The sequence below is a fragment of the Ranitomeya variabilis genome, chromosome 5 (genome assembly GCF_051348905.1).
Source record: "Ranitomeya variabilis isolate aRanVar5 chromosome 5, aRanVar5.hap1, whole genome shotgun sequence".
Classification (NCBI taxonomy): domain Eukaryota; kingdom Metazoa; phylum Chordata; class Amphibia; order Anura; family Dendrobatidae; genus Ranitomeya; species Ranitomeya variabilis.
The window spans coordinates 571,160,014-571,232,102 of NC_135236.1; positions in this window are offsets into that span (position 1 = coordinate 571,160,014).

Genomic DNA, 72,089 nt, shown 5'->3' on the forward strand with positions numbered 1-72,089 from the left:
CCCTAATCCAAACCCTAATCCCAAACGTAACACTAATCCCAACCCTAATCCAAACCCTAACCCTAATCCCAACTCTAACCCTAACTTTAGCCCCAACCCTAACCCTAACTTTAGCCCCAACCCTAACCATAACTTTAGCCCCCGTCGTCACAAAAAAAGTTCAATGTAACCTTTTTTTTGTACGTCGCGTCCGCCATTTCCGCGCATGCGTGGCCGTAACTCTGCCCCCTCCTCCCCAGGACATAGACTGGGCAGCGGATGCGTTGAAAAACTGCATCCGCTGCCCACGTTGTGCACAATTTTCACAACGTGCGTCGGTACGTCGGGCCGACGCATTGCGACCGCCCCGTACCGACGCAAGTGTGAAAGAAGCCTAAGGCTACTTTCACACTAGCGTCGTACTCGGCACCATCGCAGTGTGTCGGGCCGACGTACCGACGCTAGTGTTGTAAGCGCCGCACAACGGGTGCAGCGTATGCTGTTTTTTCAACGTATCCGCTGCCCCATTGTGAGGTGTGGGGAGGCGGGGGCGGAGTTCCAGCCACGCATGCGCGGTCGGAAATGGCGGACACGTCGCACAAAAAAGTTACATGTAGCTTTTTTTGTGCCGACGGTCCGCCAAAGCACGACGCATCCTAACCCTAACCCTAACCCTAACCCTAACCCTAATTTTAGCCCCAACTCGTCTCTCCTGCCGGCCGGCAGATGGCAGCAGATGGCGGGCGCACTGCGCATGCGCCCGCCATGATGAAAAAGCCGGCTGGCAGGAGAACACAGAAGAGGACCCAGGGACACCGGGTGAGTATGTTAGGGTCCCCGAATCCCCCTATTTCTCTGTCCTCTGATGTGCGATCACATCAGAGGACAGAGAATTACAGATCGCTTTTTTTTTTTTGCGGTCGCCGGTAAACTGTTAATTACCGGCAATCGCAAAACAGGGGTCGGTGCAAACCGACCCCGATCATGTTCTTTGGGGTCTCGGCTACCCCCAGCAGCCGAGACCCCAAAGATCTTCCGGGTGCCGGGCTGCGGGCGTACTGCGCGTGTGCCCGCCATTTTTTCCCGGAAAAAAGATGGCGGCGCCCATCGGGAGCAACGAGGAACACCGGGGGAGATAGGTGAGTATTGGGGGGCTATCGGGGGCCATCGGGGACCCTATTTCTCTGTCCTCCGATGTGCGATCACATCGGAGGACAGAGAAATTAAAAGGCAAATCGCGTTTTTTTTGTTTTTGTTGCGACCGCCGGTAAACGGTTAATTACCGGCGATCGCAACTCGGGGGTCGGTAAAAACCCCCCGAATCATGTTCTCTGGGGTCTCGGCTACCCTCGGCAACCGAGACCCCAGAGAAAATCCAACTCTGGGGGGCACTATTCACTTTTTCCACAGCGCCATTAATTAACGGCGCTGTGGTTTAAGTACCCTTAGCGGCCGCCATTAAAAGGCGTATCGGCGGTCGTTAAGGGGTTAAATTAGATCCTCAGCAGTTTGATCCACTTATCTCTGAATAGGTTTTTTAAAGGATTCAGTACTCAGACAACCCTTCCTCATCCCTCATGCTTGCTACTGTTAAAAAAACAAAAACAAAAACAAAAAAACACCTCTACACCTGTGCAGGCTCCATTTCAGCAGTGTCGTCACTCACGTTCCTGGGGCTCATGTTGAGGTTGCGTCATGTGAGCCCTGCGCCCAATCAGTGCTGTCTTCACTGTCCCTGCTTTTGTACCAAGTGAACAATGCAATATCAAGAGAAAATCAGAGAGTGGCCGTACCCCTGACTTCCTGTTAATGTTCAATATGTCCAAAAGTAGGGATATGGCAGCCTGAGCTGATTATGTGCATGGTTTGTGTGACATAACAACCTCATGTGAGTCCTGAAAACGCGAATGCTGACACTGCTAGAATGATGCTGACACGGGAGTTAAATATATGTATTTTATTTTAATAAGGCCAAATATGAGGAATGAGAAGGGGTTGTCCTAGTAGTGGACAACTCTTTTAATATTGTAACTTGATGCAACTGGAATGTGTATGCCTATTGGAGGTAACTTAAAGTAGAGGAATTGGATCCTGATATATGTCCTGGTGGGGGTCCTAAGTAGTGTTGAGCGATACCGTCCGATACTTGAAAGTATCGGTATCGGAAAGTATCGGCCGATGCCGGCAAAGTATCGGATCTAATCCGATACCGATACCCGATACCAATACAAGTCAATGGGACTCAAGTATCGGACGGTATTCCTGATGGTTCGCAGGGTCTGAAGGAGAGGAAACTCTCCTTCAGGCCCTGGGATCCATATTAATGTGTAAAATAAAGAATTAAAATAAAAAATATTGCTATACTCACCTCTCCAACGCAGCCTGGACCTCACCGAGGGAACCGGCAGCGTTCTTTGCTTAAAATGCGCGCTTTTACTTCCTTCCGTGATGTCACGGCTTGTGATTGGTCGCGTGCCGCCCATGTGGCCGCGACGCGACCAATCACAGCAAGCCGTGACGTAATTTTCAGGTCCTCAATGCCTAATTCTAGGCATTCAGGAATTTAAAATTACGTTCCGGCTTGTGATTGGTCGCGTCGCGGTCACATGGGCGACGCGACCAATCACAAGCCGTGACGTCACGGGAGGCAGGAGACGCACGTATTTTTAAAATTACGTCACGGCTTGTGATTGGTTGCGTGCCGCCCATGTGACCGCGACGCGACCAATCACAGCAAGCCGTGACATAATTTCAGGTCCTGATGCCTATTTCTGCATTGAGGACCTGAAATTACGTCACGGCTTGCTGTGATTGGTCGCGTCGCGGTCACATGGGCGGCACGCAACCAATCACAAGCCATGACGTAATTTTAAAAATGCGCGCGTCTCCTGCCTCCCGTGACGTCACGGCTTGTGATTGGTCGCGTCGCCCATGTGACCGCGACGCGACCAATCACAAGCCGGAACGTAATTTTAAATTCCTGAATGCCTAGAATTAGGCATTGAGGACCTGAAAATTACGTCACGGCTTGCTGTGATTGGTCGCGTCGCGGCCACATGGGCGGCACGCGACCAATCACAAGCCGTGACGTCACGGAAGGAAGTAAAAGCGCGCATTTTAAGCAAATAACGCTGCCGGTTCCCTCGGTGAGGTCCAGGCTGCGTCGGAGAGGTGAGTATAGCAATATTTTTTATTTTAATTCTTTATTTTACACATTAATGTTGTTTCGATACCGATACCCGATACCACAAAAGTATCGGAATGCTCAACACTAGTCCTAAGTGGTGACACATGGTCAGATCATTGTCTTGGCCTTGATAAATATGTTCTGAAGAAACATAATGTTAGGTGTCGAGTTCCTGTCGCTGCACAGGGGGAATCTCAAACCATGTCCGCTGCAGTCTCCCATTCTTCTCCAGCCGCAGTGGAACCTGCACAGCGGAGACGTTGCTCCCAGCACCTGGCTTGGACAGATACTGCACGTTTGGTTACTGCTACCCTTCCAGCTTCAGCCATTATAACCAGTACTGTTCGGCAGCGAGCAGGCGCTACGGGGACTGCTTTTCTCCTTCTGAGCATGCCCAAGGGAAGACCTCTCATTGGAGGTCGGGGGTCACATGCTCAGGTCCTGTAGCAGCTCCTATTGGTCCACTAGGAAGGTTCTGGAGAGCTACAACTATAAAAGGTTTGCATGGCTGCATGGCCATGTGCTAGTATCATTTGTGTTTGGCTGTTGCCAGTGGATAAGCGTGCCCTAAAAACTCATTTTTTCAGACTGGCCTACCGCCTCAACGCAGTAACCTAACTATCCCTGTGTGGCCCATTAAAAAAAAACGAAAAAAACAAAACATAATCAGGTTCCTCTCATCATGTTCTCGTACACTTTATGCAGTTAATAGCACTCTATGTCTGTACTGCTACATACTTAGGCAGTTAACTGGTTCATGCAGCTTTACATGAACACCCGAGCCTTACACTATGGCTGGTCCAAATAACTAAAGCAATTGTTACCATCCTCCTCTCGTGTCCCCTTTTCCTCATAGTTTGTAAGCTTGCGAGCAGGGCCCTCATTCCTACTGGTATCTGATTTGAACTGTGATTTCTGTTATGCTGTAATGTCTATTGTCTGTACAAGTCCCCTCTATAATTTGTAAAGCGCTGCGGAATATGTTGGCGCTATATAAATAAAAATTATTATTATTATTATTACTCTACCACCCAGTATATATGTGGTGTGAGTCTTTTTAGCTTTGGGGCTGTACACTCAGGCAGACAGCTAGAGTCAGTGGGGGCAATTAGCCTTGGCTTATCATCTGGTTCCTTCATGTGTGCGGTTAGCACAGAAAAGCAAGCACAACCCTAGTTATGGTATTAATCTCTGTGTACAGTGCAACTCTGTGAGGCAAATGAGCTCACTTTCTTTTCATATGGGGTGAAATTTAACCCACGTGTGAGCTCAGAGTCCATCCGCCATTACTTTGCAGCATGTATCTCTGCACGGTGGACTCCGGACTACTAACGCATCTCATATCATTTTCTCTATTTACTTGGTGTGTTCCGCTAGCCCTAACAGTATTCTAGCACCAGGGTCTGGCTAGTAATGGCGGATGAACAGCAACTGCTGTGGTACATCCAGCAGCAGGGGGGCAGGTTGGCGGTTCTCGAGCACACAACCTAGCTGTGGATGTTACCGCCGTAGCTGTTAAGGATGCTAGCGTGGCTGCAGCAAGTTTGTCCACTGCCGCCCCTGTTCTGACCTTATCTCGCCTCCCACTGCCAGATAAATACTCTGGTGATAGTAAATCTTGTAGGGGTTTCGTGAGCCAGTGCGCAATACACCTCGAGCTCCAGGCTGCACGTTTTCCCACAGAGCGGGCAAAGGTGGGATTCATTATATCTCTCCTGTCGGACAGGGCATTGGAGTGGGCTACGCAGCTGTGGGAGACTGGTGATCATGTAGTGCAGAGTGCTCTGCTGTTCTTGAGCACTCTGAAACAGGTCTTTTTAGGACCTCAAGTCACCCATGATATGGCGCTCCAACTGTTGGCATTGACTCAGGGCTCGTCCATGGTCAGCCATTTTGCGGTCCACTTCCGGACTTTAGCATCTGAGCTGGAGTGGTCGGATAAAGCCCTTATCCCTGTATTTTGGAGGGGGCTGGCTGACCATGTGAAGGACGTTTCGGCCACTATGGAGATTCCCGCCACACTGGAGGAGCTAATAGCTGTATCAACTTGCATAGATCTTCGTTTTAACGAATGAAGGTTGGAGCGAGCCCAGTGGAGGCAGAGGTTTCGGCTGGCTCCCACCTTTGCCAAACCTTTGGAATCTCCGGTCCTGGCGCCCGAGTGACATGAGGCCATGGAGGCCATGGAGGTGTCGCAAGTGGGATCTAAGTCCCGGATCGCTCGTGCACTCAAGGTCTGTCATGTCTGCCGGCAGTCAGGACATCTTGCCTCCAAATGTTCCCAGCGGTCGGGAAAACATCAGTGTCTAGTGGTTGTAGGAGGAGGTACCCTAGACACGGCGACATTTACCTCCAAACTGTCCTTTAAGGGGACAATTACCATAGGCTCATTCGGTAGAGCTTTGCGTGGATTCTGGGGTGGAAGGCAATTTTATGTCATCTGCCTTCGCCCAATGACATGCAGTACCCCTGATGATGCTCGCCAAACCATTGACCGTACAAGTGGTGAATGGGTCGACACTGCCCTCACAGATAACACACCAGACCATCCCATTTACTATTTCTATGTCGCCATCTCACCTGAAGATTATTTCTTTACTTGTCATTCCTGAGGGTATTGATGAGGTCCTGTTAGGGATACCTTGACTAAGGTACCACTCCCCTCATATAGAGTGGTCCACAGGCAGAATTTTGGGATCGAGTGAATCTTGTGAGAGTAGATGTCAGAGGGAGTGCATTCAGGTTGCTACTACTGAGGTACCCGCAGATGTTTCCTCTCTCCCCAATGAATATTGGCCCAATGCGGACATGTTCTCCAAAAGGGCTGCAGAGACCCTTCCGCCTCACCACCCCTATGACTGTCCTATTGACCTCTTGCCTGGTGCTGAGCCTCCCCGGGGTCATGTCTACCAGTTATCTCTCTCGGAGACGGAGGCAATGTCTCAGTACATCTTGGAAAATCTGGCAAGAGGATTCATTAGGAAGTCAGTGCCACCTGCAGGGGCTGGGTTCTTCTTCGTGCAGAAGAAGAACGGAGAATTACATCCATGCATAGATTACAGGGGTCTTAACGCCATCACCGTTAAGAATTAGTACCCACTGCACCTGATATCTGAGCTCTTTGATAGGATTCGTGGAGCAAGGATATTTACTAAACTAGATCTGTGGGGTGCTTACAACCTGATTCGCATCCATGAGGGGGACGAATGGAAGATGGCTTTTAACACCAGGGATGGCCCTATGAATACCTGGTGATGCCCTTCGGGCTTTGTAATGCCCCAGCCATTTTCCAAGACTTTGTAAATGATATCTTTCAGGATATTCTCTCCACCTCGGTTGTAGTCTATCTGGATGATATTCTCATCTACTCTCCAGATATAGAATCCCTCCGGAGAGATGTTTGCAAAGTCTTCGACCTCCTATGGTCAAACTCCCTCTATGCCTAGTTGGTGAAGTGTGTGTTTGAGCAGGAGTCTTTGCCTTTCCTGGGCTATATCATCTCGGCCCAAGGATTGGTTATGGATCCCTCCAAGCTACAGGCTGTTATGGACTGACAGGAACTCCATTCTCTCAAAGAGGTGCAACGCTTTATTGGGTTCATCAACTATTATCGCCAGTTCATTCCTCACTTCTCAACTTTGGTAGCTCCCCTGCTTGCCCTCACCAAGAAGGGAGCAAATCCCAAATTGTGGTTCCAGGAGGTCTCCAAGGCCTTCCTCTCTCTTAAGTCCCATTTTGCTAGTGCTCCCAATCAACATCACCCCGATGTACATAAGCCGTTTATAATGGAGGTGGATGCCTCATCTGTCGGTGCAGGAGCAGTCCTCTTCCAAAAGGATGCTCAAGGTCGGAAGCATCCTTGCTTTTTTTTCTCCAAGACCTTTACACCCGCGGAGAGGAATAACTCCATCGGGGAAAGGGAGTTGCTAGCTATGAAGTTGGCCTTCTCGGAGTGGAGATACCTCCTGGAGGGGCTCATTTTCCCTTCCAAGTGTTTACCGACCACAAAAATTTGGTTTATTTGCAGACTGCCCAGCGGCTAAACTCTCGCCAGGCTAGATGGTCCCTGTTCTTCTCCCGGTTCCACTTCAATCTCCATTATCTTTCTATTATTATTATCCCTTCACTGGCTCCCAATTTCTCAGCGTATCCAGTTTAAATTACTAACACTGACCTACAAAGCCATCCATAACCATTCTCCTCTGTATATTTCCACACTAATCTCTCAATATCTTCCCTCACGTAATCTCCGGTCCTCCCAAGACCTCCTCCTCTCCTCCACGCTTATTCGCTCCTCACCCAATCGCATCCAAGACTTCTCCCGAATATCACCCATCCTCTGGAATTCAGTGCCCCAACACATCCGGTTATCCACTACTTTTGGATCCTTCAAAAGAAACCTGAAAACCCATCTCTTCAAAGAAGCTTACAGCCTGTAAAGACCACACAGCCACCTCAACACCATTGGAGCTACTGCAACCCTCGACCTACTGTCTCCTTCCCCATAATCCTGTAGAATGTAAGCCCGCAAGGGCAGGGTCCTCTTCCCTCTGTACCAGTTTGTCGTTGTTAGTTTTGTTTACTGTAAGTGATATTTGTATTTTGATGTAACCCCTTCTGGTGTACAGCACCATGGAATTATTGGTGCTATATAAATAAATAATAATAATAATAATAATATCTTTCCAGGGAGAAGAACATCCGTGCCGATGCTCTCTCGCTCCATGGTGTCTTCAGTAGAGGAGGGGGAGCCTTGGCTAATTGTCCCTTTTGAGAGCCTGAGGACCGTGGCCCCGGTTTTGCTAGAGTATGTGCCCCGGGCAAGACTTTTGTGCCATCTAATTTGCGACCAGAGGTTCTCTCTTGGGCTCACTCATCCAGGGTGGGTGGACATTTTGGGACCAAGAGGACATCTGAGCTTCTGGCGAGGATGTACTGGTGGCCGCATATGGCCCGTGATATCGGGGATTATATTTGGGCCTGTGTCTCCTGTGCCAAGAATCGGTCTCCTCAGCAACAGCCTGCTGGGCTACTTTACCCCCAGCCAGTGGCAGAAAGGCCCTGGGAGATGGACTTCATGGTGGGCTTACCCAAGGCTCGCAGCTGCACCGTTATCTGGGTAGTCACCGACCATTTTTGTAAAATGGTGCACTTGATGCCGCTTCCACGGTTACCTTCTGCACGGGCCTTGGCGACGTTGTTCATTATACATGTTTTCCATCTACATGGCATGCCTAACAAAATTGGCAATGACTGGGGTCCCCAGTTTGCATCTCAGTTTTGGAGAGAGCTCTGTCGTTTACTCAGCATTGAGCTGAATCTCTCTTCTGCATACCATCCCGAGATGAATGGGTTGGTAGAGAGGGCCAACCAAATTCTGGTCACATACCTGCGATATTTTGTCTCCGCCAGGCAGGATGACTGGGCATCCTTGTTACCTTGGGCAGAATTTGCTTTGAACAACGCGTAGCCATTTGTGGCAGACTCCATTTCTCCTTAATTATGGCCAGCATCCGCGTGTCCCTGTGCCCATGCCCGTGTCCATGGGCCCATGCCCGATAGCTGGGAGACATTAAGTACTTAAGGCATGCTCTCCTATAGGGAGGTGCCTGAACAACATTAGTGCATTGTATTTGTGTACTTGATTCCCTGTTAAGTCCCCTGTATCCATTCTGCCCTCAGCTGATTCTATTTGTCTTGTCAGAACCTGATTCTTATACCAAAATCCACCTGGTCTGTGCCTTTACGGCTCCCTAACCTGTCCTGTCTGAGCCAGTACCTGTATCTCTGTACCTGAGCCCATTCTTTGTCTCTGTCTGTACCAGTTCTCCTGAACCTGTTCCAATGGCCGTCCTGTCTAACCAGCCGCACTACATAAATCATCCTGTGAACTAGCTCCTGTCCTGCCAGCTACTCAGAGTCTGCACCTTCGTCCCTTATCCCCTTGGGGTCAGCTGCTGCCGTTCAAAGTCTGTCCTGGAGTGGTACCTGGTGACCATCTGTGGCTCAAGTCTAACCACATCATTGTGGGCTCTAGTGAAGAACCAGGTGATTGCTTACTCATTTCCATGCCCTCCACAGTCAGCGGCACAGTAGTTCCACATCCAGTAATGTGACATATAGTATGAAATTGAAAAGTAATACTAATTGAAAATGTAACTTAAAAAACACATATACATTATCAATAGCAATCTTGTTTAGACGTCATCACAAAGCATTACCACTATGAGATGTCCATATTTATTTATATATATGGTAGATTGATTTATATGACTACACTATATAGATATACACTACATGATCAGTTATGTACAAAAAGAAAGATTGAGAAAAAAATAAATAAAATAAGATTTTTTTTCTGTTTAGTCAACGGATAATGTGTTCCATTTTTATATTCATGCATATAATAAATCAAGCAGCACTGTTGCTATAGCGATTGCCGCCTTCAACTTGCAATGGTAACAGAAACTAGTGGAAAATTTTTAAAAATAATAGACTTTGATAGGTTCATTGTATTGATTTGAGGTTGAATATAATTAGCATGGAAAGTATTGTAGCAAAAGCCATATCTTACAAAACAGAAAATGATCGTTCAGACTTATACTTAAGGTATATTTAACAGATCAGCAGTGTCTATTTTCCTTTACATAACTCAGAAAAGATGATTTACATGAAGTTCTGTACATAATACTTGTCTTATGTGAGATCCACAGCTTTAAAAATGGTTTCAGGATAGGCTTTTTCTCTTTGATGAAACAAACAATCTGACTGACAGCATGTGAGACCATAAGGTCAAGGTGGCTGAGTTATAGAGTCCATCTGTTATCTTGGCAAATGTTTCTCATGAAGAAATTAATGGCTTTCTGAATTCTAGTTTAATCACAAAAAAGAGCTACGTACTAGAAAACATTTGCATTAAGAATGTTTCACAGAATTCCAGCTGTTATAATTGCCTTCACGTACGAAATTGTGCAAAAAGTAGCACCGTGTTTCTTAACAACATCGATTTAACTGTCAAGGTATACTAACTGCTTGAAAATGTTTCTTGTCTAATCATCTCACATTGATATACAGTAACTGTGCAGTTCCCAATTATCCCTTTTTGGAAGCCCAACGTTTCCTTGCTACTTTGATCCTTTTATTCTTTTTTTGCTTTTTAATGTGTAACTTCTTTATGTCATATGAAAATTCCTTTAGAAAGAGATAACATTTTCATAATCTTAGCATTTTAATTAACAATATATTTGATATTTACGCTAAGTGTATTGCAAATTTATTTATGTATTTTAGTCTTTATTTAAATAATGTAAGATTACCGTAACTAGAAAAAGTAGTAACATCTGTGGGATGTACACAGATGTCTTAGAGCCTAATAACCTCCTGTCAGAAGTCTTACAGATTTCTATTTTTTTGCTTTTTACTAAAGAGACCCCTTCAAGTGTTTCATGATGTCCAAACCAAAGAAGGGGTTTCAGAGAACATATGGTTAATATGACTAAGCCATGAGCGAGGAGACTATAAAGATAGGTCTCTATCATCGTCTTAAAAAAGCATTAAAATTATCAGACTACTTACATTTACAAATTGTGAAAACAATTGGCTTTATGTGATTTTTTTATGTGCTCATCCACAAACTGGACATGTGCAGGTGCTGCCTTTTATTACATGCACTATTATGGCACATAAAAATTATATATTTTGTATTTTGCTTTTTTCTTTATGAATAACCTATGATATCTCTTTGAAAGAGTTACCTTCAAGCATGCCTAACATACTGTCTCCTCGTAAATACTATACGGCTGCATGTGCACCAAGTGGAGATGAGGGTTAGAACTGTTATGTTGTTAAGAGAAGTTGAACCATAAATAGTGTTGAGCGATACCTTCCGATATCGGAAAGTATCGGTATCGGATTGGATCGGCCGATATTCAAAAAATATTGGATATCGCCGATACCCGATACCAATGCAAGTCAATGGGACCAAAATATCGGAATTAAAATAAACCCTTTCTTTCCTTGTAGGTTCATTCTACATGAAGGAAAACAACTAAGAATAATGTAGGATGTATTGGGGGAGGTGGTGGAGATATCAAAGGCATAAAGGTTTAGCCCAATCAAATAGAATAGCAGGAATTTTAATTTTTTTTAAGACGTTCGGAGTTACAAAGATATTGACTATGTTCAGATTTTTTTATTTTGTCAGATATTGATGTTTGACTACTTCCATGCCCTTCACCTTCTTTTTTACTTCTCCGGCACTTTCTTCTTCATCATCCTCAGCAGCAGCATCTTTGACATCAACTTCTTCTTCACCTTATTCATCTTCTTCTTCATCTTCTACCTATTATTTTTTTTGTTACATTCTTCATATTCTTTTATTCTTCTTCATATTCTACTTCTTCATCATATTCTTATTTGTGACAGGCATTCCTGTAGTTGTTATCTATAACAGTTTGAAGATTACACCTTCCGTTCTAACTGTCACAAAAGAGTTACAACAGGATTTGTCTGCCTTTAGTTAGGTCTGCAGCAGCAGGCTTTTTCCAGGGACATCACGAGGAGGAACGGACTCACCCCCATACATTGCTTAGTCTTCTTCTGCTTATAATTTAGATAATATATTTTGCTCTGATGTTTAGTCTTATGCTTAATGTTCTTCTGCTCTTTGTTCTGCAGCCTCTTGTTCTTCTGCTTCTCGGTCTTCCGTGTCGTCGTCTTTAGGGTCTTGAACTTGGAAATGTAGCTAAAGGTACAAGAAGGCTGAGAAAATGCTGAGAACCAGCTGATGGAACTGGAACTCGGATGGCTACCCGAAGGTCCAAGAGCCAATGGAACTACCGAGGACCAGCTGACATTACTGGAACCTGGTTACTAAGCAGGAGGTACCCGTGCCAGAAAGTACTACCAAGGACCACCTGACATTGGTAAAACTCGGATACCCAGAAGGAGGCACCTAAACCAAAGGCTCTGCCTTAAACCAGCTGACGGTACTGGAACCAGGATGGGGAGCAGAAGGTACAAGAGCAGAAGGTACAAGAGCAAAAGACACTGCTGAGAACCAGCTGATGGTACTGGAACCCAGATGGGTAGCCGAAGGTACAAGAGCCAATGGAACTACCAAGGACCAGCTGACGTTACTGGAACCCGGTTACTAAGCAGGAGGTACCCATGCCAAAAAGCACTACCAAGGACCACCTGACGTTGGTGGAACTCGGATACCCAGAAGGAGGCACCTAAGCCAAAGGCTCTGCCCGGAACCAGCTGACGGTACTGGAACCAGGGGGACCTATTCAAGATTGTCTTCCTAGAGCCCCAACTAGTGGTGTTGGAGCTAAGGGTCAGCAGGGGGAGCAGAGTGTAGGCCGAAGCCTGCACTAGAGGCAGCTTAGTGTCTGTTGTGTCTGCATGGCGTTTGCAGGACACGTTGCCGGCTACACAGCAGGGGACAGCTGGCGTTGCTGAACCCCACTGACACAGTGGCGAGGCAAGTGTTTTTCTCTGTGCAGCCAGCACTTCCGAGCAGCAACTAGCGGTGTTGGAGCCCACGGTCAGCAGGAGGAGCAGAGTGTAGGCCGAAGCCTGCACTGGAGGCAGCTTATTGTCTGTTGTGTCTGCATGGCATTTGCAGGACACGTTGCCGGCTACACAGCAGAGGAACATCTGGCATTACTGAACCCCACTGACACAGTGGCGAGTGTTTTTCTCTGTGCAGCCAGCACTTCCGGGCACCAACTAGAGGTGTTAGAGCCCAGGGAATCAAGGAGGAGCAGAGGAGCAGAGTGTAGGCCGAAGCCTGCACTGGAGGAAGTTTATTATCTGTTGTGTCTGCGTGGCGTTTGCAGGACATGTTGCTGGCTACACAGCAGGGGAACAGCTGGCGTTGCTGAACACCACTGACACAGTGGTGAGACGAGTGTTTTTCTCTGTGTAGCCAGCACTTCCGAGCTCCAAATGGCGGTGTTAGAGCCAAGGGAATCAAGGAGGAGCAGAGGAGCAGAGTGTAGGCCGAAGCCTGCACTGGAGGCAGTTTAATATCTGTTGTGTCTGCGTGGCATTTGCAGGACACATTGCCGGCTACACAGCAGGGGAACAGCTGGAGATACTGAACCCCACTGACACAGAGGTGAGTGTTTTTCTCTGTGCAGCCAGCACTTCCGAGCACCAACTGGTGGTGTTAGAGCCCAGGGAATCAAGGAGGAGCAGAGGAGTAGAGTGTAGGCCGAAGCCTGCACTGGAGGCAGCTTAGTGTCTGTTGTGTCTGCGTGGTGTTTGCAGGACACGTTGCCAGCTACACAGCAGGGGAACAGCTGATGTTACTGAACCCCACTGACACAGTGGCGAGTGTTTTTCTCTGTGCAGCCAACACTTCTGAGCACCAACTGGGGGTGTTAGAGCCCAGGTACAGCAGGAGGAGCAGAGTGTAGGCGGAAGCCTGCACTAGAGGCAGTTTAATATCTGTTGTGTCTGCGTGGCGTTTGCAGGACACGTTGCCGGCTACACAGCAGGGGAACAGCTGGCGTTACTGAACCCCACTGACACAGTGGCGAGTGTTTTTCTCTGTGCAGCCAGCACTTCCGAGCACCAACTGGCAGTGTTAGAGCCCAGGGAATCAAGGAGGAGCAGAGGAGCAGAGTGTAGGCAGAAGCCTGCACTGGAGGCAGCTTAGTGTCTGTTGTGTCTGTGTGGCGTTTGCAGGACACGTTGCCGGCTACACAGCAGGGGAACAGCTGGAGATACTGAACCCCACTGACACAGTGGCGAGTGGTTTTCTCTGTGCAGCCAGCACTTCCGGGCACCAACTGGCAGTGTTAGAGCCCAGGGAATCAAGGAAGAGCAGAGTGTAGGCCGAAGCCTTCACTGGAGGCAGCTTAGTGTCTGTTGTGTCTGCGTGGCGTTTGCAGGACACGTTGACGGCTACACAGCAGGGGAACAGCTGGCATTACTGAACCCCACTGACACAGTGGCAAGTGTTTTTCTCTGTGCAGACAGCACTTTCGGGTACCAACTGGCAGTGTTAGAGCCTAGGGATTCAAGGAGGAACAGAGTGTAGGCCGAAGCCTGATTGGAGGAAGTTGAAAGGGAACCTTTAACCCCCCCAAGGCGTTTGTAGCTGAAAGAGCCATCTTGTGAAGCACTAAGGATGCAAAAGGAAAAGGTGGCTCTTTTAATTATGCTCCTTGCAAACACAGAACTAAACAGGAGGCGGCGCACGGCGCCAAGGGGGTAGGAATGACGGCTGTGCTGCTTCCCATTACAAAGGACAGTGCCACCTCCGGGACGGTTTCACGGTGTGAGGGGACACAATTCATAAGTGTTAGGTTCAGCATATGCAAGGAGCACAACAAAAAGAGGCACCTTTTCCTTGTGCAGCATTATGGCTGCACAAGGTGGCTCTTTCAGTAACAAACGCCTGGGGGTGGACAGGTTCCCTTAAATTTCAGTTGTGGTGTCAGCGTGGCGATAGAAGGACACATTGGCACAACACAGCAGGGAAGCAGCTGGCGTTACTGAACCCCAATAACAGAGGAGCAACTGTTCACTGTGCTGACAGCACTTCCGGACAGCAACTGGCGGTGTTGGAGCCCAGGGAATGCAGGAGGAACAGACTAGAGTTATTGCCGCAACACAGCAGGGGAGCAGCTGGCGTTACTGAACCCCAATAACAGAGGAGCAACTGTTGACTGTGCAGACAGTACTTCCAGACAGCAACTGGCTGTGTTGGAGCCCAAGGAATGCAGGAGGAGCAGGCGAGAGTTATTGCCGCAACACAGCAGGGGAGCAGCTGGCGTTACTGAACCCCAATAACAGAGGAGCAACTGTTGACTGTGCAGACAGCACTTCCAGACAGCAACTGGCGGTGTTGGAGCCTAGGGACAGCAGGAGGAGCAGGCTAGAGTTATTGACGCAACACAGCAGGGGAGCAGCTGGCATTACTGAACCCCAATAACAGAAAAGCAACTGTTGACTGTGCAGACAGCACTTCCAGACAGCAACTGGCAGTGTTGGAGCTCAGGGACAGCAGGAAGAGCAGGCTAGAGTTATTGCCGCAAAACAGCAGGGGAGCAGCTGGCATTTCTGAACCCCAATAACAGAGGAGCAACTGTTGACTGTGCAGACAGCACTTCCGGACAGCAACTGGCGGTGTTGGAGCCCAGGGAATGCAGGAGGAACAGACTAGAGTTATTGCCGCAACACAGCAGGGGAGCAGCTGGTGTTACTGAACCCCAATAACAGAGGAGCAACTGTTGACTGTGCAGACAGCACTTCCAGACAGCAACTGGCGGTGTTGGAGCCTAGGGACAGCAGGAGGAGCAGGCTAGAGTTATTGATGCAACACAGCAGGGGAGCAGCTGGCATTACTGAACCCCAATAACAGAGGAGCAACTGTTGACTGTGCAGACAGCACTTCCGGACAGCAACTGGCGGTGTTGGAGCCCAGGGAATGCAGGTGGAGCAGACTAGAGTTATTGCCGCAACACAGCAGGGGAGCAGCTGGTGTTACTGAACCCCAATAACAGAGGAGCAACTGTTGACTGTGCAGACAGCACTTCCAGACAGCAACTGGCTGTGTTGGAGCCCAAGGAATGCAGGAGGAGCAGGCGAGAGTTATTGCCGCAACACAGCAGGGGAGCAGCTGGTGTTACTGAACCCCAATAACAGAGGAGCAACTGTTGACTGTGCAGACAGCACTTCCAGACAGCAACTGGCGGTGTTGGAGCCTAGGGACAGCAGGAGGAGCAGGCTAGAGTTATTGACGCAACACAGCAGGGGAGCAGCTGGCGTTGTTGAACCCCAATAACAGAGGAGCAACTGTTGACTGTGCAGACAGCACTTCCAGACAGCAACTGGTGGTGTTGGAGCCAGGGAATGCAGGAGCAGAGTGTAGGCTGATACTTAATTGGAGCAAGTTTAAAGGGAACCTTTAACCCTCCAGGCGTTTGTAGCTGAAAGAGTCATCTTGTGCAGCACTAATGCTGCAAAGGAAAAGGTGGCTCTTTTAATTATGCTCCTTGCAAATGCAGAACTAAACACTTATAAAATGTGTCCCCTGATACCGTGAAACCGTCCCGGAGGTGGGACTTTCCTTCGTAATAGGACGCAGCACAGCCATCATTCCTTGGTGCCGTGCGCCGCCTCCTCAGCGTTGTTTGAATCTGTCCCATAGCCTGCGCTGTTATGTTATCCCTTGGCCATGCGCAGATAGCGCTGCCCATCTTCTGACATCATTTGTTGTCAGGCTGGCTGTGCCTGTGCAGATGCGCTGCCCGAGATCCCACCTCACAGTGTCATCTAATGTAATCACACTGCGGGCCTGGGATCCATGGGCATGTGCAGTGCATATCTTTGCCTCTCGCTCCCCTCCTTCCGGCTTCTTCAGACTGTGCAGCGTCATGGCTGTAGCATGCTATTAGGGATCAGCTGACGGCGCACAGTCTGAAGAAGGCGGAGGGAGATGAGTGAGAGCCTGAGGTGAAGATATGCACTGTGCATGTCCAAGGATCCCAGGCCCGCAGTGTGATTAAATCAGAAGAGACTGCGAGGCGGAATCTCGGGCAGCGCAGCTGCACAGGCGCAGGCAGCCTGACAACAAATTATATCAGAAGACGGGCAGTGCTAAGTGCGCATGGCTAAGGGATAACATAGCGCAGGCTATGGGACAGATTCATACAACGCTGAGAAAGTGGCACACGGCACCAAGGGGGTTGGAATGACAGCTGTGCTGCGTCCCATTACGAAGGAAAGTCCCACCTCTGGGATGGTCTCACGGTATTAGGGGACACATTTTATAAGTGTTAAGTTCTGCGTGTGCAAGGAGCTAAACTAAAAGAGCTACATTTTCCTTGTGCAGCATTACTGCTGCACAAGGTGGCTCTTTCAGTAACAAACGCCTGGGGGGGACAGGTTCCCTTAAATTTCCGTAGTTGTGTCAGCATGGCGGTTGCAGGACACATTGCCGGCTGCACAGCTGGGGGATCAGCTGACGTAACTGAAACCCAATAACACTGGGTCATGTGTTTTGACTGTGCAGACGGCACTTCTGAGCATCAACTGGCAGTGTGGGAGCCCAGGGATTACAGTTCAGATGGTAGAAACATGAACGCAACAGGAGACCTGGATACTGTAGCCAACCAATTATTTAATCTGGAAGAGGAGTGGCAAATTCCTGTGAGATCCAGGCCTTGTTCATTTTCAGGAAAGTAAGCCGGTCAACATTATCGGAGAATAGTCGCATGCCTCGGTCTGTTAGAACACCACCTGCGGCACTAAAGACGCGTTCCGATAATACACTAGCAACAGGGCAATCCAGCACCTCCAATGCATACTGGCTTAGCTCTGGCCATGTATCCAGCTTAGAGACCCAAAAGTTGAAGGGGGAAGAGCCGTCTTGGAGTACAGTAAGAGGGCAAGACATGTAGTCTGTCACCATCTGACGGAAACGTTGCCTCCTGCTGACAGGAGCCATCTGTGATGGTGTAGACATGTGTGGCGGGCACACAAAACTGTGCCACAGTTGGGCCATACTGGTCTTGCCTTGTGCTGAGGCACTGCTTCTCCTCCCTCTTTGTGCAGAGCTTCCTCCACTGCCTCGACGCACTGAGCTGCTTTGTAAAGCACTAGCAGCACTGCTTTCATTTGGACTGGAGAAGATGATGGAATTCACCAGTGTGTCTTGGTACTCCCGCATTTTATGCTCCCGGTTCAACGGTGTTATGAGGCTTTCTAAATTGTCCCGGTAGTGAGGATCTAGGAGGGTGTACACCAAATAATCAGCCATGTTGAGAATGTGGGCGATGCGGCAGTCGTTTCTCAGGCACTGCAGCAAGTAATCAGCCATGTGCTGCAGACTGCCAACTGGCCAAGACATGCTGTCCCCAGCTTGAGGCGTATTCTCTGCCTGCTCTGCATCACCCCACCCTCGCTCTACACACTGACTACTGGAGAATTGTGTAACTCCCTCCTCTGGACCAATGTCTTCCTCCTCCATTGACTCCTCCTCATCCTCCTCACAAAGTGTCCTCTGCCTAGACCTTTGTGAGGAACCACGTAGCGCTGACTGTCCAGAAGCTGGCGGAATTGGTGACTCCTCATCCTCCACCTCTTCCACAACATCATCCCTTAGGGCTTGAGTGTTTGTTGAAGCAGGCAGATAAGGGGGACAGTCATGCTGACTCGTGCATCATCTGCACTCGCCATCCGCGTGGAATCATCGAAGGAATGCAAAACCTGGCAGACGTCCTTCATAGTAGACCACTCAGTGGTTGTGAAGTCTGAACGGTGTGGAGTGCGATTTCTTTGTGCCTGATGCAGCTGGTACTCCATTACTGCTGGCTGCTGCTCACACAACCGCTCCAACATATGTCGCGTGGAATTCCACCTGGTGGGTAGGTCACATATGATGCGATGTTCTGGAAGGTGGAATCGGCGCTGCAGAGCTGCAATGCGCGATCTTGCCATGCTGGATTGCCGCAAGTGAGCACACTCTAGGCGGACCTTGTGCAGCAGTGCATCAAGATCTGGATAGTCCCTCAAAAAACTCTGCACGACCAAGTTGAGCACATGTGCCAGACATGGGATGTGAGTGAGGTTGCCTAGGGCAAGAGCTGCCACCAGATTTCGGCCATTGTCACACACTACCATGCCAGGCTGGAGATTCGCTGGCACAAACCACACATCGCTCTCTTGCTTAATGGCATTCCAGAGCTCCTGCGCTGTGTGGCTTCGATTCCCCAAACAAATTAATTTCAATACGGCCTGTTGACGTTTGGCCACAGTTGTGCTCATGTCGGTCGTAACAGGTAAACGTTCACGGGTCCATGTGGAGGTGGACTGTGACGGCTCCTGCAGCGATGATTCTAAGGAACTTGTGTATGAGGAGGAGTCAATGCATACAGACTGGATTCCTGCAATCCTTGGAGTTTGCAGAACACGTCCTGCGCCACTCGCACGATCTGTACCCGACTCAACAACATTAACCCAATGGGCAGTGAGGGAAAGGTTTCACCCCTGTCCATGGTGACTGGTCCACGCATCGGTGGTGAGGTGGACCTTGCTACTGACGGCGTTCAGTAGCTCGTGTTTTATGCGTCCTTCCACATGCTTGTGCAGGGCAGGGACGGCTTGCCTGCTGAAATAAAGGCGGCAGGGCACATTGTATTGTGGGACTGCCAATGCCATCAAGTTATGGAAGCTGTCAGTCTCCACCAGCCTGAAAGACAGCATTTCAAGGGACAGTAGTTTTGCAATGCCAGCATTCAGAGCCTGTGCTCGGGGGTGATTTGCCGAGAAAGGCCGCCCTTTCTCCCATGCCTATGCTACCGATGGCTGTACACTGGGCTGGGAGTGTGAGGATGACTGGGAACGTGGTGCTGTGGGTGGAATTACAGTGGGTCTCAGGACAACAGTGCCAGAGGTTCTTCCATGGCGATCCTGTGAGGAAGCCGAACCAGCTGTGTGTGAGCTGGAGGAAGAGGCAGCAACACGAGCTGAAGAGGTGGTAGGTGCCGCTGTTGGTTGGCCTAGGTCTTCAGTGTGTTTTTGTAACTCCACTGCGTGCTTGGTCCGCACATGTTTCCACATATTTGTGGTATTGAGGTTGCTGACATTTTTCCCTCTTTTGACTTTCTGATGACACACCTTGCATTTGACAAAGCAAATGTCATCTGCAACTGTGTCAAAATAGGACCAGGCACTGCAAGTCTTGGGAGCACCCGTTTTGGCTTTTGGAAGAGGCATGTTCCTAACGGATGCCGAAGTGGATACTACAGGAACCGCCGTCTTTCCCCTCCCTCTCCCTCTTTGGCCCGTTCGGGGAATTTCTTCCTCAGAGCTGCTCCCACCACCTTCCTGTACCTCACGCCATGATGGGTCAAGGACCTCATCATCTACACTACCCTCTGCCACCAACTGCTTCTCCTGGGTAGTCTCGGCAGCACAGTACGCACCAGAAAGTGGCAGCTGAGTCTCATCATCAGATGCGTACTGCGGTGTGGTGACCGGAGGCACTGGCCCACCCGTCTCTTCAGAGTCAGAGAGACAAAGCTGTTGGGCATCACTGCATACTGCCTCTTCTTCCATTTTCCAATGCTGCTTGGCTGGCCCCCTCTTTCCAAGCCAAGAGATTCAGAGAACAGAAGTAGAGATGGCTCCTGTCCTGGGCTCTCTGACTGCCTGGGTAATTTGGCAGGTGGTGAAGAGACAGATGGGTGCTCTCCAGTGCTCTGTGCCTGAGAGGATGTGGCACTAATTGAAGTCAATGCGTTAGCTGCCATCCACCCGACAACAGCTTCAATTTGTTCTTTATGCAGCAGCTCCTACAAAGCTGCGCATGAAGGACTGTTCCCTGCTGAAACTGAGTGACGATGAGTCACCGGTGCCCGCAGCAGGCACAGAATCCCCACATCCTCTCCCTGCTCCATTCCATCGCCCACGTGCCTTACTCCCTGCCTTCTTCATCTTGGTTGACTGATAAAGATAAGCAGAAAAGTACTAAGGGCTTAGTGTGCTTATTCCTGAACAGCTCCTAACAGGTATAAGAAACACAAATTTCTAAAGTGTGGACTAGACTTTAATATGAGCTAATGTGGCCTACACAACTGTAAAGTGGTGTGTTTGGTACACTTTATTATTATTATTTTTTTTTTGCAGAACTTACGACAGAGTGAGCTGCACACACAGACCGTGCAGAAAGCCGTGAATGGCGCTGCAAGGCCAAAACAAGCTCCTCTATATAATCCTATTTAGTGTTTTTCCACAATCTACCAGGATACGGAGGGAAAGCCACTAATATGATACTTTTGAAAGAATGTGCAGCAAGCTGCACTAATTTCAAAAGAGGACAATGGATTGAACGGTATGAGGCAGTCACGCACCCTGAGCTGACTGCAACCGGCTGTGGCTGCCGACAGACTACAGAGCAATGTGCACTCGCACAGAGACCGTGCAGACAGCCGTAAACAGCGCTGCAAGGCCAAAAAAAGCTGAAAAGCTGCTCTATGTAATCCTTTGTAGTGTTTTTACACAATTTTGCTGGATACGGATGGAAAGCCACTAATAGGAAATATTTGAAAAAATGTGCAGCAGGCTGCACTAATTGCAAAAAAGGACAACGGATTGAATGGTATGAGGCAGTCATGCACCCTGAGCTGATTGCAACCGGCTGTGGCTGCCAACAGACTGCAGAGCGATGTGCACTCACACAGAGACCATGCAGACAGCCGTAAACGGCGCTGCAAGGCCAAAAAAAAAGCTGCTCTATGTAATCCTACAGTATGTTGTGTTTTTCCACAATTTTGCTGGATACGGATGGAAAGCCACTAATAGGAAATGTTCTTGTCTCTTTCATGGACCAGCACTCCTCCCATTTGGCACAGGTGATTTTAATTGGCAGGAGACTGCAAAGTAAGGGGTCTAGCCCATTTTGTCTCTCACTGAAGAGCTGGAGGAAGGTGAGTTTAAGTGCTCCTTTCATTTTGGTGCTGGTGCTGTGTGGCGGCCATTGTTGCCGTGGCTTTGTGCTGGTGGGGCGGTGCGGTCTGGAGTCATGGGGGCTCAGTCTTGCAGCATGGGTGCTGTGGGGCAACAGGCCGTCCGCCCTGCTGGTGCATTGCCGCTGTGGCGGTGGTTGGCGCATGGCTCCGCTCCGTTAGGGCGGTAGGACCCACTACGAGGTTTGCCGTGAAGTGGCAGTGGGCTTCATACAGTCTGATCAGAATGTTAAACTGAAAACATCGTGTTCAGTAATATAAATGTTTGTCTAGCGGCTTTAGATCAACGTATGATTTTTGGATGTGCGGTTCATGCTCCTTTTTTTCTTGTTCTACAAAGCATGTTCTTGTCTCTTTCATGGACCAGCACTCCTCCCATTTGGCACAGGTGATTTTAATTGGCAGGAGACTGCAAAGTAAGGGGTCTAGCCCATTTTGGCTCTCACTGAAGAGCTGGAGGAAGGTGAGTTTAAGTGCTCCTTTCATTTTGGTGCTGGTGCTGTGTGGCGGCCATTGGTGCCGTGGCTTTGTGCTGGTGGGGTGGCGCGGTCTGGAGTCATTGGGGCTCAGTCTTGCAGCATGGGTGCTGTGGGGCAACAGGCCATCCGCCCTGCTGGTGCATTGCCGCTGTGGCGGTGGTTGGCGCATGGCTCCGCTCCGTTAGGGCAGTAGGACCCACTACGAGGTTTGCCGTGAAGTGGCAGTGGGCTTCATACTCATACAGTCTGATCAGAATTTTAAACTGAAAACCTCATGTTCAGTAATATAAATTTTTGCCTAGCGGCTTTAGATCAACGTATGATTTTTGCATGTGCGGTTCATGCTCTTTTTTTTTTTCTTGTTCTACAAAGCACTAATAGGAAATATTTGAAAAAATGTGCAGCAGGCTGCACTAATTGCAAAAAAGATCAATGGATAGAACAGTATGAGGCAGTGACTCACTCTGAGCTGACTACAACTGGCTGTGGCTGCAGACAGACTACAGAGCTATGTGCAGTCACACACACAGAGACCTTGCAGACATCTGTGAACAGCGCTGCAAGGCAAAAGCAAGGATCTCACACAGCGGTTGCTAAATTAGCCTTGGTAAAGCACAATGAAGCAAATCGCTATCTCTAAACTGGCCCTCAGTCGGAACACAGTGTCCTGTCCCTAACTGAATTCACAGCAGAGTGAGCCCTAAATGGCGGCAGCGACTTTTAGGGTGCATCATGACATCATTTCAGCAGCCAATCACAGCCATGCCAGTACTTCCATGCCCACCATGCAGAACAGGATGTGCCCACACTTCTAATCATTCCTCATTGGCTGAATTCGGGAACTTCCGAATGTGGGAACTTCCGATTCCGGTATCCGATATACTGAAAATATAGGAACTCGGTATCAGAATTCCGATACCGCAAATATCGGCCGATACCCGATATTTGCGGTATCGGAATGCTCAACACCAACCATAAACTATCCAGTGTATGTTATAAAATTTCTTGGAAGGGAGTAGTTAATATGAAAGATCCGGGGAGCCAGCCGTCAACTTCTTGCCTTGGGAAACAGATCTCTGGTGAGCTACACTTCGAACTGTCAGCATAAAAATTTTGCCAACATAATTTAATCCCATGACAATGCAAAAAAAACACAAGTTCTATGCCCTATAACTGTCTTTCTTATAGGTGGAATACAGCTGTGTGTACAAGACAGCGACAATGCACATTGACTGCACCTGACCTTTATACATGTGAAAAGAGGAAATCGAGGCTGTTGTGTAATGAGAATCATGTGAGTAAAATCTTTATTGTTTTCATATTGGGTGGACTTTCAAATAGGGAGAGGGTTGTCGTAGATGTCATACCGTATCTAGGGAGCTGTTTGGCTATAATACTGTATATAGCGAGCCATGGGGCCCTTATTTTATATTTAAGGAGCTGTGGGGCCAGCATACTTTGTGTAAGGAACTGTGGGGTTATTATACTGTATATAAGGAGCTGTGAGTGCAATCATAATGTGTGTAGCTAACTTTATGGCATCATGCTGTGAATCATATCCAATGAGGCCACAATGCTATATAGACAGAGTTGTGGAGGCATCATGTGTAAAGGGAGTTGGTGGAGATTCATTCTGTGAAGGAAGCTGTAGAGGATGTTATGCTGTGGGGATCTTATTTGTATTAAATGGGTGTAATTTTACTTTTTAGGACAGAAAATGGGGCATTATTAGTTTATAAATGATCACTTGAGGCATTTATGTTTTAATGGGCACTTGAGACACTTGAGACATTATTACTTTTTTGGAGGCCTTGTTACTTTAAGGGGACACTCAAGCATCGTTATTATTTCAAGGGACACTTGGAGCATTTTAACCTTCATGAAGTTTAACTCCTTTCTGCCATCTGACGTACTGTACCGTCCATGTGCTCTGGGTCCATCTGACCATGGATGGGATAGTATGTCATCGGCGATTGGCCTCACACACGGGTGGTGAGCGGCCGATCGTAGCCGGGTGTCAGCTGATTCTCACAGCTGACACCAGGCACTATGTGTCAGGAGTGGTCATGGACCACTCCCGGAACTTTAACCCCCAGAACACTGTGCTCAATCAAGACCACAGTGTTCTGGTGCCGGCAGAGGGAGGGGCTCCCTGCATGCTTCCCTCTGAACAACGTGATGTGATCGCGCTGTCCTGAGGTTCTCCTTTCAGACCCCCAGGCTCCAAGATGGCCACGGGGTCCTTCTGAGTCCTGCAGGGAGGTGGCTTTTCAGTACCTGCTGAGAGCAGGCACCCATAAGCCTCCTTCACTGCATGTCAGCTCGCTGATCTGATGCAGTGCAGTGCAAAGTGTCAGATCAGCGATCTGACTTTACATAGTGATGTCCCATCCTGGGACAATGTAAATAAAAGCATTATTATGAGTAAAAAAAAATTTTTTGAAATTCCTAAATAAATAAAAAAATTAAATATTTTTCCAATAAATACATTTCTTTATGTAAATTACAAAAAAAAGTACACATATTTAGTATCGCCACATCCATAACGACCCAACCTATAATACTGTCCAACTAGTTAACCTCTTTAGTGAACCCCATAAAAAAAGGAAAAAAACAATGCTTTGTCATCATACCGCCGAACAAAAAGTGGAATAACATGTGATCAAAAAGACAGATATAAATAAACATGGTACTGCTGAAAACGTCATCTCGTCTCGCAAAAAACAAGCCACCATGCAGCATCATCAGCGAAAAAAATAAAAATGTATAGCTCTCAGAATAAAGCAATGCAAAAATAATAATTTTTTTATATAAAACAGTTTTCATTGTATAAAAGCACCAAAACATTAAAAAAATATTAATGAAGTATCGCTGTAATCATACTAACCCGAAGAATAAAACTGCTTTATCAATTTTACCACACGCGGAATGGTATAAATGCCCCCCCAAAAGAAATTCATGAACTGCTGGTTTTGGTTCATTCTGGATCCCAAAAATCATGATAAAAAGCGGTCAAAAATGTTATGTGCCCGAAAATGGTACCAATAAAAATGTCAACTCGTCCTGCAAAAAACAAGACCTCACATTACTCTGTGGGCTAAAATATGGAAAAATTGTAGCTCTCAAAATGTGGTGATGCAAAAGCTATTTCTTGCAATGAAAAGCGTCTTTTAGCATGTGACAGCTACCAAACATAAAAACCCTATATAAACAGTAAATCAAATCACCCGTTATCATCCCCTTAGTTAGGGAAAAATAATAAAGTAAAAATAATGTATTTATTTCCTTTTTCCCATTAGGGTTAGGGCTAAAGTTTGAGTTAGGTTTGGGACTAAAGTTAAGGTTAGGGTTGAGGCTAAAGTTAGGGTTAGGATTTGGATTAGGATTAGGGTTGGGGCTAAAGTTAGGTTTGAGTTTAGGGTTAGGGGTGTGTTGGGCTTAGGATTGGAGTTAAAATTGGGAGGTTACCACTGTTTAGGCACAACAGGGGCTCTGCGAATGCGATATGGCGTCAGATCTCAATTCCAGCCAATTCTGAAAGGAAAAAGTCAAATGGTGCTCCTTCCTTTCTGAGCTCTGTTGTGCGCCCAAACAGTGATTTACCCCCACATATAGGGTATCGGCGTACTCAGGACAAATTGGACAACAACTTTTGGGGTCCAATTTCTCCTGATACTGATTTTTGTAAAAAAATATGATTTTTTATTTTTACGGATGGACGTTATAAACTTCTGTGAAGCACTTGGGGGTTCAAAGTGCTCAACACACATCTAGATAAGTTCCTTAGGGGGTCTACTTTCCAAAATGGAGTCACTTGTGTGGGGTTTCTAATGTTTAGGCACATCAGGGGCTCTCCAAATGTGACATAGCATCCAATCTCAATTCCAGCCAGTTTTGCATTGAAAAGTCAAATGGCGCTCCTTCCCTTCAGAGCTCTGCCATGCGCCCAAACAGTGGTTTACCTGCATATACGGGGTATCAGCATACTCGGGACAAATTGTACAACAACTTTTGTGGTCCATTTTCTCCTGTTACCCTTGGTAAAATTTGGATCTGAAGTACATTTTTTTGGAATGTTTAATAAAAAATGATACATATATATCTTGGTACCGTGTTAACCAGTGGATAAAAAAAAAATAGAATTGAGAGTCCTCAGTGGTTGATACCTTTTAGTTGCCAACTGAAAAGATGGTAACAAATTGCAACCTTTCGAGACTACTCAGGTCTCTTCATCAGGCATAGGCTAAAAGAAATTCTGAAGAATCAGATATTTATGCACAACACATCACAGAAAAATGCCATAGATAACACAGGTGACATGAAGCAGAATTACCATTATGTGAGTGCTAAACAGTTATGTCCATAAATATTGGACCAGTTCATAGATAAGGAATGTTTTATTGTCCTCTGATTGGGGTCTGGTTCTGTTATGATGACCCCACATGGTCTGAAGTCAAATTAATTAGTTGATGTAAAAAGACATAAATCCATGCAACACATTCATTCCTGCACGGAGAGTGTCAAAGGTCATCATCAGCTTATATTTCCATGCTCTTCTGTCTCTTAATGAGATTTGAAGTTAACTTTTTATACAAGTAATTTCATGTCCGTAATGTTATGTTTGGAGCCACCAGAATATCAAGGAATCACCTGCTACATTACAAAGCAAAAGAAGAAAATAACAGGGTGCCTCTAGTGGTCACCTACAATTCAAATCTGGAGGTGCTAAGGGGAACTGCACAGAAACTACAACCTTTACTACAAAAAGATGCCCGCTTACAATCCATTTTTCCAGACCCCCACTACTGTGTTTTAGTCAGCCCCAAATCTAATCTAAGAAGTATCATTGTCAGAAGCTCTCTGTCCTCTCCAACAGCTGCAGGAACCTTTCCTTGCAACCAGAAAAAATGTAAAACCTGTCCATTTATAATGACCACGGACAAGATAAAGATCCCCAATTCACATCAGGACTACAAGATACCAGGTACTTTCAGCTGCGTCACTTCTAATGTGGTGTACTTAATTATCTGTACTAAATATCCAACTGGCGGTCTGTATGTAGGGGAGACAGGGCAGAATCTGAGAACAAGGATGAACTCTCATCGCCATACAATAAGAGAAAAAAAGAATGGATCTACCTGTGGCAATACATTTTTGTCTCCCCAATCATAACACTATGGACATGAAAATTACTTGTAATGAAAGGTAACTTCAAATCTCAGAGAGATAGAAGAGTATGGGAATAAGCTGATGATGACCTTTCACACTCTCAGTACAGGAATGAATGTATTGCATGGATTTATGTCTTTTTACATCAACTAATGAATTTGCCCCTCAGACCATGTGGAGTCATCATAACAGAACCAGACCCCAATCAGAGGACAATAAAACATTCCTTATCTATGAACTGGTACAATATTTATGGACAAAACTGTTTATCACTCACATAATGGTGATTCTGCTTCATGTCACCTGTCTTATCTATGGCATTTTTCTGTGATGTTGTGCATAATATGTGATTCTTCAGAATTTCTTTTAGCCTATGCCTGATGAAGAGACTTGAGTAGTCTCGAAAGCTTACAATTTGTTACCATCTTTTCAGTTAGCCATTAAAAGGTATCAACCACTGAGGACTCTCAATTCTAAATATTTTTCTAAAAAGAATGAACATTTAACTTTATGAAAAAAGTTAAATGTTAATTTTTTTAAGCATTCCAAAATTTTTTGTGAAGCACCTGAAGGGTTAGTAAACTTCTTGAATGTGGTTTTGAGAACCTTCAGGGGTGCAGTTTTAAGAATGGTGTTACTTTTGGCTATTTTCTATCATATAGACCCCTCAAAGTGACTTCAAATGTGATGTGGTCCCTCCAAAAAACGGTGTTGTAAAAATGAGAAATTGCTGTTTAACTTTTAACCCTTATAACTTCCCAACAAAAAAATGTTGGTTCCAAAATTGTGCTGATGTAAAGTAGAAATGTGAGAAATGTTACTTATTAAGTATTTTGTGTGACATATCTCTGTGATTTAAGGGCATGAAAATTCAAATTTGGAAAATTGCGAAATTTTCAAGATTTTCGCCAAATTTCCTTTTTTTAAAACAAATAAACGCAAGTCATATCAAATAAGTTTTACAATTATCATGAAGTACAATATATCATGAGAAAACAGTGTCAGAATCACCGAGATCCATAGAAGCTTTCCAAAGTTATTACCTCATAAAAGGACAGTGGTCAGAATTGTAAAAATTGGCCTGGTCATTAACATGCAAACCATAGGGTTGAGCGACTTTCATTTTTTTAAGATCGAGTCGGGTTTTGGGAAACCCGATTTTGTCCAGAGTCGAGTCGAGTGCAGTCGGCCGATTGTCGCTAAAAGTCGGGGATCGACCGAAACACGAAACCCAATGCAAGTCAATGGGGAAGCATAGTCGGCAGTGAGTGGAGGCCAGGAAAACACCTACAGTGCTCATTTTAATGCCAAAAACATCCATTCTTGTTTCTGAAGCTTGTCAATCTTAATTAACTTTATAATAATAGTTGGGCATTGGAACTAGGGGGTCATTTGGCAAAAGTTGTTGGGGGTAGGGCTGGTTCAAGGTTTTAATGGGCCCAGGAAACGTGGACTACGTCACGGCGGTGGAGCAGGGAGAGGTAAGTATTTCAACGTTGCAAGTGCTGTGATCCTGAGCAAGCAGGGGGGGCCCACTCGTTCGCATTGGCACTGGCACAGGGCCCCTCAAAGTATGGCGGTGTGTTTGCATGGCGGGGGCGCCTCCCACCAGCAGTGACACTTTTGCGTACTCTGAGGGGCCCTGTGCCAGTGACGTCGCCAACGAGTATGCCCCCCCCACCTGATGAAGGAACCTGCACTTTCATCTGCACCTTCCTCTTTGTCCCTGTGTAAGGTGGTATAACATGCGGGAAGGGGAACCTTACTTTCAGCAGGGTCAGATTCTGGCTGTGTAGAGTGCAAGGGGAATGTAGTGGTCTAGGTCAATGTACCAGCAGACTCATCTAGCAGTGGCTGGGCAATGGGCAGGATGAGGAGGAAATAGATATAGGGCCAAATAATAAATTAGGCTAAATGCAGTTCAAAATTGGTAACAGGACTAAACAGGCGGCATTGCTTTGTTCAGTGGAGTAGCAAACCCAAGAGCAGCAAACACTTTTTCAAGGGCCCAACCACACCAGTAGGCCAAATGCAGTTTAATATCTGATACTATAGGCCAAAAGCCAGAAGGTAGAAGCTCAGCTTTATTCAGTTGAGGACAACACCAGGCAGGGGCAGACACCGTTAGTAGGCCCTAAACACCAATTTTTTTTATTTAAAAACAGCACTTAATGAGAGCCAGAAGGTTGAAGCTCAGCTGTATTCAGTTGAGGACAAACACCAAGGAGCAGCAAACAGAGGTATTAGGTCCCATCCATCAATTAAAAAAAAAAAAAAAAAAAAAAAGCTTAATAAGAACCAGAAGGTAGAAGCTCAGCTTTATTCAGTTGAGGACCACACCAGGCAGGGGCAGACACCGTTAGTAGGCCGGAACCACGATTTTTTAAAAAAAACAGCAGTTAATCAGAGCCAGAAGGTAGAAGCTCAGCTTTATTCAGTTGAGGACAACTTGAATTAGGGACTGCAGACAGACTTAGCAGGCTGTCCCCTGTGTGGACCATGCATCCAATACATTAACCCATCGAGCCACAAAGGACATGTAACCTTCCGTGGCCATGCCTACAGGTCCATGTGTCTGTTGTCAGGTGTACCTTTGGACTCACAGATTGACAGAATGCAAGGACAATGCGGTCTTTAACATGCTGGTGGAGGGGTGGGATGGCTTTTCTCGCAAAAGAATTGTCAACTGGGTAGCTCATAGCGTGGTACATCGTAGTCCATCCTTGCTTTATTAATATTAAATAAAATAAAAAAATAGGCTCTATGCACTGTAAAATAGGTTCCAGGGGTACACGGGCAACAGTGGTCAGGTCAGTGGAGGCCTAGTGGAAGGAGGGACCGCAGACAGGCTTCGAAGGCCTAACACAATAAAATGGGCTGGCTGTAGGCACTGTAAAATAGGTTCCAGGGGTACACGGGCAGCAGTGGTCTGGTCAGTGGAGGCCTAGTGGAAGGAGGGACCGCAGACAGGCTTCGAAGGCCTAACACAATAAAATGGGCTGGCTGTAGGCACTTTATAATAGGTTCCAGGGGTACACGGGCAGCAGTGGTCAGGTCAGTGGAGGCCTAGTGGAAGGAGGGACCGCAGACAGGCTTCGAAGGCCTAACACAATAAAATGGGCTGGCTGTAGGCACTGTAAAATAGGTTCCAGGGGTACACGGGCAGCAGTGGTCAGGTCAGTGGAGGCCTAGTGGAAGGAGGGACCGTAGACAGGCTTCGAAGGCCTAACACAATAAAATGGGCTGGCTGTAGGCACTGTAAAATAGGTTCCAGGGGTACACGGGCAGCAGTGGTCTGGTCAGTGGAGGCCGATTGTAATGAGTGTCTGCCAGTTAGTAGTCAAAAACAAAAAATAAATGTGAATGTCTCGCATTAAAACAAAACAAAAACACTAAAGGGTGCAATCATTAGGTTCAGGGGTGGGATCCTCTGCGTTGTTTCAGACCTACTAATTTAGCGCAAAGTATTTACTGTGGTAAATAGAGGACACTGCCCCTGACTATGTTAAGTACCATCATACATGTCAACACAATGGTATTGTCAGTGGCAGGTATGGAAGGATGTCAGCGCATACACTAAACATTGGTGGAAGTGTGAGAGATAACTGTGGAAGTGGTAGAGCAATGTTTGACCTGGGGGTGGGTGAACTCTCTTGTGGCCGGCGGTACAGGCCCAGGGCCCCTCATGTTACAACAGTGTGTCTGACGTTGGGTGTGCACCACCACCGCCAGAGACACTTTATTGTACTATGAGGGACCCAGTAGCAATGCCGTCGCCCAAAAGCGAGCACACCCACCTCTTCAGACAAAAAGCAGTCTCACGGGTGCTTGCGCCAAGTCGCGATACCACGGCCCCATGTGGGGAGTTTGGCCATTTAGGGAGGTGTAAACATGTCGTATGCTGGACAATCAGCTGCAGCAAATTAGACATTAGAAAAGTAATTCACAGTAGTCCACAGGCAAGAGCTTTTCATAGGAAAGCTAGGTGTCGGCCGGGCAAGGTGGGGCAAAAGATTTCGAAATCCAGTTGTGGTTCATTTTAATGAATGTTAGATCGTCAACATTTTGGGTAGCCAGACAAGTCCTTTTTTCGGTTAATATTGAACCTGCAGCACTGAATACTCTTTCTGATAGGACACTTGCTGCCGGGCAAGCAAGCTCCTGCAATGCATATTCTGCCAATTCTGGCCAGGTGTCTAATTTTGATGCCCAGTAATCAAATGGGAATGACGGTTGAGGGAGAACATCGATAAGGGATGAAAAATAGTTAGTAACCATACTGGACAAATGTTGTCTCCTGTCACTTTCAATTGATGCAGCAGTACCTGTCCTGTCTGCGGTCATAGCAAAATCACTCCACAACCTGGTCAGAAAACCCCTCTGTCCAACGCCACTTCTGATGTGTGCACCCCTAACACTCCTAGTCTGCTGCCCCCTGGAGCTCGTGTGAGAACGATCACGTGCGCTGTGTGCTGGGAATGCCTGAAGCAAACGGTCAACAAGAGTTGATTGTTTGGTTGCTAATATTAGTTCCAAGTTCTCATGTGGCATAATATTTTGCAATTTGCCTTTATAGCGTGGATCAAGGAGGCAGGCCAACCAGTAATCGTCATCGTTCATCATTTTCGTAATGCGTGTGTCCCTTTTTAGGATACGTAAGGCATAATCCGCCATGTGGGCCAAAGTTCCAGTTGTCAAATCTCCGGTTGTGATTGGTTGAGGGGCAGTTGCAGGCAAATCTACGTCACTTGTGTCCCTCAAAAAACCAGAACCCGGCCTTGCCACGCAACCAATTTCCAGTGCCCCCGGGAAAGCTTCCGCATTAAAAATATACTCATCCCCATCATCCTCCTCGTCCTCCTCCACCTCCTCTTCGCCTGCTACCTCGTCCTGTACACTGCCCTGACCAGACAATGGCTGACTGTCATCAAGGCTTTCCTCTTCCTCTGGTGCAGACGCCTGATCCTTTATGTGCGTCAAACTTTGCATCAGCAGACGCATTAGGGGGATGCTCATGCTTATTACGGCGTTGTCTGCACTAACCAGCCGTGTGCATTCCTCAAAACACTGAAGGACTTGACACATGTCTTGTATCTTCGACCACTGCACACCTGACAACTCCATGTCTGCCATCCTACTGCCTGCCCGTGTATGTGTATCCTCCCACAAAAACATAACAGCCCGCCTCTGTTGGCACAGTCTCTGAAGCATGTGCAGTGTTGAGTTCCACCTTGTTGCAACGTCTATGATTAGGCGATGCTGGGGAAGGTTCAAAGACCGCTGATAGGTCTGCATATGGCTGGAGTGTACAGGCGAACGTCGGATATGTGAGCAAAGTCCACGCACTTTGAGGAGCAGGTCGGATAACCCAGGATAAGTTTTCAAAAAGCACTGCACCACCAGGTTTAAGGTGTGAACCAGGCAGGGAATTTGTTTCAGTTGGGAAAGGGAGATGGCAGCCATGAAATTCCTTCCGTTATCACTCACTACCTTGCCTGCCTCAAGATCTACTGTGCCCAGCCACGACTGCGTTTCTTGTTGCAAAAACTCGGACAGAACTTCCGCGGTGTGTCTGTTGTCGTCCAAACACTTCATAGCCAATACAGCCTGCTGATGCTTGCCAGTAGCTGGCCCATAATGGGACAACTGGTGTGCAACAGTGTCATCTGCCGATGGAGTGGTTGGCCGACTGCGGTCTGTGGAAGAGCTGTAGCTTCTGCAGGAGGACGAGGAGGAGGGGGTGCGAATGCCTACAGCCAACTGTTTCCTAGACCGTGGGCTAGGCACAACTGTCCCGAAATTTATGTCCCCTGTGGACCCTGCATCCACCACATTCACCCAGTGTGCCGTGATGGACACATAACATCCCTGGCCATGCCTACTGGTCCATGCATCTGTAGTCAGGTGCACCTTTGTACTCACAGATTGCCTGAGTGCATGGACGATGCGCTGTTTAACATGCTGGTGCAGGGCTGGGATGGCTTTTCTGGAAAAAAAGTGTCGACTGGGTAGCTGGTATCATGGTTCAGCGTACTCCATCAGGGCTTTGAAAGCTTCGCTTTCAACTAACCGGTAGGGCATCATCTCTAACGAGATTAGTCTAGCTATGTGGGCGTTAAAACCCTGTGTACGCGGATGCGAGGATAAGTACTTCCTGTTTCTAACCAGAGTCTCATGTAGGGTGAGCTGGACTGGAGAGCTGGAGATCGTGAAACTTTCGGTTGTGCCGGTGTACATGGCAGACTGAGAGACGGTTGGAGATGGTATTGTTTCCGCCGGTGACCTAGATTCAATATTTCCTCCTACAAAACTGGTGATTCCCTGACCCTGACTGCTTTTGGCTGGCAAAGAAACCTGCACAGATACTGCCGGTGGTGCGGAAAATGGTGGCCTTACAGTGACGGAAGTGATGTTGCGTTGCTGACTAGCTTCATTGGCCGAGGGTGCTACAACCTTAAGGGACGTTTGGTAGTTAGTCCAGGCTTGAAAATGCATGGTGGTTAAGTGTCTATGCATGCAACTAGTATTTAGACTTTTCAGATTCTGACCTCTGCTTAAGCTAGTTGAACATTTTTGACAGATGACTTTGCGCTGATCAATTGGATGTTGTTTAAAAAAATGCCAGACTGCACTCTTCCTAGCATCGGATCCCTTTTCAGGGATTGCAGACTGAGCTTTAACCGGATGGCCACGCTGTCCTCCAACAGGTTTTGGCTTTGACACGCGTTTTGGGCCAGATACGGGCACGGCAGGTGGAACCTGTTGCGATGTTGATGCCTGCTGCGGCCCCTCCTCCACCTCCGCTTCTGAACTACTGCCGCCTGCACCCAGTTCCCCCAATGGCTGCCAATCGGGGTCAACAACTGGGTCATCTATTACCTCCTCTTCGAGCTCATGTGCAACTTCGTCTGTGTCACTGTGTTGGTCGGTGGTATAGCTTTCGTGGCGGGGCAACATAGTCTCATCAGGGTCTGATTGTGGATCAGTACCCTGAGAGGGCAATGTGGTGGTCTGAGTCAAAGGAGCAGCATAGTACTCTGGCTGTGGCTCTGCATCAGTGCACTCCATGTCAGAATCTACTTGTAATGGGCATGGCCTGTTAAGTGTTTCACTTTCTAAGCCAGGGACGGTATGTGTAAAGAGCTCCATGGAGTAACCCGTTTTGTCGCCTGCTGCATCCTTCTCTCTTGTTGTAGTTTTTGCTGAAGAGGACAAGGAAGCGACTTGTCCCTGACCGTGAACATCCACAAGCGACGCGCTGCTTTTACATTTACCAGTTTCAGAAGAGGAGGCAAAAGAGCTAGAGGCTGAGTCTGCAATGTAAGCCAAAACTTGCTGTTGCTGTTCCGCCTTTAAAAGCGGTTTTCCGACTCCCAGAAAAGAGAGCGTTCGAGGCCTTGTGTAGCCAGACGACGAAACTGGCTCCACAGCTCCAGACTAAGGTGGAATATTTTTATCCCCACGACCACCTGATGCTCCACTACCACTACCATCATTACCAGCTGACAATGAACGCCCACGGCCACGACGACCTCTTGCACCAGACTTCCTCATTGTTTTAAAAAATTAACCAAAGTAACTTTATTTGTTGCTGTCAAACAACTTACACGGTGAGCTATAACTTCAGTATGATTTCAATATCCCTTAACAGGTTGGTGAGACCACAAGGAAAATCAGGCACAATGTTACACACTCTGTTTTCTGTGGCACCAAATCACAGAGATGCCACACACGCAGGACTGTCACTCAAGCACAAATGTCAATATTAATCTCACACCTTTTTTTCTTTTTTTTTTCTCAGGGAGACTTTAGAAACCAAATAAGATCAATTGATTTCTTTCAGGGACAATTTAGAAACCAAATACTAAAAAAATAAAAAGACTTTCTAGGGCCCACTGAGTGAGAGATGGCACACACAGGAGTCAGGAGTGGCACACAAGCAGAAAGGGCAATATTAATCTCCCACTGATTGATGTTTTCTTTTTTTTCAGGTAGATTTTAGAACCCAAATCAAGCAAAAAAATAAATAGGCTTTCTATGACCCACTGAGTGAGAGATGGCACACACAGGAGTCAGGAGTGGCACACAAGCCCTGAGGCCAATATTTTTCTCCCACTGATTGATGTAGTGATTTTTTTTCAGGTAGATTTTAGAACCCAAATCAAGCAAAAAAATAAATAGGCTTTCTATGGCCCACTGAGTGAGAGATGGCACACACAGGAGTCAGGAGTGGCACACAAGCCCTGAGGCCAATATTAATCTCCCACTGATTGATGGTTTTTTTTTTTTTTCAGGTAGATTTTAGAACCCAAATCAAGCAAAAAAATAAATAGGCTTTCTATGGCCCACTGAGTGAGAGATGGCACACACAGGAGTCAGGAGTGGCACACAAGCAGAAAGGGCAATATTAATCTCCCACTGATTGATGATTTTTTTTTTTTAGGTAGATTTTAGAACCCAAATCAAGCAAAAAAATAAATAGGCTTTCTATGGCCCACTGAGTGAGAGATGGCACACACAGGAGTCAGGAGTGGCACACAAGCAGAAAGGGCAATATTAATCTCCCACTGATTGATGTTTTTTTTTTTTTCAGGTAGATTTTAGAACCCAAATCAAGCAAAAAAATAAATAGGCTTTCTATGGCCAACTGAGTGAGAGATGGCACACACAGGAGTCAGGAGTTGCACACAGGCCCTGAGGCCAATATTTTTCTCCCACTGATTGATGTAGTGATTTTTTTTCAGGTAGATTTTAGAACCCAAATCAAGCAAAAAAATAAATAGGCTTTCTATGGCCCACTGAGTGAGAGATGGCACACACAGGAGTCAGGAGTGGCACACAAGCAGAAAGGGCAATATTAATCTCCCACTGATTGATGTTTTTTTTTCTTCAGGTAGATTTTAGAACCCAAATCAAGCAAAAAAATAAATAGGCTTTCTATGGCCCACTGAGTGAGAGATGGCACACACAGGAGTCAGGAGTGGCACACAAGCAGAAAGGGCAATATTAATCTCCCACTGATTGATGTTTTTTTTTTTTTTCAGGTAGATTTTAGAACCCAAATCAAGCAAAAAAATAAATAGGCTTTCTATGGCCCACTGAGTGAGAGATGGCACACACAGGAGTCAGGAGTGGCACACAAGCAGAAAGGGCAATATTAATCTCCCACTGATTGATGTTTTTGTTTTTTTTCAGGTAGATTTTAGAACCCAAATCAAGCAAAAAAATAAATAGGCTTTCTATGGCCCACTGAGTGAGAGATGGCACACACAGGAGTCAGGAGTGGCACACAAGCCCTGAGGCCAATATTTTTCTCCCACTGATTGATGTAGTCATTTTTTTTCAGGTAGATTTTAGAACCCAAATCAAGCAAAAAAATAAATAGGCTTTCTATGGCCCACTGAGTGAGAGATGGCACACACAGGAGTCAGGAGTGGCACACAAGCAGAAAGGGCAATATTAATCTCCCACTGATTGATGTTTTTTTTTTTCAGGTAGATTTTAGAACCCAAATCAAGCAAAAAAAAATAGGCTTTCTATGGCCCACTGAGTGAGAGATGGCACACACAGGAGTCAGGAGTGGCACACAAGCCCTGAGGCCAATAATAATCTCCCACTGATTGATGTTTTTTTTTTTTCAGATAGATTTTAGAACCCAAATCAAGCAAAAAAATAAATAGGCTTTCTATGGCCCACTGAGTGAGAGATGGCACACACAGGAGTCAGGAGTGGCACACAAGCAGAAAGGGCAATATTAATCTCCCACTGATTGATGTTTTTTTTTTTCTCAGGTAGATTTTAGAACCCAAATCAAGCAAAAAAATAAATAGGCTTTCTATGGCCCACTGAGTGAGAGATGGCACACACAGGAGTCAGGAGTGGCACACAAGCAGAAAGGGCAATATTTATCTCCCACTGATTGATGTTTTTTTTTTTTTCAGGTAGATTTTAGAACCCAAATCAAGCAAAAAAATAAATAGGCTTTCTATGGCCCACTGAGTGAGAGATGGCACACACAGGAGTCAGGAGTGGCACACAAGCAGAAAGGGCAATATTAATCTCCCACTGATTGATGTTTTCTTTTTTTTTTTCAGGTAGATTTTAGAACCCAAATCAAGCAAAAAAATAAATAGGCTTTCTATGGCCCACTGAGTGAGAGATGGCACACACAGGAGTCAGGAGTGGCACACAAGCCCTGAGGCCAATATTAATCTCCCACTGATTGATGTAGTGATTTTTTTTCAGGTAGATTTTAGAACCCAAATCAAGCAAAAAAATAAATAGGCTTTCTATGGCCCACTGAGTGAGAGATGGCACACACAGGAGTCAGGAGTGGCACACAAGCAGAAAGGGCAATATTAATCTCCCACTGATTGATGTTTTTTTTTTTTTTCAGGTAGATTTTAGAAACCAAATCAAGCAAAAAAATAAAAAGGCTTTCTATGGCCCACTGAGTGAGAGATGGCACACACAGGAGTCAGGAGTGGCACACAAGCAGAAAGGGCAATATTAATCTCCCACTGATTGATGTTTTGTTTTTGTTTTTCAGGTAGATTTTAGAACCCAAATCAAGCAAAAAAATAAATAGGCTTTCTATGGCCCACTGAGTGAGAGATGGCACACACAGGAGTCAGGAGTGGCACACAAGCAGAAAGGGCAATATTAATCTCCCACTGATTGATGTTTTTGTTTTTTTTTCAGGTAGATTTTAGAAACCAAATCAAGCAAAAAAATAAAAAGGCTTTCTATGGCCCACTGAGTGAGAGATGGCACACACAGGGATGGCACACACAGGGATGGCACACACAGGGATGGCACTCTAGCAGAAATGCCAATCTTAATCTCCCACAAAAAAAAAAAAAAAAAAAACAGGGACTGTCCTACAATTACTATCTCCCTGCAGTAATCTCAGCCAGGTATGGCAGGCAGCAATAAGGAGTGGACTGATGCACAAATTAAATAAAAAGTGTGGACAAACAAAAAAGATAGCTGTGCAGAAAGGAAGGAACAAGAGGATATGTGCTTTGAAAAAAGCAGTTGGTTTGCACAGTGGCGTACACACACAGCAATACAGCTATCAGGGAGCCTTCTAGGGCAGCCCAATGAGCTACAGCGCTGAGAGAAAAAAAAAGAAAAAGGAGCTTCCACTGTCCCTGCACACCGAAGGTGGTGTTGGACAGTGGAAATCGCTACAGCACAAGCGGTTTGGTGGTTAATGGACCCTGCCTAACGCTCTCCCTGCTTCTGATGAAGCGGCAGCAACCTCTCCCTAAGCTCAGATCAGCAGCAGTGAGATGGCGGTCGGCGGTAACGCCCCTTTATAGCCCCTGTGACGGCGCAGACAGCAAGCCAATCACTGCAATGCCCTTCTCTAAGATGGTGGGGACCAGGACCTATGTCATCACGCTGCCCACACTCTGCGTTCACCTTCATTGGCTGAGAAATGGTGCTTTTTGCGTCATTGAAACGCGTCTTTGGCGCGAAAGTCGCGTACCGCATGGCCGATGCAATGCTGGGATCGGCTCGGTTTCATGAGACGCCGACTTTGCCAAAAGTTGGCGACTTTTGAAAATGAACGACCCGTTTCGCTCAACCCTAGCAAACCACTTTCGGGGGTAAAAGGGTTAAGGGGCTTTATTACTTTCATGGTAGCACAGGGTGGCATTATTAGCATTGTCGATTTTTTTGTAGTAGAGGATAATTATAATTGATATAATTTTTGAAGTCACTGTTCCTTGCAGGTGCAGGCAGGATCGAGAGATTATGTTAATTGGGAATAGATGGATAAGTGAAAAGGTAATTCTGCTGTAAGTGTGAGAAGCAAAATTTGTCTTTCTTCAGATAATTCATAACTTGAATAAGTTGCAGTATGTATCACATGGAAGAAAAGGAAAGTGAACTACCTCAATCAGAAAGAATGTCAGCTGTAAGTCACTGTGATGGTATAAATTTACTGCTGTGAGAAGATTGGCATCTGCAGTTGTATGGTCACAGCATTTGAGTAATATCAGTCTTTTTAATTGTGTGTTCTTGTTTTTTTTTTTTTTTTTTCATTTTATTTAAGAACATTTTGGTGCTGTTAATTCATTATGTAATGGAAGATGCATCCATTTATTATTAATGTTTGTAATACTGGATTTTGTACAGTGTGTGTTACTCTGGACAGCTATGGTAATATTATTCTCTATGTAGTGGTAATGGTAGTGATCAATATGCAGCAGTATTTTGATGGCCTTTTATAGTGGTGATTTTGGTAATATTTGGTATAATTACAAGACAACCTGACAAGTTTGAACGATTTTCAATTTGCTACACGGAAATCATCTAAAATGTCTGCCCCATTTTACACATTTTATAATCAAATGACCTCATTGCAGCAGGGTGTGTAGTGTAGCAATACAAATGGTTATATAAAACTTAGCTTTTAATAACACAAATAAAACCATAGTGCTGGAGACATCTCTCCAAACCCCGGCCCCCCCATGTTATAGCCAGTCAAACCTCCCAACTGCTACACCCAGAAACCCCTCTAACCTTATTAATATTCCATGCATGCCTTCTGTCTCTTTCATTTGTGCCCTTTGGAATTCTCGCTTTGTGTGTAATAAACTCTCCTTCATTCATGACTTTTTCCTTTCTAACTCTCTTAATCTCCTGGCTCTTAAGGCCCCGTCACACACAGCGACGCTGCAGCGATACAGACAACGATGCTGATCGCTGCAGCGTCGCTGTTTTGTCGCTGTGTGGTCGCTGGGGAGCTGTCACACAGACCGCTCTCCAGCGACCAACGATCAAGGGAACGGCTTCGGCATCATTGAAACTGTCTTCAACGATGCCGAAGTCCCCCTGCAGCACCTGGGTAACCAGGGTAAACATCGGGTTACTAAGCGCAGGGCCGCGCTTAGTAACCCGATGTTTACCCTGGTTACCAAAAAAAACATACAGTACATACTCACCATCTGATGTCCGTCAGGTCCCTTGCCGTCCGCTTCCTGCTCTGACTGAGTGCCGCCGTACAGTGAGAGCAGAGCGCAGCGGTGACGTCACTGCTGTGCTGTGCTCTCACTGTACAGCCGGCAGTCAGTCAGAGCAGGAAGCAGACGGCAAGGGACCTGACGGACATCAGATGGTGAGTATGTACTGTTTGTTTTTTTTTACATTTACGCTGGTAACCAGGGTAAACATCGGGTTACTAAGCGCGGCCCTGCGCTTAGTAACCCGATGTTTACCCTGGTTACCAGTGAAGACATCGCTGGATCGGTGTCACACACACCGATTCAGCGATGTCAGCGGGACCTCAACGATCAAAAAACGGCCCAGGCCATTCCGACACGACCAGCGATCTCGCAGCAGGGGCCTGATCGCTGGTACGTGTCACACATAGCGAGATCGCTACTGAGGTCGCTGTTGCGTCACAAAACTTGTGACTCAGCAGCGATCTCGCTAGCGATCTCGCTATGTGAGACGGGGCCTTTACTGAAACCTGGATCCAGCAGTCAGACACCACTGCTGCTGCTGCTCTTTCATATGGTGGACTACACTTTTCTCATACCCCTAGATCAGACAACAGAGCAGGTGGAGGCGTTGGTCTGCTCCTTTCACCCAAATGTACCTTCCAAGTTATCCCCCAAGTACCCTTACTTGTATTCCCTTCCTTTGAGGTCCATGCTGTCAGACTCTACGTCCCCTTCTCCATGCGAGTGGCGGTGGTGTATCGTCCTCCCGGCCCCTCTCATCAGTTCCTGGATCACTTTGCCACCTGGCTTCCACACTTTATCTCCTGTGACACCCCCACCCTTATCATGGGTGATTTCAACATCCCCATTGCTTCTCCCCTCTCCCCATCTGCTTCTCACCTTTTATCTCTAACCTCCTCTTTCGGCCTCTTGCAGCATACTAACTCTCCAACGCATGAAGATGGAAACTCCCTTGACTTGGTCTTCTCCCGGCTTTGCTCAGTGGATGATTTCACAAACTCCCCTCTCCCGCTCTCTGACCACAACCTTCTTTCATTCTCTACCAAGAACTGCCACCCCACTCAGGTCACCCCCACTTTCCACACTTATAGAAACATACAGGCCATTAACACCCAGAAACTTATGAAGAACTTACAGTCCTCATTGGCCCCAATCTTCTTCATCTCATGTCCTGATTCTGCTCTGAAGCATTACAATGAAACCCTGCAAAGTGCCCTGGATGAAGCGGCACCTCCTATACATAGAACAACTCGGCACAGATGGCGACAACCGTGGCACACGCTGCAAGCACGTTTCCTGCAGCGGTGCTCCAGGTGCGCCGAACGTCTGTGGAGAAAATCTAATCTACCCGAAGATTTCATCCATTATAAGTTCATGCTAAAAACATACAACTCTGCCCTTCACTTCTTCAAACAAACCTATTTCAACACCCTCATCACCTCGCTGTCAAATAACCCTAAATGTCTCTTTGACACTTTCCAGTCCCTACTCAACCCAAGAGAGCAGGCCCCAACCACAGATCTCCGCGCTGACGATCTGGTCAATTACTTCAAAGAAAAAATTGACCACATTCGACAGGAAATCATCTCCCAATCTCTTCATACCATGCACTGTCCTCCCTCCCCCACTGCATCTAGTTCACTCTCTGACTTTGAACCAGTTACAGAAGAAGAAGTAAGCAGGCTCCTTTGCATCTTCACGCCCGACCACTTGCACCAGTGACCCCATTCCGTCACATCTCCTCCAGTCCCTTTCCCCGGCTGTCACCTCTCACCTAACAAAAATATTCAACCTTTCCCTCACTTCCGGTATTTTTCCCTCCTCATTTAAGCATGCCATCATACATCCATTACTGAAAAAATCCTCCCTCGACCAAAATTGTGCCGCTAATTATAGACCTGTCTCTAATCTTCCCTTCATCTCTAAACTCCTCGAACGCCTGGTCCACTCCCGTCTTACCCGCTATCTCTCAGATAACTCTCTTCTCGACCCTCTTCAATCTGGCTTCCGCTCTTTGCACTCTACAGAAACTGCCCTCACTAAAGTCTCTAATGACCTACTAACAGCTAAATCTAATGGTCACTACTCCATGCTAATTCTCTTGGATCTCTCCGCAGCATTCGACACTGTGGATTATCAGCTCCTCCTCACTATGCTCCGCTCCATCGGCCTCAAGGATACCATTCTCTCTTGGTTCTCCTCCTATCTCTCTTACCGATCCTTCACTGTATGTTTTACTGGTTCCTCCTCCTCTCACCTTCCCCTTATTGTTGGGGTTCCTCAAGGATCAGTCCTAGGCCCCCTCCTCTTCTCTTTGTATACTGCCCCTATTGGACAAACAATCAGTAGATTTGGTTTCCAGTACCATCTCTATGCTGACGACACCCAATTATACACTTCTGCTCCTGTTATCACGCCGACCTTTTTAGAATACACCAGTGATTGTCTTACCACTGTCTCTAACATCATGTCCTCCCTCTATCTGAAACTGAACCTGTTAAAAACTGAAATCCTCGTGTTCTCTCCCTCTACTAACCTACCTTTGCCTGACATTGCCATCTCCGTGTGTGGTTCCACCATTACTCCAAAGCAACATGCCCACTGCCTTGTGGTCATCCTTGATTCTGAGTTTTCTTTCATCCCCCACATCCGATCACTGGCTCGCTCTTCTTATCTGCATCTCAAAAACATTTCTAGAATTCGCCCTTTTCTTGCTTTCGACTCTGCAAAAACTCTTACTGTCTCACTTATTCATTCTCGTCTGGACTACTGTAACTCTCTACTAATCGGCCTCCCTCTTACCAAACTCTCCCCGCTCCAATCTGTCCTGAATGCTGCAGCCAGGATCATATTCCTCACCAACCGTTACACCGATGCATCTACCTTGTGCCAGTCATTACACTGGCTACCCATCCACTCCAGAATCCAGTACAAAACTACTACCCTCATCCACAAAGCACTCAATGGCTCAGCACCACCCTACATCTCCTCTCTGGTCTCAGTCTACCACCCTACCCGTGCCCTCCGCTCCGCTAATGACCTCAGGTGAGCATCCTCAATAATCAGAACCTCCCACTCCTGTCTCCAAGATTTTACACGTGCTGCGCCGATTCTTTGATATGCATTACCTAGGTTAATACGATTAATCCCCAATCCCCACAGTTTTAAGCGTGCCCTAAAAACTCATTTGTTCAGACTGGCCTACCGCCTCAATGCATTAACCTAACCATCCCTGTGTGGCCCATTCAAAAAAAAAAAAAACATAATCAGGTTCCTCGCATCATGTTCTCATACACTTTATGCAGTTAATAGCACTCTGTGTCTGTACTGCCTCATACTTAGGCAGTTAACTGGTTCATGCAGCTTTACATGAACACCCGAGTCTTACACTATGGCTGGTCCAAATAACTAAAGCAATTGTTACCATGCACCTCTCGTGTCTCCCCTTTTCCTCATAGTTTGTAAGCTTGCGAGCAGGGCCCTCATTCCTATTGGTATCTGTTTTGAACTGTGATTTCTGTTATGCTGTAATGTCTATTGTCTGTACAAGTCCCCTCTATAATTTGTAAAGCGCTGCGGAATATGTTGGCGCTATATAAATAAAAATTATTATTATTATTATTATTATTATTGTTATTATATAACAGATAACGTCCCACTGGACTGAAAGTGCAGAAACAGTGCAACACCACAAAACAAAACAACTACATATAGCATGTTACTAGTACTACTGACCAACATATAGGACTGTGGATCCTGACAGTATAAAACTAGGGGCAAAGTATAAAATTATGATCATAAACCTACAAACAAAAGTCAGATAGTTATGTATCATACGCTTGTTACTGGTAATAAACAGCAATCACAGATATTGACATTTAAACTGAGCTATCGGTCATGCAAATATCCCCATTCACTTAATGAGAGTGAACATCACACGGACAAAAAGGAACTCCCTCACCCGGTCACATGTATAGGCGTATCAGAGTTAGTCCATTAGGTGACGACAGGGGATATGAAGGATCATCAAGGTGAGCTGCTCCCAACGCGTTTCCTTTTTAAAATTCTTCAGTGGAGTTTCAATAAACCAGTGTGGGGGCAAATCACACCATATTGGCACCAATAGATCGCTGGTCTTGTGTCCTTAGACCACTAAGCTGTGCAGCGTCACGCTGTATTTTGAGGGCCTTTTATAGTGGCAATTTTGGTAACATTTGGAATAATTAATTAAATTCATTTTAATTTTTAGCTATTTGCTGAACCTGACAAGTTTGCACGATTTTCAATTTGCTGCTCGGAGATCATCTAAAATGTCTGCCCCATTTTACGCCGCATAAAATTGTAATACAGAGAATGACATCATCACATGACCTCATTGCTGCAGGGTGTTTCTCTCTAATGTATTGTAGTAATTATATCACCTGGTATAGCACAGGCAATCAAGAGTGACAAACACAGCCTGCATAAGAGCAGTGATGAAGATTTGTGCATGAAGAAATTAGAATAAAACAAAGATTGGATTGATAAGGAGATATGGACCATAGAGCTTTCAGTAATAACAGGGAATCATGTTAAACAAATTCAAAAGAGTAATACAAATGACTTAGTTATTTGTGTGATCATCTACTTGACAAAGTGTGCATATCACAAACTACTGTTTTTTGCACATCTGTTCTAGTAGTCATGTTTGACATACATAGACACTACACCAACACTGCTGCCTGTTGCAGCAGTTTTTTTGAGGGAGTTGGGAGGGGTCATGCCATGTACATAACATTTCTTGGTCAATCTATTTTGGGATGGGGGATTGTTCAATACATGAAAGCTGATTCTATAAGTAGTGACATTAGCCATGGATATGGTATTGTAAAAGAAACAAAACATTTGGCATCTAACAATAAAAATAATGGAAATATAAGTAGCAGAAGCAACACTTGTACCAGTTGTCGAGGCTGTAGGCAGTACTGAGCACACGTCACAATTGTTGTCCTTTGCCCCTAGCAAGTGTATTAACTCCTCCCCAACATGCGCCATACTAGTACTGCTCTGCGGGAACAGCAGTACAAGTACGGTGCACCAATTGCGTGGCCTCATGCTGAGCGCTGCAGCAATCAGGTTCATTTAACCCTGTGATGCTGCTGTCAGGAGTGGCAGCGATATAACGGGGGAATTGTGCAAGGAGGAGGCTCCCTGCTTGCTTCCATCAGGACAACGTATTGTAATCGCGTTGCTCTATTGGTCTCCATGGAGACCCCAGACTCAAGATGACCGCTGGGTCCTTCTGGGTCCTAAAGGGAAGGTGGCTTGTGAGCGCCTCCTGGGAGCCTGCTTCAGATCCTGATATGATACTGTGGCGCCCCTGAGGGTCCAGTCACCACAGAGGTACTGCACCTCAGCCAGGGGTGTGGTACTCCGCTTCTGGGTAAGGAGGGGGCACTCCCCGAGACCCACACTTTAGCATCCAACACTACACCACTCCAGGCCAGGGGATTTGGGCAGACCCTATTTAGGGAGGGCCCCATCTCAGGCTGGAGGGGAAACTAGCTAGAGGGTGAGGGAGGAGTTAGTGAGAGAGACAGTTGGGAGAAGTGGATGACAGCAGATGTGCAGAGAGAAGCTTCTGAGAGAGAAAAGGGGTCCTAGGGGCCAGGGAAGTGAGGAATCCACCCTGGGCCCCTGAATCCATGCCGACCGTCATCAGGTGGAAGGATCAGGTCACAGTGGGTGACCCGACCCCCAGACTAGTGGAAAACTACAAGGCTCAGCTAGCAAGCCAGAAGCTGTGGTAACTGTATGTGCCACAGCCACAACCACACACATTTGCTGAAAAGGCAGCCATATAGGATCAAGGGGACCAGGAGAAGGTTGCCCGATAGGACCCGAGGCTGCTGGCTTGGGACACTGTGTGTGAGGCGCAGGGCAGGAGGGTGAAGCCAGCGCAGAAAGAGACGACCAGTGAAGAAACATAAGAAAGGGAGTCCAGGGAAAGTGGATCCAATTTACCTGAAGCTAGCTGGACTACAGACCCGGAGGACACAGCACCCGGCTGAGGATGGCATCTAAGAACTGTGAGTAAAGTGTGGAAACTGTACCCTGCTGTGTCTTCAGAATTATTTACTGCATCAACTGCCCTGCACTACATCAGACCATCCTTGACTTTAACACTTATCTGCCCTGGGGCCTAGCTCTACCCATGGAGGGCTGTAACACCTCTGCTGCGTCAACAACTGCCCCAGTGGACCTGAACTGCAGCGTCGGCCATTTTCCTTATTGCCAAACACCACAGGTGGCTTCACAAACTAATCCCCTATGAACTTTATTCCCCTTTCATTTCACTAATTTTATTGGGTGCCCAGGGCCACAGAACAGGTCACTGCTGCCGTGACCACTCTCTTAAAAACCATCGGACCTGGCCCGAGTACCCCACGGCCCTAGCGGGTGCTCCAATACTCTGCAATGCAGAGTCTCAGATCAGCGATCTGATGTAAAACAGTATATCCCATCCTAGAACAATGTAAAAAAAAATTACAAAGTGTAAAGATATTTTTTAAAAAATCCCTAAATAAATAAAGAAAGATAAATAAATAATTTTCCAATAAATACATTTATTTATGTAAATAAAAACAATAAAAGTATACGTATTTGGTATCATGATGTCCGTACTGACCCGCTCTATATAACTGTCACACTAATTAACCCCTTCAGTGAACACCGTAAAAAAAAAAAAAAATACGAGACAAAAACAATGCTTTATCATCATACCACTGAACAAAAAGTGAAATAAAACACAATCAAAAAGATGGATGTAAATAAAATGAAAACATCATTTTGTCCCACAAAAAACAAGCTGCCATAAAGCTCCATCAACAGAAAAATAAAAAATGTATAGCTCTCAGAATAATGCAATGCAAAATAATTATTTTTTTCTATAAAATAGTTTTTATTTTTTAAAAGCGCTACAACATAAAAAAATATATAAATGAGGTATTGCTGTTATCGTACTAACCCAAAAAATAAAGCTGTCTTTCCACTTTTACCACACACAGAACGGTATGAAAAACAAAAACAAAAAGCAATTCCTGAATTGCTATTTTTTGTTCATTCTATCTCCCAAAAATCAGAATAGAAAGAAAAAATGTAAATTGGTACCAATGAAAACGTCAGCTCGCCCTGCAAAAAACAAGACATCACATGACATTGTTGGCCGAATTCTGGAAAAAATTATAGCTCTCAAAATATGGTGATGCAGCAATAATTTTTTGCAATAAAAAGCATCTTTTAGTGTGTTACAGCAGCTAAGCATGAAAATCAATATAAATCTGATATCACTGTAATCGCACCGATCTGAAGAATAAAGTCGACTAATCACTATCACTTATACCTCACGAGGAATGGTGTAAAAAATAAATAAAATCAATTTTTCACATACTGTGGATTTTTTCATGCTGCTTCCCAAAGATCGAAGCAAGGCTCAGCGCACATTTATTCTGTGCTCTATGCTGAGTGCTTACACCGGGGTTTCTGTGCAAATATCTGATATTTGTGATTCAGACAGAACCCCCAGTGGAAAATTCCCTATAATGAGGCAGATGGAGGCACTGTGAACGCCATAGGACCTGTGATCTGGTGGTGTCCGTCCTTTTAGGATTGCATAAAAGTGCAGTTGGCCACAGTTTTGTGCCCTTCTGAAAAGGACACCGCTGAACAGAGGCCAGATGGAGTCCAGAGTCGATCTGCTGCCTCATTATAGTACAAAAAACCTGACGTGCACCTCCATATAGTGTGAACAGATGCCTACTGCAATGAATACATAACTTGCAAAAAGGAAGAATGCAGCAGCACTCTGTAGAGAATAATATACAGTATATGCAAACACAAAATCTATCATAAGTGCTGAGAAAACTGTAATTAAAGTAAAAAAAATACAATTAAAAAAATTACTTACAAAAATGAAAGTCTCTACATAGTGCTGCTGCGTTCCTTGTTTTTACAAGTTATGCCTCATTATAGTAAAGAACCAAAGAATCCACTAGGCATGGCCCTAAGTAGGACCCCCTAATGAAGGACTTAGCTCTGAAACTCTCACTTGGACTGGGGACCACCATCAGGCGATCATCAGGTAATGCCTTTGATGCTATTCATTCTTTTTTCTTAAATACTGTGCAGTTTATATCCCCACATATCCCTTCTATGACTGCTCTTTATATATTTATATTTAAAGTGATTTGGTATACTGCATCAACTACTTATTATATAAATGAATGGGTTATCTGCATATTCCTTACCTACAAGCTTATTCTTAACCCCATCACCCCACCACCATCCACCTCTTGTGTCTCCCCTTTTTCCTCATAGATTGTAAGCTTGCGAGCAGCAGGGCCCTCATTCCTCCTGGTATCTGTTTTGAACTGTGATTTCTGTTATGCTGTAATGTCTGTTGTCTGTATAAGTCCCCTCTATAAGTTGTAAAGCGCTGCGGAATATGTTGGCGCTATATAAATAAAATTATTATTATTATTATTATTAACCCCTTAAGCCCCGAGGGTGGTTTGCACGTTAATGACCCGGCCAATTTTTACAATTCTGACCACTGTCACTTTATGAGATTATAACTCTGGAACGCTTCAACGGATCTTGGCAATTCTGACATTGTTTTCTCATGACATATTGTACTTCATGATAGTGGTAAAATTTATTCAATATAACTTGCATTTATTTGTGAAAAAAATGGAAATTTGGCTAAAATTTTGAAAATTTTGCAATTTTCCAAATTTGAATTTTTACGCCCTTAAATCACAGAGATATGTCACGCAAAATACTTAATAAGCAACATTTTCCACATGTCTACTTTACATCAGCACAATTTTGGAACCAACATTTTTTTTTGTTAGGTTGTTATAAGGGTTAAAATTGACCAGCAATTTCTCATTTTTACAACACCATTTTTTTTTAAGGGACCACATCTCATTTGAAGTCATTTTGAGGGGTCTATATGATAGAAAATACCCAAGTGTGACACCATTCTAAAAACTGCACCCCTCAAGGTGCTCAAAACCACATTCAAGAAGTTTATTAACCCTTCAGGTGTTTCACAGGAATTTTTGGAATGTTTAAATAAAAATGAACATTTAACTTTTTTTCACCCAAAATTTATTTCAGCTCCAATTTGTTTTATTTTACCAAGGGTAACAGGAGAAAATGGACCCCAAAAGTTGTTTTACAATTTGTTCTGAGTACGCTAATACCCCATATGTGGGGGTAAACCACTGTTTGGGCACATGGCAGAGCTCAGAAGGAAAGGAGCGCCATTTTACTTTTCAATGCAAAATTGACTGGAATTGAGATGGCACACCATGTTGCATTTGGAGAGCCCCTGATGTGCCTAAACATTGAAATCCCCCACAAGTGACACCATTTTGGAAAGTAGACCCCCTAAGGAACTTATCTAGATGTGTGGTGAGCACTTTGACCCACCAAGTGCTTCACAGAAGTTTATAATGCAGAGCCGTAAAAATAAAAAATCATATTTTTTCACAAAAATGATTTTTCGCCCCCAATTTTTTATTTTCCCAAGGGTAAGAGAAGAAATTGGACCCCAAAAATTGTTGTGCAATTCGTCCTGAATATGCTGATACCCCATATGTGGGTATAAACCATTGTTTGGGCGCATGGCAGAGCTCGGAAGGGAAGGAGTGCCATTTGACTTTTCAATGCAAAATTGACTGGAATTGAGATGGGACACCATGTCGCGTTTGGAGAGCCCCTGATGTGCCTAAACATTAAAACCCCCACAAGTGACACCATTTTGGAAAGTAGACCCCCTAAGAAACTTATCTAGATGTGTTTTGAGAGCTTTGAACCCCCAAGTGTTTCACTACAGTTTATAACGCAGAGCCGTGAAAATAAAATTATTTTTTTTTTCACAAAAATGATTTTTTAGCCCCAAGTTTTGTATTTTCACAAGGGTAACAGGATAAATTGGACCCTAAAAGTTGTTGTCCAATTTGTCCTGAGTACGCTGATACCCCATATGTGGGGGGAACCACTTTTTGGGCGCATGGCAGAGCTCGGAAGGGAAGGAGCGCCATTTGGAATGCAGACTTAGATGGAGTGGTCTGCAGGCGTCACTTTGCATTTGCAGAGCCCCTGATGTTCCCAAACAGTACAAACCCCCCACAAGTGACCCCATATTGGAAACTAGACCTCCCAAGGAACTTATCTAGATGTGTTGTGAGAACTTTGAACCCCCAAGTGTTTCACTACAGTTTACAACGCAGAGCCGTGAAAATAAAAAATCCTTTTTTTTTCCCACAAAAATGATTTTTAGCCCCCAAAATTTTTATTTTCCCAAGGATAACAAGAGAACTTCGACCCAAAATTTGTTGTCCAATTTGTCCGGAGTACGCTGATACCCCATATGTTGGGGTAAACCCCTGTTTGGGCGCACGGGAGAGCTCGGAAGGGAAGGAGCACTGTTTTACTTTTTCAACGCAGAATTGGCTGGAATTGAGATCGGACACCATGTCGCGTTTGGAGAGCCCCTGATGTGCCTGAACAGTGGAAACTCCCCAATTCTACCTGAAACCCTAATCCCAACGGTAACACTAACCACACCCCTAACCCTGACACACCCCTAACTCTAATCCCAACCCTAATCCCAACCGTAAATGTAATCCAAACCCTAACCCTAACTTTAGCTCCAACCCTAGCCCCAACCCTAGCCCTAACCCTAACCCTAGCCCTAACCCTAGCCCTTACCCTAGCCCTAACCCTAACCCTAACCCTAGCATTAACCCTAGTCCTAACCCTAACCCTAGCTCTAATGGGAAAATGGAAATAAATACATTTTTTTAATTTTATTAATTTTCCCTAACTAAGTGGGTGATGAAGGGGGGTTTGATTTACTTTTATAGCCTTTTATATATCAGATTTTTATGATTGGCAGCTGTCACACACTAAAAGACGCTTTTTATAGCAAAAAAGTTTTTGCATCTCCACATTTTGAGAGCTATAATTTTTCCATATTTTGGTCCACAGAGTTATGTGAGGTCTTGTTTTTTGCGGGACCAGTTGACATTTTTATTGGTAACATTTTCGGACACGTGACAGTTTTTGATCACTTTTTATTCCAATTTTTGTGAGGCAGAATGACCAAAAAACAGCTATTCATGAATTTCTTTTGGGGGAGGCATTTATACCATTCCACGTTTGGTAAAATTGATAAAGCAGTTTTATTCTTTGGGTCAGTACGATTACAGCAATATCTCATTTATAACATTTTTTTATGTTTTGGCGCTTTTATATGATAAAAGCTCTTTTATGGAAAAAATAATTATTTTGGCATCGCTTATGATGCTGTATGGTGGCTCGTTTTTTGTGGGACAAGATGACATTTTCAGCAGTACCATGGTTATTTATATCTGTCTTTTTGATCGCGTGTTATTCCACTTTTTGTTCAGCGGTATGATAATAAAGCGTTGTTTTTTGGCTCGTTTTTTTTTTCTTACGGTGTTCACTGAAGGGGTTAACTAATGGGACAGTTTTATAGGTTGGGTCGTTACGGACGCGGCAAATACTAAATATGTGTACTTTTATTGCTGTTTTTGTTTTTTTTAGATAAAGAAATGTATTTATGGGAATAATATATATATTTTTTTTCTTTATTTAGGAATTTATTTTTTTATTACACATGTGGATTTTTTTTTTTAACTTTGTCCCAGGGGGGGACATCACAGATAGCTGATCTGACAGTTTGCACAGCACTCTGTCAGATCAGCGATCTGACATAAAGCCATGCAGGCTTACCAGCGCCTGCTGTGGACCCGGATGCAGCCCCGCAGCCATTTTGGATCCGGGGACTGCAGGGAGGAGACGCTCGGTACAAGGTGAGTACATCGCCTTGTACCGATCGTCTCAGAGAAGCACGCAGGGAGCATCCTCCCTGCGCGATGCTTCCCTGTACCTCCGGGGGGTTAATGTGACGGGGGCGGTCCGTGACCGCTCCTGACACACAGTGCCGGATGTCAGCTGCGATAGTCAGCTGACACCCGGCCGCGATCGGCTGCGCTCCCCCCGTGAGCGCGGCCAATCACATATGACGTACTATCCCATCACTGGGAATTAAGTCCCAGGTCACCTCGACGGGATAGTACGTCATATGGGATTAAGGGGTTGAGCGATTACTATTATTATGAACTTTAATAATGCATTTTAACTAATTATCCACCATCTTACCTTCCTTGTTCCCCACCCCCTTTTGTTTCCTGAATCAACCTAATTCTGTATATATTTTGCTTTTTATTTTTTTTTATCTATTCATTGTACTTGTGCGGGCACAAATTGCACACAGTGCCAATTTTTGCCACCCAATGATTAATGAAGGTGTTTTACTACACTACACCCGTCCAATTGCCATTCTTCTTAGGTTCATGCCTAGAGGTTTCTTTGGTGCTTCACATTTTGAATGGTCTGCCATTCAACCCTTTAGGATGTACATGTTACTACCATGTATATTATATATTTACACACTTTTTTCTTGAATTCCATTTAAGTTGCTACTCCTAGTTTTTCTGTTTGCCTCATTATAGTGAATGGATCCATTGGGGGTTTCGTATAAATCACATCATTCAGAGATTTAGATGGAAACTCCAAAGAAAATGATCAGTGTTAGAGCGCCAGATATACAGTACAGACCAAAAGTTTGGACACACCTTCTCATTTAAAGATTTTTCTGTATTTTCATGACTATGAACATTGTACATTCATACTGATGTCATCAGAACTATGAATTAACACATGTGGAATTATATACTTAACAAAAAAGTGTGAAACAACTGAAATTATGTCTTATATTCTAGGGTCTTCAAAGTAGCCACCTTTTGCTTTGATGACTGCTTTGCACACTCTTGGCATTCTCTTGATGAGCTTCAAGAGGTAGTCACTGGGAATGGTTTTCACTTCACAGGTGTGCCCTGTCAGGTTTAATAAGTGAGATTTCTTGCCTTATAAATGGGATTGGAACCATCAGTTGTTTTGTGCAGAAGTCTGGTGGATACACAGCTGATAGTCCTACTGAAAAGACTGTTAGAATTTGTATTATGGCAAGAAAAAAGCAGCTAAGTAAAGAAAAACGAGTGGCCATTATTACTTTAAGAAATGAAGGTCAGTCAGTCCAAAAAATTGGGAAAACTTTGAAAGTGTCCCCAAGTGTAGTGGCAAAAACCATCAAGCGCTACAAAGAAACTGGCTCACATGAGGACCGCCCCAGGAAAGGAAGACCAAGAGTCACCTCTGCTTCTGAGGATAAGTTTATCCAAGTCACCAGCCTCAGAAATCGCAGGTTAATATCAGCTCAGATTAGAGACCAGGTCAATGTCACACAGAGTTCTAGCAGTAGATACATCTCTACAACAACTGTTAAAAGGAGACTTTGTGCAGCAGGCCTTCATGGTAAAATAGCTGCTAGGAAACCACTGCTAAGGACAGGCAACAAGCAGAAGAGACTTGTTTGGGCTGAAGAACACAAGGAATGGACATTAGACCAGTTGAAATCTGTGCTTTGGTCTGATGAGTCCAAATTTGAGATCTTTGGTTCCAACCACCGTGTCTTTGTGTGATGCAGAAAAGGTGAACGGATGAACTCGACATGCCTGGTTCCCACCGTGAAGCATGGAGGAGGAAGTGTGATGGTTTGGGCGTGTTTTGCTGGTGATACTGTTGGGGATTTATTCAAAATTGAAGGCATACTAAACCAGCATGGCTACCACAGCATCTTGCATGCTATTCTATCTGGTTTGCGTTTTGTTGGACCATCATTTATTTTTCAACAGGACAATTATCCCAAACACACCTCCAGGCTGTGTAAGGGTTATTTGACCAAGAAGGAGAATGATGGGGTGAGGCAGATGACCTGGCCTCCACAGTCACCAGACCTGAATACAATCGAGATGGTTTGGGGTGAGCTGGACCGCAGAGTGAAGGCAAAAGGGTCAACAAGTGCTAAGCATCTCTGGGAACTCCTTCAAGATTGTTGGAAGACCATTCCCAGTGACTACCTCTTGGAGCTCATCAAGAGAATACCAAGGGTGTGCAAAGCAGTCATCAAAGCAAAAGGTGGCTACTTTGAAGAACCTAGAATATAAGACATAATTTCAGTTGTTTCACACTTTTTTGTTAAGTATATAATTCCACATGTGTTAATTCATAGTTTTGATGCCTTCAGTGTGAATGTACAATTTTCATAGTCATGAAAATACAGAAAAATCTTTAAATGAGAAGGTGTGTCCAAACTTTTTGTCTGTACTGTATGTAATCCCAAATGTTATTTAAAATGCTCCCAATAAAAGCTTCAACTCAATCCACAAAAAAAGCAAGTCCCCACTCAGATCCCACTCGGATATGTCATCTGTTGAGGGAAATATAGGGGGCTTCCACGTAAGTGATGGCACAAAGGCTCTGGAAAAGCTAAATGGTTCCTCGCTCCGCAAAAGAAATTCAGGAAATTCTCCACCCCAAATCCAAATACCACACCTCCCTTTTATCCCCCAAGTGTGCCTAAACCACATTAAGTGCACACATGTTTGGCATTTCTGTAGTGTTGAGAGCCCGCCTAATTTGCAGGTGCGTGTCTCCAGAATCATGAGCTGATCATAATGTACTGGTGACTGCAATGTATTGGTCACTACAACGTCAGTTTGCAATTTTTACTCCACAACATCTATTGCTGCCTGTTTCTGGAAAACACCCATGGAGTCAAAATCATCACTACATCTGTAGATAAATTCCCAAAGGGTTATTGTTTCCAAAATGTTGTCACTTGAGAGGGGGATTCTGCTTTTCTAGCACTTAGGGGCTCTTTATATGGAATCCGCCAACTAGTTTTGGAAAATCTGCGTTCCTGGAGGCAAATAGCGCCCCATCCTTCCAGAGTCTCTCCGTATGGCAAAGTAGTGCTGCAAAGCCACATATGGGGTATTTCTATATTCAGCAGAAATTGTGGGAGGAATTCTGGTGCCATTTTACCCATTTCCCAGTGTGAAAATTTAAAACTTGGGGCTAACACACAATCTTGGTGATACAAATGAAAATTATTTTTTCTTCACTTCCCAATGGTATAAAAGTCTGTGACACACCTGTGGTGTCAATATAATCACTGCACCTCTAGATGAAATCATTGAGAGGTTTAATTGATAAAATAGGGTCATGTATGTGGGGGTTTGGCTGTTCTGGCCCCTGAGAGGCTCTGCCAATCTAACATGGCACCCTCAAACAACAAGTGCAGCAAAATCAACACTGTAATTGTAATATGCCGCAACTTCCCTTCTGAGCTTTGTACTGTGCCTCAAAAGTATTTCCTTTTGCCCTTGCGAAAATACAAAATTTGTAACTAAAAAGATTTTTGTGGGAAAAAATGTAATTTTTTTTATTTATTTATTTATTATTTATTTTTTCCACGGCTCTACTTCTATGAGGCACCTGTGGGTTCAAGGTGCTCAATATACATCTAAATAGGTTCCGTAAGGGGTCTAGTTACCAAAATGGTGTCACTTGTTGTGGGTTTCCACTGTTTAGGCACATCAGGGGCTCTCCAAATGTGTCATTCCAACCACTAATTATTCCAGCATAATTTACATTCAAAACGTGAAATGGCGCTACTTTCCTTCCAAGCCCTGGATACTCCACATATTGGGTATCTGTGCACTCAGGAGAAATCGCACAACAAATAAATAGATGGAGCAATTTCTCTTGTTACACTTATGAAAATGCAAAATTTGGAGCTAAAAAAGATTTATCTGGGTAAAATGTGATTTTTTTATTTCACGGTTTAACGTTATAAGCTTCTGTGAAGCACCTGTGGGTTCAAAGTGCTCAATACACATTTCGATAAGTTCCCTAAGGGGTCTAGTTTCCAAAATGGTGTCACCTGTTGGGGGTTTCCACTGTTAGGGTACCGTCTCACAAAACGATTTACCAACGATCACGACCAGCGATACGACCTGGCCGTGATCGTTGGTAAGTCATTGTGTGGTCGCTGGGGAGCTGTCACACAGACAGTTCTCCAGCGACCAACGATGCCGAAGTCCCCGGGTAACCAGGGTAGACATCGGGTTACTAAGCGCAGGGCCACGCTTAGTAACCCGATGTTTACCCTGGTTACCATCGTAAATGTAAAAAAACCAAACAGTACATACTCACATTCCGGTGTCCGTCAGGTCCCTTGCCATCTGCTTCCCGCACTGACTGACTGCCGGCCGGAAAGTGAAAGCAGAGCACAGCGGTGACGTCACCGCTGTGCTGTGCTTTCACTTTACGGCCGGCAGTCAGTCAGTGCGGGAAGCAGACGGCAAGGGACCTGACGGACACCGGAATGTGAGTATGTACTGTTTGTTTTTTTTTACATTTACAATGGTAACCAGGGTAAACATCGGGTTACTAAGCGCGGCCCTGCGCTTAGTAACCCGATGTTTACCCTGGTTACAAGCGAACGCATCGCTGCATCGGTGTCACACACACCGATGCAGCAATGACAGCGGGAGATCCAGCGACGAAATAAAGTTTCAAACGATCTGCTACGACGTACGCTTCTCAGTGGGGTCCCTGATCGCTGCTGCGTGTCAGACACAGCGATATCGTATGGATATCGCTGGAACATCACGGATCGTGCAGTCGTAGCGACAAAAATGCCACTGTGAGACGGTACCCTTAGGCTCATCATGGGCTCTCCAAACATGACATGGTGTCCACTAATTATTCCAGCGTATTTTACATGCAAGAAGAGAAATGGGGTGTCTTCCCTTCTGAGCCCTGCCAAACAGTAGATTTCCCTCACATATGGGGCATGTTCAGGAAAAATTGCCCAACAAAATGTATGGTCCACTTTCTCCTGTTGCCCTTGAGAAAGTGAAAAAAAATTAGGTCTAATGGAAAACTTTTGTGAAAGAAAAGTAAATGTTTATTTTTTCCGTCCACATTCCAAAAATGTCATTGAAGCACCGGAAGGGTTAATTTACTTCTTGAATGTGGTTTTGAGTACCTTGAGGGGTGAAGTTTTTAAAATGGTGTCATTGTTAGGTATTTTCTGTCATATAGCCCCCTCAAAGTCACTTCAAATGTGAGGTGGTACCTAATATAAATTATTTTGCAAATTTTGTTGTAAAAATGTGAAATTGCTGTTCAACTTTTAACCCTTATAACTTCCTAACAAAAAAAAAGTTTCCAAAATTGTGCTGATGTAAAGTAGACATGTGGGAAATGTTATTTATTAACTATTTTGTGCCAAATGACTCTCTGATTTAAGGGCATAAAAATATATTTTGAAAATTATAGTATTTTCAAAATTTTGGCCAAATTTCAGGGGTTTTTTTTACAAATAAACGCGAGTCATATCAAATAAATTTTACCACTATTATAAAGTACAATAAGTCACAAGAAAACATTCTCAGAATAAACAGAATCCATTGAAGTATTTTTTAGACTTATGACCTCATAAATTGACAGTGGTGAATATGCGGCTCCACCCTATGGGAGGTGGAGCCGCATATTCATCACTGTATTGAGCAGCACCACATGACCGCTCATACAGGAGAAGCTGCAGCGCTGAGAGGATGCATCGAGGGAGCTGGGTGAGTATTTTATTTCCAGCGGCCAGGCACACAGGGGGTGGGAGGGGGGTGGTGACAAACATCTTTATTTCAACCGCGCAAAAAAAACCAATGAATTTTAATTTCTTCACTCCAGCGAACGCTGCTGGAGAGAAGAAATGAATGGTGGCTTCAGCACCACGCTGAGGGTACAGCGCTTAACTCTAGTGCTGTCTCCCGCATGGCACACGGACGGCACATGGACAGCATCCGTGTGCGGTATGTGTTTTACACGGACCCATTGACTTTAATGGGTCCGTGTGATCCGTGGGCTCCCACGAACACTGACATGTCTCCGTGTTTTTCAAACGGACACACGATCCGTGAAAACATGCTGACATGTGCAGAGACACATTGATTTTAATGTGTCTACGTGAGTCAGTGTCTCCGTGAGGAAACTGTCACCACACGTACCGGAGCCACTGATGTGTGAAACCGGCCTTAGATGGTGAAAACTTGACTCATATGCCTAATTGTGTTGGGATGGTAGTTGTGTCACTGGCACTCCTAGAGTGATGGGCACTGATAGTTGACATTTTAGTGGCAGTTTGAATCAGTGCAATTGTAGAAGTAAGACTCAGGATGAGGGCAAGAATCTCAGGATATTTCCCACATTGAGATAGCGGTCAGCCAAATGAGGGATGATGATGACTATGTGGTGGAGAGGACGTGATAACCATATAGAGGTGACAAGGACGTGATGTTATCAATGGAAGACACAATAAAGAGCAGAGCAAAATTAAACCAAAAGATCTACCAGAGACAGACGTGCTTCTTCTGTGGTCAGCTTGGCGTGAAGTGATGCTGCGACTGCTGTTGGGAGAGGAGACTCATAAGGACCTGGAAGCATGACCTAGTGTGTGTGTGTGTTGGGGGGGGGGGGGGGCTTCAGACCAATGGACAATACATTTTGCAAGTATGCAAGCTCTACATGAGGAAAATAAACTATGGACATTTTGGCACAAGTTGACTATAAAATTTGGCTCTTTATCAACACAGGAGATGTCTTCAACTGCTAACATGGGAAAAGCAAACTGGCCAGAAGTATGAGCAAGCTTCAAGGTGTTTATGTGCTTTCTCCTGGTGACCACCTTTCTGCTAGAAAAAAAAAAAAAAACCTGTAGCCTTCAAAATATGATGATGAAAGAAAACATTATTCTATAAAATGTGTTTTTAGTATGTGATAGTAGCAAAAACTAAATAAAAAAATATAAATATGGTATCGCTGGATTTGTACTAACCTGAGGAATAAAGCCACCATATCATACTGCATAGTGAACAGCATGAAAAATAAATAAATAAAAGCTATATTTGATCTGCTGTTGATTTGTTCATTTTGCCTCCCAAGGAATGCAATACGACTTGGCATACCTTTATTCTGCACTCTACGCTATTTATATCAGAGGTGACATGTAAATCTTTCAAAATTGTTTTTCATACAATACTTCAGACCAAAAATTTCCTGTAATGAAGCAGATGGAGTCACTTTGAACTCTCGTCTAGCAGAAAAATGCTGCCTGCACATTATAGTTAATGGATCTGTCTGGAGTTTTATCTGAATCATGTATTTTGGTGATTTAGGTGGGGATCTAAGGGGGAAAGGTTTATCCTTGTGGAGAGTGACAAGCTAGGCATGGTATGAGTGATAAGTTTTATATGACATGCATGCTCCTCTGGGAAATAAAATATGCAAACTGCCTCATCAAAGAGGATCAGGACTTGAACTCTAGTGCCACCTATTGGAGTTAGCAATCCTAAAAGACATTATTGACCTTTTAACAAGCCTTGCAATATGACCTAGGATAAGCCAAAGCAGAATCATCAAGAGATTTGGATGAAAACACTTATGTAATTGATCAGCGTAAAGGACAGAATAATTGTGAACTAATCCAAAAAGTACTGTACCCCAAATTGCCACCAATAAAATCAAATGTTCCACTCAACTCAAAAAAAACAAGTCCCCATTCAATTCCATCATCTCTTATCAGAAGTACAGGGGGCTTACAGGATACTGGAAGCACAAAAAGGCTCTGGAAAATAATTCTAGATCCCCACCAAAAGAAACCCAGCAAAATCTGTGCTGCAAACTAAATGCCCCCCTCCCTTCAGTGTGACTAAACCACAGTTAGCTCCCACATGTTTAACACTACTGTAATGAGAAGTGCCCTCTAAGTGTCCATATCTCCAGAAGCACAAGCTGGGCAAAACTAAGACAAATTTGCAATTTTTATTCTGCAATATTTGCTGCATTTAACTCAATGGGTATTTTTCAGAAACAAAATTGTCATTGCCATATGAGTGAATTCCCATAATGGTGTAAGTTTCAAATGGGGTCACTTGAGTGGATACTGCTGTTCCTGCACTTGGTGCTCTGCAACTGGAGTCTGCAAATTACTTTAGGAAAATCTGAACCCCAAAAGTCAAATAATTCTCCTTTACTCACAATCCCTGCCTTGTAGCCTCACAGTACTGTACTGTCAAATGTGGTGTATTGCCACACTCGGAAGAAATTGTGGAACAAGATATGAATCTATTGTTTCCCATTTCCTCTTGTGAAAATTGGAAATCTGTGGCTAAAACAATATTTTAGTAATAAACATTTAATTATTTTTTCTTCACCACTTAATAGTATAAAACTTTGTGACATACCTGTGGTGTCAATATACTCACTGTATGAATAGCTAAATTCATTGAGGGGTGCAGTTTGCAAAATGAGGAAACTTGTTGAGAATTTCTGCTGTCCTGGCACCTCAGGAGCTGTGCCAATGTGGCATGGCTTCCTCAAACCATTTCAGCAAAATCTGCTGCCTTATATTGCTTTCCTTCTCTTCTGAGCTTTGCACTGTGCCTCAAAAGTAATACCTAATTATATGTAGGTTTTTGGCACACTTAGTAAAAATTGCACAACCAACTGTGTGGTATATTTTTTTCTTATTAACCTTTATAACAATTAAAAGCTGGGGGCTATAACACTTTAGTGAAAAAAATATAATTATTTCCCCTTCAATTCTATTGATATAAAATTGTGTGACTCTCCTTTCTTGCCTCAAAGTAGTTTTCAGCCATACATGGTGTATTAGTGAACTCAGGAGAAATTGTGTAACACATTGTTCTGTACATTTTCTCCTATTATCCCTTTCAAAAAAATCAAAACTTGGGGCCAAAGCAACATTTTAGTGAAAAAAATGGTCATTTTAAATTTTCACACCCCAATGTTATACAATACCATGAATCATCTGAGGAATAAAAATGCTCCTTCACCCCCAAATGAATTCCTTGAGAGGTATAGTTTCCAATATAGGTCCACATGCTTGTAGAGGGGGTCAATTGTTCTGGTATGTTAGATGCTCCTCAAATGTGTCATGGTGCCAGCAATTCATTCCAGTCAAAATGGTGCTCCAAAATTCAATTGTTGAAGTACTTATTGCCAAGTCAAATGCTAGTTAAAAGATGCAGTAATGAAAAGCACTGAGCAAAAGAATACCTTAGTTGAACATGGAAAGATTGCATATACTAAATTACTAGAACCAGAAATACAATGATATAAAAATCCATGTATAAACGTGAATGTCAGATATCAAGAAAAAATGACACACATGGGCCAAAAGATATATGAAGCTAAAGTGCAAGGTTAAATAAAACAATTCTCCAACCTTTGGTGTTCGTGGGGGATAGGGGTGGAGCTGCATATTCATCACGGTAATGAGCGGCACCACGTGACCGCTCACACAGGACAAGCTGCAGCACTGAGAGGAAGCATTGCGGGAGCTGGGTGAGTATTTTAATGCCAGCGGGCGGGCGCACAGGGGGTGGGAGGCGGGCTGTGACTGGGAACTTTATTTTAAAAACAAAAAAAAACATGATTTTTCATTCCTTCTCTCCAGCAAACACTGCTGGAGAGAAGGAATGAATGGTGGCTTCAGCACCACACGCAGGGGGACAGCGCTTACTGTAGCACTGCACTGTCTCCTGCACAGTCCGTGTGGTACTCAGTCGGCACACGGGCGGCACACAGCTGCTGTACGTGTGCCACACTGTGCCACCTGAGCACACGGACACACAGACACGGATAACTCCGGTACCAATTGTTCCAGTACCAGAATTATCTGGACGTCTGAGACTGGCCTTATATGGCTCTGTGTACTGCTCATTTTGCCTTTCTATCCAGCTAGTTTTTCTCTTTTCTCTGCTCTATGTAAAAACAGGAAGTCTCCTGTCCTGCATGCATTTGTCATTCCCTTTTTCAGCTCCTGACCCAGCTGCTCCGCTCTTTCCATGCCAGGGAATTCTGCAGTGACTTATGACTTCTACAGGGAAAATTGACGTCATGTTTCTAAATAGAGCTTAGAAAGATTCAACTAGTGTTTCCAAATATGTGATGTCACAGACCTAATGAAAAAGAGAACTAGCTAGGTAGAAGGGAAAAATTAGCAATTGTATATATACAATGCCAGGCAAGAACCTTGTCCTCTGTATAAAAAAATAAAAATAAATAATAACCATATTACTTACCTGTCCGAAGTGAAAGTGACCTATGTCATGATTCATGTCTGCGATATGTGGTTTACAATCTGGACCATCCCATGATGCGACTGTCTTAGCTGAAAACCACTGGAGAATGAGGTGCTGCAAGCACAATCTAAGTGACTAGTGGTGATGTCATCGAGGCTATCACAGGTCACTGTGGCTGCGTTCCCATGGTTAACTGTGAGGCGGGATGATGAACTGAGGTGACCTGAATGAGATCACTACGAGCACCATGAAAATCTAAAGAGCTTCAATGGAATTGGTGGAAGGTGAATATAACTTTGTTATTTTTAAATAAATTTGTAAAATGGGGCGTTGATTTTTATTTTTATAAAGCACTTTATTCTAGGTGTTTTGTAATTACAATATGACTATGGGACTAGTAGTGAATCGGAATCCTTTAGACGCTTTTCCATTACTAACCTGTGGGCTAGATGTCACCTGACAATACAAAGGTGACATCAACCCCAGAAATATTACCCCAATTGCCATCACCACAGGGAAAGTGGGAAAAGCTGGGACAAGTGCCAAAATTGGAACATCAAATAGATGAGGGACCCCACTCTATTTTTTTTAATTTATTTAAATAATTAAAAAATGGCCTGGAGACCCCTTTATTTTAAAAACCAGCCTTGATAAAGCTGACAGCTGAGGGTTGCAACCCAAGGCTGTCAGTTTTGCCATGCTGGTTACCAAAAATAGAACATCTGACAGCGTGGGAACAGGAGCTCTCTGACTGGCGGTAATGACCTTACTGACAATCAAAGACAATATTTGTCGCTTGTCATGCAGATGACATAGTGGCATCTGCATGAATTTTTAGTAAAATCTTAATTGTTAAATCCAGGGGTTTGTCCATCACAATATATTGCCTAAATTTGTAACATGATGAGTGGATACATGTTTTTCCTGAATTTAAATACACCACAGCATTCAATTATTTCATTTGCTAAAAGATCTCTTTATTCCCAAATATATACCTGAAAACACCTTCAAATAAGCTAGCATTTTCAGATGTTAGTTTTACTTCATCTTATAAAAACATCTATTTTTGCGACATTGAGAAACAAAGTCATCAGAAAAGATTTTGATTTAAATTTCATAAAATGCATTTTTATTAGGCGACATTTTGAACAATTTTGAATGATAAGCTGCTGCATCAAAATTAGCTAGCACTACATCCCCTGTAATGTTATTTGCTTCATTTCCCACTTCCTTCCTCTGTGTGCCTATTTATATAAATTAAAACAGCTTCAGCAAAGGATAGTAAGAAGCAGAAATTCAATACTTCAGTGACATTAAACTGTTAGATGAGCTGGTCTGGCCAACTTTCAACAACACTTTGACTTTGCAATGTATTGACATCACTCATAACTAGTGTTGAGCATTCCGATACCGCAAGTATCGGGTATCGGCCGATACTTGCAGTATCGGAATTCCGATACCGAGTTCCGATATTTTTGTGATATCGGAAATCGGAATCGGAAGTTCCCAGTGTATGGTTCCCAGGGTCTGGAGGAGAGGAGACTCTCCTTCAGGCCCTGGGATCCATAGTCATGTAAAAAATAAAGAATTAAAATAAAAAATATGGATATACTCAACATTACATTTATAGGTGTAACCTCACACATTTTAAAGCGGGTGCTCTCAAGCTGTATCTTGAGCAGCACTCAGCTTTCCAGTCTCACTTAATAGTTTCTAGCAGCACATGCTCTCCTCTGTGAGTGACAGCTCTGATGAATAGTAAAACTAAACTAATATAGTCTTCAGAAAGGTCCACACTTTGGACCGAAACGTTGCACATGGGCAAATTAACCACATGTGAATTTTCATGGGCCTTTTCTATCTTTAAGCTAAAATATGAATAGAACTGTGTTTGTTGTGTAGTGTGAGTGTGTTAATATACTTATCTAATACCACATTCTCTGGGATCCAGCACTGATCTACTCTTCCTCTGAATGATGTCACAGATTTTCAGATTCTCAGGGTTACACTGCGCTCTGAGCTACCCGGAAGTCATTTTTACAATGTAAAGTTGTCCCTCTCCTCAAGAGCAAACTGCTCCAATTGGCTTGTGTTTGAAGGTTGCCTTTTCCAGATGACATGTTTCAGTTCTTTCCAAAGACACTCAATAGGATATAATATATATAGTGCTTTTAGCTGTGTGTTTTGAGTTATGATCCTGTTGCAAGACCCATGACCTGTGCCTGAGACCAAGCTTTCTGACACTGAGCAGCACATTTTTCTCTAGAATCCCTTGATAGTCTTGACATTTCATTGTACCCTACACAGATTCTAGACACACTGTGCCAGATGCAGCAAAGCAGCCCCAGAACATAACAGAGCCTCCTCCATGTTTCACAGTAGGGACAGTGTTCTTTTCTTGATATGCTTCATTTTTCCATCTGTGAACAAAGAGCTGATGCGCCTTGCAAAAAAGTTCAATTTTTGTCTCATCTGTCGATAGGACATTCTCCCAGAAGCTTTAAGGCTTGTCAACATGTAGTTTGTCAAATTCCAGTCTTGTTTTTATTATGATTTTTTTCAACAATGGTGTCCTCCATGTTCGTCTCCCATGAAGTCCACTTTGGCTCATACAAAGATTGATGGTGCAATCTGACACTGATATTCATTGAGCTTCAAGCTCACCTTTAATCTGTTCAGAAGTTTTTCTTGGCTCTTTTGCTACCATTCGTACTATCCCTCTCTTTAATTTGTCATCAATTTTCCTCCTGCGGCCACATCCAGGGAGGTTGGCTACAGTCCCATGGATCTTAAATTTCTATATAATATGTGCAACTGTAGCACAGGAAGGTCAAGCTGCTTGGAGATGGTCTTATAACTCTTTCTTTAACATGTTTGTCTATAATTTTCTTTCTAATCTCCTGAGACAACTCTTTCCTTTGCTTCCTCTGGTCTATGTTGAGTGTGATACACGCCATGTCACCAAACAGCACAGTGAGTTTATATAGCCTTATATACAGGCCCACTTGCTGATTACAAGATTGTAGACACCTGTGATGCTAGTTAGTGGACACATCTTGATTTAACATGTCCCTTTTTGTTAGTTTCAGGGGTACCATCATTTCTGTCCAGGCCTATTTCATGATTTTTATTTTTAATTAAATTCTGTGGAAACATGGTTGAATAGCAATGTCTGACTTTCATTTGTTAATTTTCATAGATCTTTTATTTATTATTACTTTTGTCATATTCAAGTTATTTCTGTAACCACTGTGGGTTTTTCTGTCATTAAACGAGGGGAACCAACAATTGTGGCCACGTGTGTAGATTTAGTACAAGACCTGACAACTTGAGCAATGAGGTAAGAGTTGTTTATTTTTTTTTCTACATATTACATTAATTATGCTCTACAGTCTAGATAAAACTAAGATCATATTAAGGGATTGTGGTGAATACATTTGTTATAAATCTAACCTGCAAAACCTGCTACGATTTCTCAAATACTCCCATTCACATCAGTTAAAAAGTCAACTTTGACCATAACAATCGATTGTCAACTGCTTTGGTGATGTCATACTGGAGACACCACCATGAAGTGTTTGGGCTGATTCAGATCAAAACTTAGGACTGAAAAAGTTTCAAAAAAGGGAAACTGTCAACACAATCATATAAATTAATATAAATTTCTCTATAAAGATACCATAGACCTTATTAGTAATCCCTATAATAATAATAATATTAATAATCTGCAGGGTACTAATGCGCTAATCTCAAAAAAGACAAAACTATCCCTTGGGAATAAATCATTCCCCTCTAAATCTAATCAATCTGGCCTTTCTCCACAAAGTACTGAATAGTATACACCTTTATCTTTCCATCTAATTCTACTTCCATTGGGACTAAATAAACTTCCATCTAATATAAGACCTATTGGAGTTCACATACTCCACATCATTAAAACTTGAATTGCCTTTTAATGGAAAACAACCATTTAGGCCGGCGTCACACTAGAGAGTTTTATGGACATATGAGAGGCGCAAAAACTACGCATTGCACACGGACCAATGATTTTATATGGGGCAGCTTCTATCTGGCGTATATTATGCATCCGTATTTTACGGCCATACAAAGTCGCAGCATGCTGCATTCCTCAGCGTATGGCGCAAAAAATATGCCAATAAAAGTCTATGGGGCGAGAAAAATACGGATTACACATGGACCAACAGTGTGACTTGCGTAAAATACGCAAGAGTACAGCAGGTGACAGGAAATGTGCCAAGCCCTCAATCAGGAAGCTCAGACATGCTAATTAGCTGAAAAAGACAGACAGACATCCTGGAAGTCTTCCGCATGCCTCCACGGAGTCTCCTGCATCATGGCCAATATTATTAACCCCTTCCTGACATCTGACGTACTATCCCGTCCATGTGGGGTGGGCCCGTATGACCACCGACGGGATAGTACGTCATACGCGATCGGCCGCGCTCACGGGGGGAGCGCGGCCGATCGCGGCCGGGTGTCAGCTGACTATCGCAGCTGACATCAGGCACTATGTGCCAGGAGCGGTCACGGACCGCCCCCGGCACATTAACCCCCGGCACACCGCGATCAAACATGATCGCGATGTGCCGGCGGTGCAGGGAAGCATCGCGCAGGGAGGGGGCTCCCTGCGGGCTTCCCTGAGCCCCCCGCAGCAACGCGATGTGATCGCGTTGCTGCGAGGGTCTTACCTCCCTCCCTGCCTGCTCCAGACCCGGATCCAAGATGGCCGCGGATCCGGGTCCTGCAGGGAGGGAGGTGGCTTCACAGAAGCCTGCTCAGAGCAGGCACTGTGAAGCAGCCTGCACTTCTCGCAGATCGGTGATCTGTCAGAGTGCTATGCAAACCGACAGATCACCGATCTGTATTGTCCCCCCCTGAGGCAAAGTAAAAAAGTAAAAAAAAAAAAATTCCAAATGTGTAAAAAAAAAAAAATCAAAAAGACTGATATAAATAACCATGGTACCGCTGAAAACGTCATCTTGTCCCGCAAAAAACGAGCCACCATACAGCATCATCAGCAAAAAAATAAAAAAGTTATAGTCCTGAGAATAAAGCGATACCAAAATAATTATTTTTTCTATAAAATAGTTTTTATCGTATAAAAGCGCCAAAACATAAAAAAATGATATAAATGAGATATCGCTGTAATCGTACTGACCCGACGAATAAAACTGCTTTATCAATTTTACCAAACGCGGAACGGTATAAACGCCTCCCCAAAAAGAAATTCATGCATAGCTGGTTTTTGATCACTCTGCCTCACAAAAATCGGAATAAAAAGCGATCAAAAAATGTCACGTGTCCGAAAATGTTACCAATAAAAACGTCAACGCATCCCGCAAAAAACAAGATCTCACATGACTCTGTGGACTCAAATATGGAAAAATTACAGCTCTCAAAATGTGGTAACGCAAAAAATATTTTTTGCAATGAAAAGCGTCTTTCAGTGTGTGACGGCTGCCAATCATAAAAATCCGCTAAAAAACCCGCTATAAAAGTAAATCAAACCCCCCTTCATCACCCCCTTAGTTAGGGAAAAATAAAAAAATTAAAAAATGTATTTATTTCCATTTTCCCATTAGGGTTAGGGTTAGGGCTAGAGTTAGGACTAGAGTTAGGGCTAGGGTTAGGGTTAGTGCAAGGGTTAGGGTTAGGGCTAGGGTTAGGGCTTGGGTTGGGGCTAGGTTTAGGGCTAGGGTTAGGGTTAGGGTTAGGGCTAGGGTTGGGGTTAGGGCTAGGGTTGGGGCTAGGGTTAGGGCTAGGGTTAGGGTCAGGGCTAGTGTTACGGCTAGTGTTACGGCTAGTGTTACGGCTAGTGTTAGGGCTAGTGTTAGGGCTAGGGTTATTGCTAGGGTTAGGGCTAGGGTTGGGGCTAGGGTTGGGGCTACAGTTAGGGTTGGGGCTAAAGATAGGGTTAGGGTTTGGATTACATTTACGGTTGGGAATAGGGTTGGGTGTGTCTGGGTTAGAGGAGTGGTTAGGGTTACTGTTGGGATTAGGGTAAGGGGTGTGTTTGGATTAGGGTTTCAGTTATAATTGGGGGGTTTCCACTGTTCGGGCACATCAGGGGCTTTCCAAACGGGATATGGCATCCGATCTGAACTCCAGCCAATTCTGCGTTGAAAAAGGAAAACAGTGCTCCTTCCCTTCCGAGCTCTCCCGTGTGCCCAAACAGGGGTTTACCCCAACATATGGGGTATCAGCGTACTCAGGACAAATTGGACATCATCTTTTGGGGTCCAATTTCTCCTGCTACCCTTGGGAAAATACAAAACTGGGGGCCAAAAAATAAGTTTTGTGGGAAAAAAAGGATTTTTTATTTTCACGGCTCTGCGTTGTAAACTGTAGTGAAACACTTGGGGGTTCAAAGTTCTCACAACACATCTAGATAAGTTCCTTGGGGGGTCTAGTTTCCGATATGGGGTCACTTGTGGGGGGTTTGTACTGTTTGGGTACATCAGGGGCTCTGCAAATGCAACGTGACGCCTGCAGACCAATCCATTTAAGTCTGCATTCCAAATGGCACTCCTTCCCTTCCGAGCTCTGTCATGCGCCCAAACAGTGGTTACCCCCCACATATGGGGTATCAGCATACTCAGGACAAATTGGACAACAACTTTTTGGGTCCAATTTATCCTGATACCCTTGTGAAAATACAAAACTGGGGGCTAAAAAATCATTTTTGTGAAAAAAAAAAGAATTTATTTTCACGGCTCTGCGTTATACACTGTAGTGAAACACTTGGGGGTTCAAAGTTCTCACAACACATCTAGATAAGTTCCTTAGGGGGTCTAGTTTCCAATATGGGGTCACTTGTGGGGGGTTTGTACTGTTTGGGTACATCAGGGGCTCTGCAAATGCAACGTGACGCCTGCAGACCATTCCATTTAAGTCTGCATTCCAAATGGCGCTCCTTCCCTTCTGAGCTCTGTCATGCACCCAAACAGTGGTTCCCCCCCATATATGGGGTATCAGCATACTCAGGACAAATTGGACAACAACTTTTGAGGTCCAATTTATCCTCATACCCTTGTGAAAATACAAAACTGGGGGCTAAAAAATCATTTTTGTGAAAAAAAAAAGAATTTTTATTTTCACGGCTCTGCGTTATAAACTGTAGTGAAACACTTGGGGGTTCAAAGCTCTCAAAACACATCTAGATAAGTTCCTTAGGGGGTCTACTTTCCAAAATGGTGTCACTTGTGGGGGGTTTTAATGTTTAGGCACATCAGGGGCTCTGCAAACGCAACATGGCATCCCACCTTAATTCCAGTCAATTTTGCATTGAAAAGTAAAATAGCGCTCCTTCCCTTCCGAGCTCTGCTATGCGCCCAAACAGTGGTTTACCCCCACATATGGGGTATCGTCGTACTCAGGACAAATTGCACAACAACTTTTGTGCTCTAATTTCTTCTCTTACCCTTGGGGAAATAAAAAAAATGGGGGCGAAAAGATCATTTTTGTGAAAAAATATGATTTTTTATTTTTACGGCTCTGCATTATAAACTTCTGTGAAGCACTTGTTGGGTCAAAGTGCTCACCACACATCTAGATAAGTTCCTTAGGGGGTCTACTTTCCAAAATGGTGTCACTTGTGGGGGGTTTCAATGTTTAGGCACATCAGGGGCTCTCCAAATGCAACATGGCGTCCCATCTCAATTCCAGTCAATTTTGCATTGAAAAGTCAAATGGCGCTCCTTCCCTTCCGAGCTCTGCCCTGCGCCCAAACAATGGTTTACACCCACATGTGGGGTATCAGCGTACTCAGGACAAATTGCACAACAATTTTTGGCGTCCAATTTCTTCTCTTACCCTTGGGAAAATAAAAAATTGGGGGCGAAAAGATCATTTTTGTGAAAAAATATGATTTTTTATTTTTACCGCTCTGCATTATAAACTTCTGTGAAGCACTTGTTGGGTCAAAGTGCTCACCACACATCTAGATAAGTTCCTTAGGGGGTCTACTTTCCAAAATGGTGTCACTTGTTGGGGGTTTCAATGTTTAGGCACATCAGGGGCTCTCCAAATGCAACATGGCGTCCCATCTCAATTCCAGTCAATTTTGCATTGAAAAGTCAAATGGCGCTCCTTTCCTTCCGAGCTCTGCCATGCGCCCAAACAGTGGATTACCCCCACATATGGGGTATCAGCGTACTCAGGACAAATTGTACAACAAATTTTGGGGTCTATTTTCTCCTGTTACCCTTGGTAAAATAAAACAAATTGGATCTGAAATAAATTTTGTGTGAAAAAAAGTTAAATGTTCATTTTTATTTAAACATTCCAAAAATTCCTGTGAAACACCTCAAGGGTTAATAAACTTCTTGAAAGTGGTTTTGAGTACCTTGAGGGGTGCAGTTTTTAGAATGGTGTCACACTTGGGTATTTTCTATCATATAGACCCCTCAAAATGACTTCAAATGAGATGTGGTCCCTAAAAAAAAATGGTGTTGTAAAAATGAGAAATTGCTGGTCAAATTTTAACCCTTATAACTCCGTCACAAAAAAAAATTTTGGTTCCAAAATTGTGCTGATGTAAAGTAGACATGTGGGAAATGTTACTTATTAAGTATTTTGCGTGACATATGTCTGTGATTTAAGGGCATAAAAATTAAAAGTTGGAAAATTGCGAAATTTTCAAACTTTTCGCCAAATATTCGTTTTTTTCACAAATAAACGCAACTTATATTGAATAAATTTTACCACTGTCATGAAGTACAATATGTCACGAGAAAACAATGTCAGAATCGCCAAGATCCGTTGAAGCGTTCCAGAGTTATAACCTCATAAAGGGACAGTGGTCAGAATTGTAAAAATTGGCCCGGTCATTAACGTGCAAACCACCCTTGGGGGTGAAGGGGTTAATGTCGAAATGCTGCTGGTCCTGGTGCAAGAGAGGCCAGAAATTTGGGATCAGAGAGATGCCCATTACTCCAACCGGGCCAGAAAAGAGGCGGCATGGAGGAGCATATGTGGGATCCTTTTCCCAGAATATGAGCAGCGGCCACGTGAGGTCCAGAGGCAGATAAGTAAGTACACTCATGTTTCTCACACTCTGAATAATATTGCAAACTGCATAACCAACATGAATTTGGTCCTAATGTTCTTTATATTAAGATTAATCTCATTTATTTATACAGCACCATTAATTACATGGTGCTGGACATGAGAAAGGGGTTACGTTCATATTTTGTTAGATGTTTTTTACATTTTCAAAATTTACAATGACATACTGCTACAGATGAGAGGACCCTGTCCTTATGGCCGGAAAATCTATGTATTTTCCATTATATCGTATTGTGCTGTTTGAGATTACAATATTTATGTTGATGATATTTTATGAAAAATGCAGGTTACTAGGCCACATTAAAATCTGTTATATCACCGACACATTGTGGTACCACTGTGCACAATGGCCTTATACATTATTTTTTTGTCTTTCATTGCAGTGGAAGATGTTATGAGAAGATGGCGCAGCGTACGTGACCAATATAGGCCAGAAAGACAGCAGCGGGCCAGAAGTGGGTCAGCAGCGCCTTAAAAAATATATATATATATATATATTATATATATATATATATATATATATATATATATATATATATATTATGACCAACTTTCCTTTTTGGATCCCAGTATGA